Here is a 72,089-nt window from a genome sequence, read left to right as displayed (position 1 = left end):
AAAGTGATATGCTTTAACCATGTTGGAAGCACATTCTTACTGTGCCCTACAAAGAACCTTGGGTGAAGGTCTAAAGAGCCATTTGAAACAAGCTAGGGAATTTGAGATTTTAAAAACAAAGAGGGGGAAAAAAGCCAGGCCAGGCACTGCGAGATTACATTGCATTAGTAATACAGATACTGTATATCTCCCGCTCTGAATATAATGTGCCAAAATGAAACAGTTGTTTAAGTATAACCAGCTGGTGTGTTGGCCCGCAATGTGTTGGATGCCTCTGCCTATGTTTAATAAGCTTTCACCAAGAGAAAAAAAAAAGAGGGATTTACATGATATGTTCACAAGGGTTACAGGATGCAGAGATTAATCTGAAGAACAGAAAGCTGCTGACACAAGAAAAGAAATGCTTTTCGTTGTTTTGGGCTTTTCTCTCTCTCTCTTTTTTTTTTTTTTTGGAAACTTGCAGATATGTTTATTTAAGGACAAGTCAATCTCCTATTATCCTCTTTCTGATTTTCTTCTGATGGTTTGTGGGGTTGGAATTTTTGGTGTTTCTTATTGGTTTTGGTTTTTTGTTTTCTATCTCTGACCATTCTGAACTTGGGATTTCCTTTGTTTTAAAGTCCTCCTGATCCTCCCACAAAGTTTCGCCCCAGTTAGAGCTAATAGAGAACTGAATAAAGCTTTTTTTTTTTGTTGGGGGGGCGGAGATGGAAGGGGAGGGGACCACTGTCCTCAGACTTACTTAACCCTTTCCTGACTGGCCTCTGCTGAAGCAAACATGGGGTGGTAGGTCAAGGCTGTTGTTTGAAGAACTGCTATTTCACAGAAAGGGGAGAGAAAAAGGTGAAAATCACAGCCTGAAGGACCAAGAGTATAGCAGCATTGCTGATGCAGGACACCTACAGCAGTCACTAGAGCCAGTGGATCTGTGTGAAAGCTGGATGAGAAACTGTGAGCCAAATGGTATTGGTTCTTTCTGTGTTCAGACTGCTGAAGAAAGGTGCTGCTGGAAAGGTGCACGGTGTCCTTTATTTGACCTGCTCTTGGTATTAACAAAGTCAGGCTATTTTCCTGACTTTACACACAGAGCCACTTGTGGTGACAGTGTATTCAAAAGTACATTGAAGTGCTTCATTGTAACACATCCAGAGCAGAACATGCTTATTTTGGGGGGGACGGTGTGTAGTGGGCTTCCCCCAAAATGAACCACAGCAAATTTAAAAAAATAATAAAAGACTGAGAGAAGCTAAAACTTGCCTTCACGGACCCATGCTTCAGTCCTGGCTACTTGAAATATCTCCTTCCCGGCAGGATGAGTTCCACAGGATAACACTATGTTTTTTTTTAATATTTGTTACACAGGAGAATCTCATCCTGTTGAAAAGGAAGACTTTTAAGCAGGTGGGACTGTATATGAATGGTGTTAGTGAAAAAGTAAAATTAAGGGGGGGGAGTAATTTAGGGGGAAATAACAGAATTAAGAAACTTTTTAAAAATTATACATTTGATAGAGCTTTATGAAATGCAGCAGTTTTGGCTGATATGGGGGTTGGAACCTTTATTTCAGATACAATCTGTGGTGGACTTGCACTCCCTGAGTTTCCTTCTACATTTTTGTTTTGTTGCAGCCCCAAAACTTAAAAAAAAACAAACCCCACATTCAAAGCTGCCAAATTTCACTATGATGAAACCACGGCATTTCTCTTCTGTTTTCTACTGGAGTTTTGGAACAACAGAACGGTCTTTGAATGGAAAGAAATAGAAAACTAACCTTATCGTGTATTCCAGCACTGCTCCATTATGTTCTTTCAATTAGTTTTTGTTTATTTCTGTTGCAGGAGAAGTAGCCGTAAGAACTAGTAGACTAATAGAGGAAAATTTTTGAAACCTTGTGCCTCTTATTTGTTTATCTGTGCTAAACTTTGATTAAAATTAGCATCTGGTTGAATTAGGCATCCTGAGAAAATGAAGATTTACTTAGACTGAAGTTTACTTTTCTTTTCGGTGCCTTTTTTGCATGCAATGCATCTGATGAAGTGAGCTGTAGCTCATGAAAGCTTATGCTCAAATAAACTGGTTAGTCTCTAAGGTGCCACAAGTCCTCCTTTTCTTTTTGCGAATATAGACTAATACGGCTGCTACTCTGAAACCTGTCATTTTGCTACAGTGGAAATTCCAGTTTAAAAAATTACCATTAAGTTAGAATTTACTTTGAAACTATGCAACAGAGTCTAAAAAATATCAGCACCTGCATTGCTGTCCTGTTGATAAGATCATACTGCAGTATTACTGTAACCTCTTCCTTTTAGTACTCTTCAGTATACACTTTTAGAAAATCTCCAATAATACTAACATCATTATTTCCCCCCTTTCTTTTGCTTCAAATTATTTATTTATGAATCTAAACATTTTTCCAAGTGTAACTTTTACATTGAGGCAGTTAAAAGAGGATGTTAGCCAAGCATATATCAAACTCTGTACATAATGTTCCAACAAAGCAACTACATTGCGTTGCCCTTTATAAGGCCTCACTTTGTCCTCTGCTATTGAGAGAGGAAGAGTAAATAGGTTATATTTTACTGTCAATTACTTTTCCTTAGGCAGCATTGCCTAGGAGTTAAAACAGCATGCCTGAGAGTCAGGAGACCTGTTTCTATTCTTGACTGTGCTACTGACTTGCTCAGTGTCCTTGGGCAAATCCTATAGCCTATTTGTGTCCGTTCCCTCATCCGTTAAAGGGATGATAATAAATCATGCCTACCTTATTGTGAGACTTAATGCAATTTATGTACACATTACCAGTCCTTTGGGACAATAGAATGAGAGTATTGGATTGACATACTAGATTGAAAAATGTTCAGACTTGTCTGGTAAACTGTTTCAGATTCTTCAGAGTGCCATCTCCCCCACAGGGCCAATTGATCATAATCCCAACGTCTGTCCATGGAGCAAATTTCTTTCTAATCCCAGGTAGTTAGTGTTTGGTTTATATCCTGAAGCATCAGGGTTTATGGTTTAGCTTGTGTTACTATGGATGATCTTACTATTCATGTAAATATCTAATCTACTTTTAGAACAGTGACTTGCTGGTAGACTATTTCAGAGTGGAACTTATTACATTTATGTCAGTAGTTCTGAATATTTGAAAACTACCCTCCTAAAACAACTTACAATTGAACGAGTACAAAACTGAAATTCCGTTTTTAAGTTCAGACGAACTGCAACATGGCTGCTTAAAATAATCAGGAAAAACTTTTCAAAGAGTAGAGCTCTAGGTCCATGCTCAAAAAATGTGTGCATACGTATACACCCACCTTTTGCATACACAGATCTACTTCTGTGTAATTACATGTGCAAATGGGTGTTTAGTCATACACACATTGGTAATAATATGTAAATGACAAAGCATTTTTATGTCCACAAATGTGGGTGTACTGTGTGTACGCACAGGGTGAAATTTACTTTTGTGTAGAAGACCAGCAGAAGACCTATGAATTACTGAAATGCAAATTACCTCTCAAAAGAGGATGTTTGAGGGTGCATAGACCTTGTGCTGTCTCTCTGTCTGGGTGGGGATCGGGTTAAATTTCATTCTCTGTTTGTCCCCACACACACGAGTTTCAGCTCTTTGAAAATGTGACCATCAATATTATCACTTTGTTCCAAACCAGTTTTAGAATCCCATTCTGGTTGTGACTCTGTGATAGCCCTTGCAGAGGTCTTGGCCTCTGAAGTATCATTCCTCCATTTCATCCTAGCAAAAAATAGAGCTGGATTCTGTACTGCAGTACACTTTGTATCGCCATTTACACCTGTGCAAAGTGCTACTGTTCTGATTTGGGAACAATTTACACTCATTTTTACAGATGTAAACAACACATGGAACAAGGCAATGGAGAATTAGGCCAATATTGTTTCATCTTTACTATTACTTTTACTATTACTATTTACTATATTACTATTACTATTGTTTTACGATAGTGCCTAGGAGCCCTCATCATGGATAGCGCCACATTATAATAGGTGCTGTCCAAACACAGCACTAAAAGATGGTCCCTGCTCTAAAGATCATACACTTTAAATGTAAGACAAGAGGTGGAGACAGCTAGACCAACAGGGGATTACAAGGAAACAATGAGATAATATTCGTTAGCATGATAAGCATCTCTGTTGGTCCAGAATAAAGTAGAGGTTCCTCTGTGTTCCCCAGAAGGAGTACTTTCTTTATGGTAACCTAGATTTTCTTCTAACCTGTTTTGGGGTTGAACATTTGTGATTCTTAGCATTTCATACAGAATTTCTTTCGTTACATTTAACGTATGATGTTCTGTCTTCATCATGTGGGCAGGAGATATTGTTTTGTCAGCCAGTGAGGGTGTTATCGGTAAGCTTTCAGAAGGTCCTCCTATGTGTATAGTTCATTAATCTTTATCTCCCCCCCCGCCCCGGATTTAGTTGTTTTGTGGTTTAATTCTACCCACTATCATTTTCATCTCCTCTGTTGCTTTGCCTGTGATTGCTGCTTGCTGCTTCAGTTCTTTTATAGGCTCTTTGGAGGTTGTCTCATCTTGACCATGTGGGTTTCCATTTCATTGATCCTACTTAATAGCTATTCATATTTGTCATCCAGTCCGGCAAACACCTGATGTTTCCTGTACTTCTTCCAGCAGTGCAGTATCTGCTGACTTTGTGAGCTAGGGATCTCCTGGAAGACTCACTCTGCTACAGGCCAAACTTCTCGGTGGGCCTTCCTGTGGGGGTGTACAACTCACCACATGGATGACATCTTCTGGTGCCAGTTTGTCTTTACTTTTCCCTACTCCTGGTGTACTTGCCATTCTGAACAATTTATGTTGTCTTTGTGCTATTAATACAGCAGTGTTAGCCAACTGGAGCTCAGACGAAGTACAACTCCTTCTTCTGACAATCCTCTACTTTTCCTTTTTAATTACAGACCTCCTGCTGTGAGTTACTTGCAGGCATCAAAGTCCTATACAGAGCCTGGTACAAACTAGGGTCTCGGAATGTGGCCCAGTGGAATTACACTATTATAAAATCAACCTATATGAGATGCTGATGTCACATCCATTCTTTTGATACCACTATGTCTCCCCAGGCCAGATTCTGATCTCAGTTTCCTGACATTGGTATTAATCTGTAATACCTTTATTGACACTAATGGAATTATTCTGGATTTACACTGATGAAAACTGGTATCAGATTCTCATCCATTGACTTCAGTGGTATAACTCCTGATCTGTTCCTGTGCCCCATCTAAATCAGGTCTTAATATCAGTGTGAAAGGTTTGAGAAATGTGTTGCTGGGTTTAATGTCTGTGTTTCAGGTTGGCTATGGTTAATGATAGAGGAATTCACCTCAGGTTATTGCTTCTAGCTCTGCTCTAACAACAAAGAAGGACATTCAAATGTTTTCCTTTAGGATTGGAAAGTATTGTCGGCAATATTCACTGGAGTGAAATTCCCTGCCTGTACAGCACAAGGTGTATGTGCCATTCAAGTCCTACTTAGGCCGTGTGTTGAGTGCTTAAACGTTTCATGCTGGCTCTTTTCACAGGGGGTGAATTTCACCTTTGATGAAACATAAAACCTGGACTCCATTCAAAAATAGGTTAATGTTTTGGAAAATTAAGTTATAGAACTCACTTGTTCACAGGCATTGCTAAGTCAGTATTTTAACTCAATGGAAAGTAGACTCTTAAATGGTTATTTTTAACTCCAAAGAAGAAAGTGCTGAGAAATAAATTAGCTGAGCTTGATCATAAAATGTGCAGGAGGTTGGTGTGCCTGAAAATTAGAACAGGGAAATGAAGACTTTTTTATTTTTTTTTCTAACTGGATCCCAAATATTTTTGAGTGGGATCATTTCTGTGTGCCAGATATAGACTTTCTAAAATAAGACATCATTTCATCAGTGTCTGTGCTTCTAACATGCACATCTTACTCTTTAAGGAATGAAATTTTAAAGGAATCCAGTATGTTGCATGGATAGCTAAAATAAAAAGCAGTGTTTATTACACAACACTACTTTTCTTCTATTGATTTAAGCCTATTGCTTTTACAGCAACATAGTGTTAATTTCAATCAAAAAGCTTCTGAAGGCATTTAAGATTGAGTATGTACCATTATATCCTGCAAGGATTAAGGTGGTATTTTTAAATAATGGTCATATTTTCAATGATCTGCAAGATGCACTGCTGTTAGTTAGCTCCAAAGTATCTGGGGAAGGCTAGGGAATATTATTCATGAAAAGGAAATATTATTTATTTCCTCTTTTTTATCAGCATTTTGCAGTGAAAACTCAATAGCTTACTCAGACAAGCCTCTATTGAAGTCATGCCCAAATAAGGACTAAATTAAAAATTTGAGTAAGGACCTCAGGACTTGGCCCAGTAGCAAAACTATATTTTTGTCACAGCAGGGAGATTTGCTGATCAGGATGAGCTTAAACATATTTAAGGTTCTCCTCCAACTTTCTAACTGGCATTTGAACTAACCCATGCAATTGGAATTGAGGACACACTGGAAAAGAGAATTCACACAGACATGCAAATAAGAACTGCAGGTTCACTTTTACAGTAATTTCAACTGCTTTGTTTTCCTTTTCTGTAAGCATTCATATGGATGTCTTTTCTGTTCAAAGAACGTTTCCAGACAGTGAAATTCACTTCAGCACACAGAGCCAACACTAAGCCTAGGAATGATTTAGCTCCCACTTAATCTGTATTTTGACGGCTGGAAAGCATGTTAAAACTTCTAAAATATAGTCTTTACAATAAGAAAAATGAAATTTTTGGCTAAAATTAACAGTTAAATAGAATATAAACAGAATAAGTTAAGTTATCAATATATAATATATACATAATTATCATCCATCTTGTTTGTACCAGTAGTGCCCAGAGGCTGATTGACAATGGGGTTCCGTAGAGCTAAGCACTGTACAAACAAATGAGAGAGTTCCTCTCCTGAAGAGCTTACAATCTAAATAGACAAAACAGACAGACAAATGATAGGGGAAAGGGACATACCCTGCAGGCAGCGTGAACAGTGCAAAGGCTGCCATCATCATGTTAACACATCCAGCATTTCCAATATGCGTATCTCAATAGCACTAGGGATTGTAACGGTTTCCAATGTTGTATATTACACAAAAGTAATTTGTGGTCATTTTACGGGTTTTTTTAATTTCATTTATGAGCCTCTCAAATGGTAACATAGGAAAGGCTGGTGAGTCTAACCCCCTAGGGAATTTCTGGCAAGTGAAGAGTTTGTGAGAGTGTGAACTGTTCTGCACAACAAGAGGACCTGACAAACTGAAAGTAGCTTCTTTTAATTTGTACTGCTGAGTTGCTACTAGCGATGAGAATGGTATGTGTGTTTTTGAATGTATTTAACATGCACATCTACCTACACACCTACATTCTAAAACAGCTTTCCTCATAGCACAAATGTGTTTCCCATTGATAACCTCCAAAAATGAAGGCAGCATATCCATCTTTCTCATCCAGTCACTATTTCACTAATAATATAAATTACTGACATACTGAAATGCAGAGTAGGCAGGCCTGGCTATATTATTATTAGCTTGTCTTGCAGTAAAATATCTCTTTTGGAAGAGATTGATCATGTTTCTATTGTTAATGGCAGAACTCCCATTGACATCAACAGATCAGTCCATAAACAGAGCTCCTTGCTATTGAAATATACTCTACTGCAATACATTAAAGAAGTACCTGATGCTAGTGGTATATAGAAATATAATCTACTATTGACAAAAAATAAATCTTCCTTCCTTCCTGTAATCTGAATAATCTCTGTCTCACCCATGCGGACATAATAAATCCCTCCTGTACATTTAGGCACTGGGCATTAAATCTATATATCCCACCCTAACCTCCCCCCCAACTCTATACACTTCTTCAGTTAACAACTGGGTCACTTATTTTTCTACTAGCTAAAACAATTCTACTCTACTGGAGCAAACCAAATGGTGCACCATAATTCAAGGTGTTTGTTTTGTCTTGTGTTTTCAAGGCATTCACGTTCGGTACAGGGTGATGTGAAAAAAAAAATCCAGTTGGAATATATGTGAAAGCTTGCTAAATGCTATGAGATGCTGACCATACATTAGGCTTTCTGAAGTCCCCACACCATATTCTGTTTTGCAATCTGACCATTAACATCAGCAACAATGTTACAAAAGCAGACTGCACAGTTATTTGCTTTATTGCCCAGGGAGGAAATGGTGAATCTTTTATGAACAGCTATGTTGAAAGTTTTCATTTTATATGATTTCATCCCTCCCTAATTTTTTTTTAATGAAATTTTGGGGAAGAAGGAGGGGGCATGAGGTGGAGTGAGGTTGGCTGGACTTTCTTTGTATTAAAAGGTGTGAAAACTGAGGCTTGCTGGGCCAGATTTTGGTTTTGGCCAGGCTGATGTAAAGACAGAGAGAGTAACTACTGACTTCAGTGGAGTTGCTCTGGATTTATACTAGTATAAATGGAGAGCAGAATCTGGCTCAGTCACGTACCTAAGATCACACAGGAAGTCGGCGCCAAAAGCAAGTTTAAAACTGAGGTCTCTTGAGTGCTCGTTCAATAACTAATCAGTCTCCGGGGAAGCCACCCAGCAGCACTGAGCCTCAGTTCTCCTTTGTGCCAAATAGGACTGCGAACAGTTTATGACATACAGACATCTGGCTGTGGACATCTTAAAGCCTGTATATTTCCAGATTCTGCTTGGTTGAAATATCATTACCCACATTTCAGAGATGAGAGAATTAAGCCTCTGAAATGTTATGTCTCTTCCCTGGGAGGGACTGTGGTCGAGAATGGTCCTGTTCAAATAATAGGGCATGGCAGGTTGTATGCATCACACAGAGGGAAGGTGAATGAAAACTTGCAAAATACAAGGGCAGCAGGAGCCTGTAGGAACCTGGGCAGGGGAGGGAAGGAGTAACTCCCTCTCCTCCTCATCCTGTTGCATCCTCCTCACTCTTAAGCTGATCACATCAGTGGTCTCCCCCTTCTGCCTTCACCACGCCATGGACATCTCTGTGGCAGGAGAAGCCTTGCTACAAGAGGCTGAGGAGGCAGTTTAACAGCCTCTTGCAGCAATGCTGGCCTGATGCTGAGGGCTGTGCTGGGGAGGAAGAGAACCTCCAGATGTAGGTGCGCACGCACAAGCATGCCCGTGCCCCCCACTTGGCAAACACACACCATTCTGGCACCTCATAAGCTCTTTAGTCAGGAGCACCCCCCCCACACACACACACACAGGAGTCAAACCCCAAATTCAGACTCCTGTACACACACTGTGAATTATATGATGATTTTAGCTGGTCATGGACCTAAAACAAGTTAAGAACCATCGCACTAGGGGTCTGGTACAGGCTTGGGCAAAGACACATTGGCTGGAACCTAAACTTGCTGCTGACACTGACTTTGGGCAGGTCACTGACACTCTCAGCTGCAGTTTCCCCATCTATCAAATGTCATATAAATGTAAGCACTCCTTGGCAAGTAGTTGTGAGGTGTAACTAACAGTGGGAGTCACAGCTGATCGATGCCTCTCTTAGGATCAGGCCTCAGGGCTGTTTCCAGGTCTGCTGTTTCTTCTTTACTCTGCAAGTGCTTTTGTTTAAAAAAAGAAAGTCAATTTTCAAACAGCCAGCTAGTGGAAAATATTTTATTTCAAAATTGTGTCAGGGAAAACCAAAGCTGAACGTGTTTAGAATTAGCTGTAGGAGAAAAAGCTTTTGTGATGAATATTTCACGCATCTGTAATTATCTATTACTAAAAGCAGCGCATACGCATCCAACAAACATTCATTCCTCCCCCCAACCTGCAAAAATCTTTGCTTTGTTTAATAGATTTTGTCATCAGTGTCATTTCATAATTTATTTAAATTCCCCCTGTGTATTTCCAGTGAATGGCACATGACGAGTTACATTATGGGAAATGTTACATTATGATTGAAAAGCTGGTGGACTTGTCATAACTCCCAAGCTCCTCTGGAAGCTAGCATTCTTTTGCTAGGAGAATGGTAGGTGCATACTTTTATGAAAAAGGAAAAACCAGGATCCAGGATAAACTGTACCACTTAGAAATAGGCTGTTTTGGGTGGGTTGTGGAAAGACTTTCCAATGAGAGCCTCAAATGGCCTTATTTTCCTACCGGTGACAGTGCTTTCCAGATTAAAAGCTGTTTTCTTTTATTGAAATCGAAATGTGCCAGACATTGAACCTGCTTTGTAAGACATACAACAAGACAGAAAATATTTCACTGCGATGACATGACCTGACATTTTAAAGCAGATAACAAATGACATCTTGTCAATGGCACCAATTTATTATTCCCTCTCTTCTACCTTTTTGCCACAGCGGGATACCACATTGCTTTTAATCACGGGACTGTGTTAAACAAATTTTTACTAGCAGAGAATATAAAACACCCCGAGTTGTTTCCCAATCCCCTGACCTCCCAGCTGTCCCACTGTAACATGGAAAGACAAAGGCTGTATTAAATTTTGCATTATTTTATTCAATTTCTGATCCAATTATATGGGAGTCTTCCATCACTTGCATAAGTGCATGTGCTCCCGTGTCAGCTGCTGCACATTAATCAGCGTTTTTTTTTTAAAAGCCAGCAGACACGGGTGCTTAATCATAGTGCTCCAAAAAAGTGGGACAAGAAATAGATGCAAATGAACAAGGAGGAAGCTCCCTTTTGTGTAGTTACAGCAGGAAATGATTAGAGTGGGTGGCCTTCCAATTAAATTGAAAAAGGCCTGGAAATGCATCAAGTTGCTGTTGTACATCTTTCATGGTCACATAACAAAAAAGAGAAGCGACTATTCCTCTTGTTGCTTTAATGTTTCAGTGCCGCTTACAACACTGAATCCGCACCTTTCAACATTGGCCTGGGTGCTGGCCTTCTTGTTGAACTCCTGGATCTAATAGACCACTAGGCTGAAGAATGACTAGCCTGACACCTCAGATTTGCCTTTTCAGCAATGAATACTGTCCCCTTATTTCTATACTTTCTTAGAGAACAGAACAAGACCTTGAATAGTGAATGTTTTTCGCTAATGGAATTTGTGGCATGCAGCCTGTGTGTGAGAATACTATGATTTCTATTGCCAAGAAACCTTATTGTGCAGTCTGTAAACCAGAATGCCATTTACTTAATTGTATTCGGAGCTCATTTCAAGCCCTTACAGTCCATCCAAAATACCACTGCTGAAATAATCTTCTCCTGCTGTTCTCATGATGTTCATCTTCAAATCCTTTCACTGACTTCCTTTCACCTTTCACAGAAGCTTCAAGCTTCATGCCCCGCCTTCAAGTTCCTGAACTGTTCCACTCTTGTCTTTCTCTCTGTTCTTCCTCTTTGTCCTCTTGTTCCTTTGCTTCTCCCACGCCTCTCTCCTAATCATCCAATTTATATCTTCACATTTGCCTCTGTGCCTTCTTCCACAGCACCCTTTACATTTGGAATGGGTGCCTGTCTCTTGTATGCCAAGCAACCTTCTCTTCCCTTTCAAATTCCTCCTCCAAAAACTTCTCAATAACAACCCTTTCTATAGTAAGCTTGACTTCTTGAGCCCATAGGAGCAGCAGATGTATCACATTGTTATTTTTGAGTTTGTACTATACAGGAGGGGAAGAAATCTTGTGGTTAAAACCCTGGCCTGCAATTCAGCCATTTTGGGTTCAATTCCTAGCATTGCCACAGACTTCCTGTGTGACTTTGGGCAACTCACTCAATTTCCGTGTCCCTCAGTTCCCCATCTGTAAAATAGAGATAACAACACTTCCTTATTTCACAGGAATGTTGAAGATATAAATCCATGTATCCTTGGGAAGTGCACAGACACTACTGTGATGGAGGCCATATAACTATCTAGGTAAGATACGGTTTCTGACTCTGTAACCACGTGCTTCCTACGCAGAGGATCAGAGCCGGTCACGTTCACTTGCCAGTGGAGCAATAGAGCTCAACATGCAAATGCGCACTGGTGTCATAGGCTGCTCCCAGTCCTGGGACATGCGAGGCTGTGTAAGAACAAGGTTTAGTTCATTCCAGCATTCATTGGAGACCAGAGTCCTTGAGGAAAAAAATAGAAGGGAATGGGGGAGAGGGTGCCACAAAAAATTCAGAAGGGCTAAGTTCAGCTTTTGAGAGTAGTGAGGTCAGGGTTTACAATGGCCCATGGCAGGCTATAGATCGTAGAACCAGTGAGCCATCACATGCATGTTCTTGCTCTTACTACACCTTTTTCTAAGCAAGAATCCACAGAGAAATTTATTTGGCTTTTGGGACTTTCTGTTTTGATTTTTGAGAGTAGTTGCCAGTTTGGAACTCAGTATAGCATCAGTAGAAGAACAGTGCTGCTGAGTTCCAGTTTTAGTGTCTGACAGCACTCTATCGTCCCAAACCTAGTTCTGTGGTAGGCAGGATCATTGTGCTGGGAAGGAGATCAGAGTGCTGTAGGTCAGTGGTCTCCAAACTTTTTGGATCGCGCACCCGCACCGCCAGCTCTAGGGAAGCAAAAGGAAAAAAAAAGAAGAAGAAGAAGAAGAAGAAGAAGAAGGGCTGCCGCTGGTGTGCCACTGAAGACGGAGTAGGGAGAGCCGGGCTGCCGCCGGCGTGCCACTGAAGACGGAGTAGGGAGAGCCGGGCTGCCGCCGGCCTGCCACTGAAGAATCAAAGGTCCTTCGGTGGCGCTCCTCCTGCTGCGCACCCCCAGGGATGGTCTTGCGCACCCCACTTTGGAGACCACTGCTGTAGGTCACTGTTTCCAAACGCGGTACAGACATAGTGCCAGCTCCTCAGGTGGTGTAAATCAGCACATCTCTAGTGCAGCTAGTCCATTTACCCCAACTGAGGATCTCTCCCTGCTGACTGGCAAATACTACAATCAGATGTCGAAGGAAAAGCACTCTGTAAAACACTCAGGAAGGGATAACAATGCTTTTCATTCTTCCCTTCCCTTCTTAAATTGTATATGACAGAAGCAAATAAGCCACAGTTCAACAAGTGTCTTAAATACTGTTGTTCCCCTAAAAGGATTATTACACTGTGTGAATTCCCATTTCCAGAGAGGTAACTGCTTTCACAGTGACTGCAGCTTAATGTTCTACACGATAGAAATCAGATATTAAAAATGCAAAATACTTCACTATATAAGCAGGCTTTTGATAAACAAATACCTGCCTTCATTGAACTGATTAACTGAGCTGAGTGATAAACCCTCATCTAATAATGCAACCCAACATACTGTGAAAAAAACAGCAAAGTAATGGTGGATGTCACAGCTCTGAAATGAAGCTACCAGAGGGAAGTGTCAACACCATGGTTCGTCCACCACACAAAATATTTTAATATGAAAACTTTTAGCTTAAATACACTTGTTTAAGAAGGCAAACTTATTTGGGTTAGTTTCAAGTCTATTTCCTAGATGCATCAAAGCCCAGGGAATGGTGGACGCTTTATAAACTGCATGAACTATGGGCCCAATTCTGTACTCGTTAACCACCAGGTGAGTACTGCTGTTGAAGACAATGGAACTGCTCACAGTCATAAGTGCTACACCTGGTGGTAAGTTCAGGCAGGATCAGGCCCTAAAGGCAACTGTAATTTTGTTGTGGTGGGTCTTACATGCCCCAGTCCTGCAATCAGCTCTGTGCAGAAGTGGGGACAAGAGTTCCCGTGCCCTTGTGAAGGCACAGGTCCACTGTTCCTGCAGATCCCTTAAGCCTGTGGACAGAACCCTGGCTCACTCCATGGAGGGAAGCTTTACCCTCCTTACCCCCCCAATCCTGACAGTAACTGGGGAGAAACTCTACAAACGGATCCTGCTGGAGTAATCCTTCTTCAGCTTTTGCTGACGGAGCTGGTAAACTAGGACTACATTATACGAGCTCAGGAGTATTGTAGCAGGCCTTTTAGCACTCTCTGAGTTACAGCAGAGTCAACATTTCTATTACAAAAAGTAAAGGAGTACTTGTGGCACCTTAGAGACTAAGCAGTGGAAAATACAGTGAGGAGATTTATATATATATACATGTATATTTATATCTTTATATTTATATACATGTATATAAATCTCCTCACTGTATTTTCCACTGAATGCAGCCGATGAAGTGAGCTGTAGCTCACAAAAGCTCATGCTCAAATAAATTGGTTAGTCTCTAAGGTGCCACAAGTACTCCTTTTCTTTTTGCGAATACAGACTAACACGGCTGCTGCTCTGAAACATTTTTATTACAAACACTGTTCTTCTGTTGTCAATCACGACCTGTGCTGTGCTGGACCTTAGCCTCCAAGAAATTTAAAATCAGAAAATTTTAGTTTCTTTTTAATATTCAAGCAGTCCAAGGGGCTATTTAAAAATTGCGAGGGGCCTGTAAAGCAGGGCCAAATCCCACATCTCTTACACCATTCATCCCACTGACTTCCACAATATTACACGTCAAAACAGCAGGAACGAGCCCTTTGTACAGGAATTTCAGACATTTGGCAGGAGCGAAGGGAGTTTTAAAATGGCTTGTTTTTCCTGAATGAGTTGCTGTACAACATTGTATTTCTTTGTCAGTTCATCACTGTTCACTTTTATTGTTGTACAGTGTGATGGGGTGGACTCCCCCACACTAGCCCTGCAAGAGCTGAATTAGGTCAAGTGGGCCCAATCGGCGAATTAGGCTGCAAGGGGGGGGAGAGTTAAGCTGGAGGCAGCTAATTAAGGACAAGCTCACCTGTGCAGGAACAGGCAGGGCCTGTGTGAAGCCACATAGCTGGCTGCAGTAGGGGGCTGCTGCTGGGAAAGGCAGCAGGGAAGTAGGCTGCAGTCACGCCCTGAGTAGAGGAAGTTGGAGGCTGGCAAGCCCAGAGTGGGGGGAAGCCCAGGGAAACAGCAGAAAGAGATAAGACTGTACAGAGGCTGCAGAGGGAGGGCCTGCATTGCCACTCCCCATTTGTAGTAGGGTAAGGGCGTGGGAGGCCCCAGCCAGACAGCAGGTCTGGAAAGCCTGTGATTTCCCCGAAAGGGGAGGACTTTAGTGACCTGGCTGGAGGGTCAAGCCACAAGAGGAAGTTGTAGACCTGAGAGTGGACAGGGCAGTAGAACGAGACAGGATGGGGGGAAGACACCACTGGAGGAAGAGTACGAGCTGGCAGAACTAATTCCCAGGATGACTAACAGGAGGTGCTGCTCCCTGAGAGCAGAACCCATGACTATGGCTATGTGTTTTCCATATGGCTAAAAATATAATTTACATCTGCTGGAGCAGTATATTTTTCATACTGGACCAAACTGCACACTGTGCACCCTCAGTGAAGGAAATGGGGATGCAGAGGCATAAAGTGAGGGCAGAATTTGTTCCACTCTTTATGTACAGTACATGCCTGTGTTCAGGTCTATAAGATGCTGAGCACCCTCAACTGCCAATAGGAGATTAAGCAGTTCATCAGCTTCACATCAGGCGCTCATTACGTTGCAGGACTGGACTTCTGTAACCACTCCATGGCAATAGACTCTGATCTCTGGGTTGATACCATGCAATACTCTCTAATGGTTCCTGCAGTGATGACAATCCAGAGGAGTATGTAAATAGAACTAGTATTTTTTTAAACTTTGCTTAAATAAGTTTTTACATGAAAAACCAAAATATCTCAGCTCATAAGAGGCTTATGTTTCCCCTTTGTAGCATGAAATGAAACAAAATAAAACCCAAGAAATTTATACCACTTAAAACCACCCTCACTGTGCAAATTATATTGTGGGTTTGACCTGTGGTGTATAGTTTAATGCTAGCTCATGGGGTAGAAAGTATAATGAATGCAAAGGCACTCAAGACTTCTTCAAAGGGTTCTGTAAATATACCTCTCAGGTATAATTGTACTTATGTTCTTATCAGGGTGCATTTCTAATATTTCTGCATTTATGTTTGGTATGAAAGAATGAAGCTGATTTTAAAGATGCCACAGTAAATTCTTAAACACAAATAGACATAAGAATGGCCATACTGGGTCAGACTGATGGTTCATCTAGTCCAGTACCCTGTCTTCTGACAGTGGCCAATGCCAAATGCTTCAAAGGGAATGAACAGAACAGGTAATCATCAAGTGATCCAACCCCCTGTCGCCCTTTCCCAGCATCTGGCAATCAGAGGCTTAGGGACACCCAGAGCATGAGGCTGCATCCCTGACCATCAGGCAATAGCCATTGATGGACCTATCCTCCATGAATTTATCTAATTGTTTTTTTAATCCAGTTGTAGTTTTGGCCTTCACAACATCTCCAGGCAATGATTTCTACAGGTTGACTGTGCATTGTGTGAAGAAGCACTTCCTTCTGTTTGTTTTAAACCTGCTGTCTATTAATTTCATTGGGTGACCCCCTAGTTCTTGTGTTATATGAAGGGGTAAATGACACTTCCTTATTCACCTTCTCCACACTATTCATGATAATGTCTATCATATTACCCCTTAGTTGTCTGTTTCCCAAGATGAATAGTCCCAGTCTTCTTAATCTCTCCACATATGGAAGCTGTTCCATACCTTTAATCATTTTTGTTACCCCTCTATGTACCTTTTCCATTTCTAATATATCATTTTTTAGATAAAAAGAAAAGGAATTTCTTTTTGCGAATACAGACTAACACGGCTGTTACTCTGAAACCTGTCATTTTTGAGATGTGACCGGAACTGAATGCAAGTATTCAAGGTGTGGGTGTACCATGGATTAATATAGTGCCATTATGATATTTTCTGTCTTCTTATTTATTCCTTTCCTAAAGGTCCCTACCATTCTGTTAGCTTTTTTGACTGCTGCTGCACATTGAGTGGATGTTTTCAGAGAACTATCCACAGTGACTCCAAGATCTCTTTCTTGAGTGGTAACAGCTAATGTGGACCCCATCAGTTTTTATATATAGTTGGGGTTATATTTTCCAATATGCATTACTTTGCATTTATTAACATTGAATTTCACCTGCCATTTTGTTGCCCAGTCACCCAGTTTTGTGAGATCCTTTGTAACTCCATTATCTTGAGTAATCAACTGCAAATTTTGTCAACTCACTGTTTACCTCTTTTCCCAGATATGAATATGTTGAACAGCATTAGTCCCAGTGCAGATCCATGGGGGACCCAGCTATTTACCTCTCTCCATTCTGACAACTGACTCTTTATTCCTACCCTTTGTTTCCTGTCTTTTAACCAGTTATGTACCCTCTTTCCCATGACTGATTATTTTGCTTAAGAGCCGTTGGTGAGGGACCTTATCAAAGGCTTTCTGAAAGTCCAGGTACACTATATCCACCTAATCACCCTTGTCCACATGTTTGTTTGACCCAATTCAAAGAATTTGACTAGATTGGAAAGGCATGATTTCCCTTTACAGAAATCATGGAATGGTTATGAGAAAAATCTCAAAATGATAGAAGAAAGATACAGTCTAGAATGTGGGAGTCTGCCATTTTGTAGCTAAGTGCCTTCTCAGCCGGTGTGTGCACTACAGAAGTAATTGTTAAATTGTTTGCGGTGATGCTTCTATATAGGTATTGTGTATCAGTGGCAGCTAAGTAAGGATTCAGTTTGGGAAGTTGTCTAGACTACATGGCTGCCTCAGCAAAGTTCTGACCATATCTGTGAAAGTTGTTTCAGCTCCTACTCTGAAGTTATTGAGTCTGGAGTGATTTGGATGGTGATCTGGCTTGGGTAACACTTGGTCACAATCCTTTAAAAGGGGAACAGAAAACGTCTTTAAATCATTTTTTTTTAAAGTCTAGGCTCCAAACTCATTGCCAGAACAGCATGAATGTTAAAAACTACAAATAATGATGGGCCAGATTCTACCATCCTTACTCTCACTGATTAGTATCTTACTTCACCAGTCGTCCCATTGACTTCAGTGGGCAAACTCAGAGTAAGGTACAACTCAACAGGAGCAAGGACATCAGAACCTGACTCTACATTTTAAAACAATTTCTACTTCAAGTTACCTACTAAATCTGTGGGTTGAAGGTCTTGTGTCTGCCATACCATGGCAGAGGGCATCACTTATACCGGAAGCAGGGGGAAGCCTACCTCTCAGCCTGCCACGGCCCACATGTGGGGGGCAATGTGTGACAAAGGCCCAAAATAAGGAACACAAACACTGTTCATGAAGGATTCATGCTGTGGGAATCATTCCTTTAGTATATAAATAGCTCTTCCAGTAGCCTCAGTTTCATGGTTAATTATTTAGAGAATTAATAAAGATCCACAATAAGAGTGAGGGGATACCAGACTAGTGTAGAAGCCAGGTAATTTTAGCACGAAAATGAAGTACGGTTGGGGGACTTGAGAGGTTGGGGGACACTTGAGAGGTTTGGCCTGTGGGATGCAGCTCAGTGCTGTGCTTTGGGCATACATGATGCTGTCAGTCAGGAGACACATGGACTCCAGAACTAAGGTCTTGGGAGGTAAAAGCCAATCAGTTCACCTTTGAGGAGCATTTCAGTGTGTAGTATTATGTAAAGCCGCCTGTACTAGCCATTCTTTCACATGGGGGCAACTCCTCAAAAAATGCTTTATCGTAAAACATTACGTTAGGGTTCATAACCAGTACATACATTTTTCTGGCCAGGTGAGGTGCTGTACTGTTAAAGCTGTGATAAGAGCTGGTACAAATTGCTAATTGCCTCAAAATTATCCATGGTTTGGCAAGTAGCCCTTATACACAGCTCCCTGCATATGGGTTTGGTATTGCATAATACTCTGAGAAATTAGGATGGCTGTGGACCAGAACATAGAATAAATGTGGTTTCCAAACCCATTTGCCAGTCTTTAGGATACGCAGTTTCTAATGTTCCAACTTAGGCCGATGTTTAAACAAATTCACTATCTAGTGTTTGTGGCAGTCAGGACAGGGAACAGTCATGCTCTCACAGAGATCAGTGAGAGGTTAGATGTTGATTTCAGTGGAAACAGGTTCAGGTCCTTAGGGATCATAGGCAAGGGAACAAGATTTTCAAAAGAGTTCAGTTTCCAGTCAAGTACCTAAACAAGGGCTAGATTTTTAAAGCCGTCAGCTTCCGGAAGCTCCCACTGTGACACTTAAGGCAAGATTTCCAAAGTGCTCACATTCAACAAGTTGCCCTCTTTTGAAAACCTGGCCACTTATTTTGGTGCTTCAATGGGAGCTAAGTACTTTTGAAAATCTCACCCTAGGAATCATATCCTCAGTTATATGAAGGCCCCTTTGTATCCCACTGACAGCGCAAATTAGAATTCGGCCTTAGGAATTTGGATTAAAGTACACAATTTAAATTTGTTCTTCTGATATTATGTTTATGGCTTTCATATAAAGTGGTGTAATTTATTTTTTGGGGGGGAACAGAAGCATTCCATATTTAAATATACTGGAGCTTTTATAATGTAATTTATCATTTCTGTTAGCATAGAGTATCCAATTATATCTTTTGCATAATGTAAAAATCTTAACCCTCACAGTAAATACAAACATTTTAAATTTATGGTATATTTGAATTTCAATCATCTTTGTCATATAACACTCGATAGTTTACTGCAATATAAACGAGAATACATCCTATTTGGTGGCTTATTTTGCAGGTCGTAAATTATATACGATGTTCACATTTAAAAAAACCCCCTAAACATCAAACATGTCATCAGGCAAATGTGAATGAAGCATTGGTCAAGGAAATTTGTTGGCCTCTTGTGAAGTCTGGGACGATTACCCCTTAACCTGTCATAAATTACCTTGGCTATATCTAAGCTGAGGGCCACTGTTTCTGTGATAACACATTTGGTTTTCTTTGTCTGTGCTGGGGGGCGGGAGAGGGAATCCATTTTATGAACCTGTTTCCTTCAAACGGTTCTTCCAACTATGATTTCCCTAATATTTTATTAACTAACCATGGTTGCAACTGGTCAATATTTGGACCTGTCACAGAAATCAGGGTGCTTGTGGAAATGGTTTTGGGGACTCAGTAGAGGGCCCCCATTTCTCTGAGTTACTTCTGCACCAATACCTCAGCCTGCCTGTGCTGCTGGGGGGCCACATTTTGGATGAGCCATAAAACTGAAACTCTGGCTCTTTGCCAGTAAAGTTCCCCTCTGGAAAATCAGGGGTTATTGGTTCCCAGCTCTTCTTAGAAAAGTAAAGAACCCCATGTCCTGTCCAAATACCTGTTGGGTTGTCATATTCTAATTGTATCCGACCTAAAGTTCCCTGGGCAGTTTCAGTTGGCTGTCCTATTCTTCAACACAGTTTCAATGTTGCACTCCCAAGGGGGCTGCATCTCACTGCTTGGTGAAGTATTACTTGGATATAGTTTCTAAAGTACTTTGGGCCCTTGGGGAGAAAGATACAAATAAAGGTCAATGTCATTCTTTACCCCACAAGTGCCTTTTCTCTCCATCATGAAGAGAGTAAATTTCAAGCACACTGCTATTTCTTTATCCCACATTTCTAGAGGGCAAGTGCCTGGTGCAGTAGCAAATCAATAATTGTTTCTGCCCCCAACATTCTTTCCAGATACTAATATGCGTTTGTTCTGAAAGGCTTCAAGCTGGCTTGCTGGTTTGGCATCAACCAGAGAGGTGGTTAAAAAACTAAATGAAGCACAATGGCAGGTTCTAACTGGTTGAGCTATTGGAACCAGGGCGTAGATAACCAGTTCTCTTGGACTCTAAGAGCAGTGAGAAAAAAGTGGCCCTGCTCCTCTACTTGTATCCTTACGTTTCTGTCCAGATGCATGTGCTTCTTGGATGTGGGAGGCTTGTTTTAGTTAGGGTGACCAGCTAGCAAGTGTGAAAAATTGGGATGAGGTAGTGGGGAGTAATAGGGGCCTATATAAGGTGCCTATAATATCAGGAGTGTCTCTATAAAATTGGGACATCCGGTCACCGTAGCTTTAGTTGGCCTTCCAACATCATGGAGGGATCTTTGTTACTGCATGAAGAAAGAAGGGAAATCGTTTTAAGGTAAAAGGTGGGAGTCTTTCACAAAGTAAAACTATTTCCCCTTGTTTATTTCCCCTCCTACTGTCCTTGTAAACGGCTGGAAATGGCCCACCTTAATTATCACTACAAAAGGGATTCCTCCCCCCTTACCCTCCCCCCCCCCCGCTCTCCTGCTGGTAATAGCTCATGGAGAACTGATATTCAGAGCGAAGTTGTACTGGACAAGCCTGCAAACACTTGGGTGAGAGGCATTGCACAAGCAGCACCACTCCTCACCCCCATGCTCCCCCATACTGAGCAATCAAGGGCCAAGTTCTGCAGTGTTTACTCAGCTAAGATTTCCACTGACTTCAGCAGGAGATTTTTTCAGAGTAAGCACTGCATAATTTGGCTCCAAGAGAGGTTATGTACACCACCATCCTTTCCCTTTATATAATAGTTAGCCACTTACCTGTTTCTGAATGTTTCACTTGTATCCTATCCCTTGCATTAATTTCAGTGGAAAATTAATGGATGATGACAGCATAACAGATACAGTGGGAGCAATAGAAAGTGAAAGGGCTCTTATGAACTAACTGTAGCAAAAACAACAGCCGCATAGATACAAATAGTGTGGCGGAGTATACTGTAAAGTAATCATATCGCTTTAATCCTGCCATTCTCAGGTGTATTAAGTGGTAAAAACTACAGTACACATGTAATGTGGTATATGAGATTCAACATTTGGATAAGCCTACTACACAAGCAGATGTCCCTGGTGCAGCCTAGCCTGGTTTGCTGAGGATAAGAGTGAGTGACTGCTATAAATCGCTTCCTTTTTTAACAGTAGCAGATTTCTGCAGCCTTGGTATAGTGCAATTGGAATGTTGCATGTAGTTTGGGGCCTCTCACTATAAAAATGACACTGAAAAGTTAGCTAAGATTCAAAGGAGGGCAACTAAAATGCAACTAAACTAAATGTTAGGGGATATGATGCACAGTATATAGATGTTGATGGGATATTCTTTCTCTCTCTCTCTCACTCACACAATGAGTAAGAGGAAATATGATACCCTTGTATATAATATCTTGTATAATAAAGAGACCGAACACATAGAGCCTGATCAAAAGCCCAACAGAATAAATGGAAAGATTCCCATTGTCTTCAGTGGGCTTTAGCTCACATCCATATGCAGTACATATCATCTGAGGTAGGTAACTATTATACCCACATTAAATAATAGACTTTTAACAATGGCACAAGGAAGTCAAATTACTTATTTAATAATGATGATGTAGAAAGTCAAGAAGAACAGAACTTTCAGCAGGGGAAAAAATAATGGGAAAGAAGGGAAGAGCAGTTCGAGAATAGCTAAAAATAGAAAAAAAAACCCTACAAATAGTAACATTGAGGCCAGCTGAAAAGGGCCACATTCTGTTCTCACTTGCACTGGTGTAAACCCAGAATAATTCTGCTGAAGTGCAGAATTACACCAGAGTAAATGAGAACACAGTCAGTCCCAAGTTAAATTTTCTACAGCTGGGCCATTTAGTCAATGAGGAGTCTGCATCTTTACCGTGAGAAGTTTATGGAAACATGAGAGAGAGAGAGAGAGAGAGAGAGAGAAAGAGAGAGAGAACACTGGTCTTAGATCCCAGTCCTTCCATGAGCTCTGTGGGGGTAAGGCCCTGTCCCTGCTGGAACCCTACTGACTTCTGCAATGAGCTCCCTGCCAGTGTGTGGCTTTGCCTGTGGGGAGCCCTATGGGTTGCCGGAGTTTGCCCACAGAGCTCATTGCAGGATCAGGGCTTTACAGGCCTTCTGGAATCTTAGTTTTCATAAATCTAGCAGTCTGAGGTATGCTGTGTTTTCCAGCCGCAGTTTATTCTCTCTCCCTACCCTTCGACTTTTACCAAACTCCACCAACAAATACATAACTTACAGTTTCATTACATTTTCCCTCTGCGTCATCACCTCTAGCATCAGGGTTTCCTTCCTGCTTCAAAGAGCTTCCATTATGTTTTTATTACTTTTTGGCATCTCCAGACAGCCATTCTAGCCCCCACTTCAGTGGCATGTGCCTCTTAGTATTCTGATTAAGGCCATTGGAGGATGCACCACCATCACCAATTACAAGAGAAAAAAAATCTGTCCTACTTAGATAAATGTCACTGCTGTCCATACAGTGCAGATAAACCTAGACTTAGAAAATAAAAGGTATATGAAGCAGTATTATACAGTGAGAGCATGCCAATCCCAAAGGCCATAGCACAGACATATGGGGTCTGATTCTCCTCTCTCTTACACCAGTGTAAATCAGGAAGTATTCCATTGACTTCTGTGGAGTTTACAGGTGCCAAACTAACATATGAGGAGAATCAGGTGTCAGCTTGTTGGAGATTAAAGAGAAAAGATCATAATAATCTCACTTGCCATTTCTGAACATACTGCTCAGTTGCCTACATTGCTCCTTCAGATATTTGCACTTGTGCACACGCACACGTACACAAAGGACTTGGCAGGCTATGAGGTCAATCTTTTCTCAAAGCCTCTTACTGAAGGGATCGGGTTAATCTTTATAGCCAGGTTCAAACTAATTAGGATGACTAGAGTCACTGGGAAGAAAAAAAATAGACAATCTGCCCTTGAGAAATCCTCAGGGACATAACAATGGAGATGTAACTGCACAGATGCTGAGTCTAAGAAAGAATCTGCAACAGACTGCACTGTGCTTTCGCAGCTTTGTTTTCAGCAGCTTGTGACATACGTGACAAAAAGCAATAGCTCTCTGCTTTATAGGTGAATTGAAAAACAAAACAAAATCTGAATTAAGCACAGATGTGTGTGCTGAACATCTCCGCTGAAAAGGCTATGTGGAAAGTACAGAGCAGAAATAATTTTAGCTAACTTTTTTCAAATTATTGTTTCCTCTCTGTCAATATTCTTGGCACTTCTTATTTCATTATACATTCTAATTTTTTATTCCATCCAGTGTGACCCATGGGTCAGATTTTGTTCTTATGTGGAAAAAACAGTGTAGAGGGCCTGGAATTTCCACATGGTTTCCTTTGATCTCTTCCATCTGAGTTTGCCCCAACCCAAAATAAAAGCAAAGGGTACTTCTTGAAATCCATGTAGAACTCTGTGGATGAGTCAGAGGTCCCCACACCTGCGCTGGTGTTCCTCCCTTAGCCCCTCTTTCCAGCTCTTTGGCAGTGTGGTCCAAAAGGGATTTTCATATTATGGAAGGGCTCTACGGGAAAGTTAAAACAGCTCCAGCAGATCCCTGGCTCTGATGGAGGACCCTCTGTGAGGTCTGGAGGTAGAGGTACAATGTGGCAGCGATGTCTATGTGCTCAGAGGGACATAGGTACACAAGGAGTCCCTCTGACTATGGATCCACAGGGCAAGAGTTGATATTTGTGATGACAGAGAATGATGCATTCTGGAATATTCTATGTGAACCAAGATGTGGCACAAGGATTTCAGAGTGTAAAAATTAAAAAGAATTTTAGAAAGATGAGTTAAATTTTGTTTCTGTGCTGAATGACTCCCACTGTCTCATTCGTAGGGACATAACATTCACTGTAGGAATATGTGCTTTAAAGCATGAATGGAATGTGAGTAATGTATCACTAATCACTTTTTTTAAAAAACTAATCTTGACCAAGATTCTCGTAAAGGTGAAAACTTCAGTGAGGTGTATTTTCAGTAGTTTCTGGGGGCCGGGAGAGGAGGGGAGAAATAATCATGCATTTGTAAGATGTGTCATGCTGGGCACGGAAAATCACTAGTCGTTTTTGAAAAATCTCAGTGCATGTTTCCTGAGTTTTCAAACAGTCTCTTCACAAAGGTTTGTTCTCCTCTCTTGCAACTCGCCCCCTCCGTGTATTCAGGCCTAACTGTTCCCCTCAAGGAGAGCTAGATTGAATTCCCATCAGAACTTTATTAAGAATAAACCTGGTCGCTATCACACATCATTTTTCATGAACTATAAGCCTCACCTAAACCATCTCCTACCCCTAAAGACCCTACACGATACCAGTGCTGGGCTTTGATTACCAGAAGCTAGCATCCAGACTCCCAGCTGCTGTAAAGAAGTGTAGTTTCTTTTAAGTCAGTGGAGCTATCCCAATTTTCTCCACTTGAGGATTTGGCCAGAGAGCTCTGAATCTGACTCTTTCTATAGCTGGTGAAGTCACTGACCAGAACCCCTAGTATCTGGTTAGCAGATTCTGTACAGATAGAGAATCAGATCCACAGATGATGTAAGCTAACGTAACTCCATACACTAGAAGTCAATGAGCTGTGTCGATTTACACCAGCTGAGGACTTAGCTCAGTGACATTAACCACAAGAACTCAAGAAGGCTCTTTTTCAGGTGCACACCTTGCATGTGAAAAATGTCACTGTGTGGCAATTGTTATCTATGATTAGGGAGAGCTCAGGAACCAGTAGGAAGTGGTAGGTTACAGGGGCCTGTGCATTGTAAATATAGATGTGAATGGGAAAATATGTAACCACATTTTATTTTGCCTCTAAATGTCACGCTGAGTTGCTTTTGTGTGTTTTATGAAAACATATTCTTAAATATTGTATAAAATGCCTAAGTTGTTCAGAATTAAGCTTTGAAGAAAAGCAAATGCAAAAGCTACCAATGTAATGCACAGTCTGCAATGCAAGCAGATGTTGCTTTTGAATGAACATCTTCCATTGCTTAGCCTCTGGCTGCAATGACTGCCATTCAAGAGAAAGATGAGGAAGCAACTTGGCATGCTGTGGATGCTGGGGGACATACAGTATGTTAACTAAATAGTTGCAGATTCTCAAAATGTAGTGCCTCTAAGCATGCTGGGTGGACTCTGTTTTTAAATGTAATTAGAGTGCTGCTCGCCTTTGATAAACATCATTTCTCTTTAACTGAGATTATTTACATAAATCGGGAGAAAATAAGGTGGAATTGATAGGTTGTGGTTTAAACGCAGCTTTGCTTTAATACCACTTGTCAAGATAAAGAAAACTGTGCGATAATAAGCAACCAGCTACCATGCATGATAATGAGGGGGGGAAAAACATAGGGAAATGCTTTGAGACTCTGTTCATGATGCTCTAGAAACACACACACCAAACACACACCAGACGTGTTTACTCATTACCAGAATAGCAGCTGTGCTGCCAAAGCTTTTAGGCTTTTGTAAACACTTCGCTTACGCCACTATGTAAAATTGTTCTGGCCCTCTGTGTCAGGCAAGCTTAACCCGCAATATGGGGAGTCCCTGGGTGTAGGCCCTAGTATAGGAGCATACAAGGGGGAAGCCCATGGGAGGAAGCGTGGCCAGAGTGCTGCTGTACTTCAACAGTTCTTGGCTACATAAATGGCCCTTTGCGGGCTGTTGCAGATGGGTGTCATTTAAAGAAGCCCCAAGGCTGCTCTAAATTATGCTGGGGACTGGGAGAACTCAAAGATGGCTCTAAGTCACCTTTACCCCTCTCATCACTTTCCAGGTACGTCAACTGGAGTTGTGATTCAGCTGACAATATGGCCCCTAATATTTATTTATAATCAAGCATCAAAATTGAACTGATAACAGGAGTCACTTTCCAATGGTGCTATTTGCAGAGCACAGAACTATTCCATGTGAGTAAGAGTAGCAGAATCAGGCCTATAAACATTAGACTTTTTACACTGTCTGAAAAGTTTCTAGTAATTAACAATATGAGGAAAGGATGTTGCTTTTTGTAAGTACTAGCATCTGATTTCACAATAAAGCACCGAGTCTGGTTCTTTGTTATTAGCCGAGTTGTGCTATTCATTATTCACAAGTATCCAGGCATTTGTAAAGATGTTTATCCCAAAAGTATTGCAGAAATGATCACAAATGAATATCTGTCTGCAGATTTATAGCCGAAGTGAACTTTGTGCTATTTCCTATTTGTCGTTCATTATTCTTGAGTTCAAAGAGATTTAACCATCATATCAGGGAACAGAAACAAGAGCAAGTCACTTAGGTGGTCACTCACATTCCATGACTAAAGAATAGTGAATAGTCAAAGTGAACAGTCTGGTAACAGCCCAAAAGTTGAAAACTGTTCATACAAAAATAGTCAGCAAACACTTCTGAGTGACAAATCCTTTTGCAGAAATCAGGATCAGTGCTGGAAGGACTTGGGTACAAGAAGAAAGGCTTAAATTTACACAAAATGTAATTCACAGTGAATAATTTGACCAGCTGTTGGCTGAAGTTTCTATTGCTGTGGGACAGCAGTAAAATGCTGTCCATGCAAAACCCCACAAAGATACCTACAATATGTACTTTTCCTCACCAGCTTATAAACCCTTACGTTCTCATCATGAGCAGTGACTGGAGAAAGCAGGTCGGGTTCCCTCAGAGGGATGTACAGGTGGCAAGGCCTGCAGAGTGCTGTATGAGATCAGAGAATTTGTAAATGATCTGATAGGGGAGGGTGAGTTGTGCACTGGGGATAGGCAGGGGAAAAAAAGGAAGGTAGGACAGCAAAATGAAAGCAGCTGAAAAGGAAGAATACAGCTGTGGGTCTGAATTCCTACCAATAGAATTCAAAGTTATTTTGAGAAGACCTTCCCCAGTGACATGCTTTGTGCATTAGAACTTGGCTTGTATGTTGTGTTCTTTTTCCTCCACCCTTCTTTTTTTTTTTTTTTTTTTATTTTAGGTCCTGTTCCTGCAAACTGCTCCATGCAGGTGTGCCTCATGGAGGTCAATTGACTCAAGCATGGCTATGTATGGGCAAAGAGGTCTGCCTGGGTGAAGCAACATGCAGGATCAGGACCTTATGTTATAAGCTCTTCGGGACATGGCTTGTGGCTTACTGTAGCTTTAAGAAATGCCCAGGACAATGCAGTCGAATCCAGATTGGCACCTTTGGGTGCTATCACATTAAAGCAATAGCTAATAGCTAATTTATTATAACTAGTAGGAAGTGATCCAACAAAGATGAAATAGCCCTACTGTTTCAAGTTATAGAGGCCTGTTAAAGTCAAATCCATCAAGTTACTGATGCATCAGAACAAAGACTGAAAATTGCCCAAGTAAATTAATGACCTGAGGCTGTTTTCTATAACAACTCCCAAAAGAAGGTTCATTGATCAGATTTCGAGTCACTTTTACACCCACTCATGTGTTTTGTTTGTTTTTTTAATTACGATCTTTATTTTCAAAAACTCCTCACTACAGAGTTCAGAGTGTTTCTGTATCTGAAAAATGTAATGTAGTGAGCAACATGGGGAAGTGATATTTATTCAGGGAGTCATTGGTGCCCTTTTATTTAGAACTGGAACCCACTAAGGCCCCAGTCCTGTTAAGACTTCCATATACACTTAACTTTGAGCACGGGAGTAGGTGCACTGACATCAATGACTATTTGTGTGCTTCATTTCTATGTTGAACTTGTCATTTTCAAAAGATGTGTCTTAATCACTTTTTTGGATTAACTCAATCAATCGTCCTGCACTGTAGGTGTAGTAAAGCAGCACTTAGGTGACACTAAGGATATGGCTACACTGCATCTGGGAGCCAGCCTCATGCTGGCAGGACCCCCTCTTCCCCATCACCACCTGAGGCTTGAGAGCCCTAGCTCCAGCCTGAGGTGCAACATCCACACAGCTATAATTAGTACATTAGCACCAGCCCAGCTGCCAACACAAAAGTCTGTGGACCTGAACTTGGTTGGGGGGGGTGGGGGGGGGGCTTGTTCCCAGGTGCAGTGTAGACATACCTGATAGGACCTACACTGTAGTGTAGCTTTGACATTGGCTCTATTGTGTCAATAACTTAGTGTGACTTCAGATGCTTGGAAGGCTTGTGGACTGCAACTTCCTGGCTGATGCGCCACTGAACCACCAGGTAACTTGGAGAGTTTGGATGCCAGGTAAACCACAGATTGGTGGGAAGAGGAAAGAACTGGCACCAGGCTCTCCATAAATATTTAGGTCCAATTTCTCAGAAAATCATGCATTCAGCTGTACATGAAAAAAATATATATTTGCCCAGTTGATTTACAGTATGGTGATTGCATAGGTAGACATGGTTCTCGTGCATACACATTACTATTTATACATCTAATTGGTCATATGCACACACAACCACTGTAGCTGCATGTGCAAATTATGTACAGACGCATGTGCACACATCTCATAATCTGCCCTGTAGGCGCATTTCCTAGTCAGTTTATGAACCTGGATCTATAAGGTCGACAAAACCTACTATACGTGAACCAGAGATTATTGCAATTTTTGGCTGCTTTGAAACAAAGGCATGCTGACCTACAAAAGCTGATTTGGCCCCATAGGATGTGGATCTGATCTCACTTATTAGTAAAATGATTTTAATCCTGTGTGAGAGATGAGAATCAGTTCCACAGTATCTTGGGGTGAAAGATGGCTTTTCCACATTGTAGTTGGCTCCCAAGCAGATGAGAGTTGCATTTGTGAATGATGGTGAACTGGTTTCAACATTATTTGTTTACTCAAATATTTCAAACAAATTCAGATCCCCGCCCCTCCCCCCCACATACACTATTCAGGTCTGAATATGAAGCAGATATCTGTCTTATACTCCAAGCACAGCTTTATGTTGTAATATGCATTCACGCCCAAGGCCCTCAATCTGGTTTTTAAAATGGGTGGTGTGCTAAATAATATAGGTGGCCTGTGAATTCTGGCACTGGGGAGGCAGCGCTGAAAGACTTTTACCTGCTTTAAGTACAAAGAAGGGCTTTGGATAGAGACTTGTAGTGATATTAAAAATCTTCACCTGCCTAGGAACTGGGACAATATTTATTGCAAGCAATAAATATTTGTAAATTTTATGTGGTGGTTTTCGAATGATATTTCATGTCTAGTTTTATTTTGAGCTATTTTTTAAAACTTCAATTCCTCATGAAAACAAGTTGTATAGCTTATAGTATTACTCTGGAAAAATGATTTCCATAAATAAAGCAAGATGCAATGGAAGGGAGCATATATAAAGATTAATGCATCCGACTTTTAGGTTTATAGTGACTAACTGTAATTTCAGAGACTTAAGTTATTGGAAAGAAAATCTCTTATGGAAACAGGCAACAAATCCAAAACTACCTGAGCAGCATGAGCAATTTACTTTCTCTTGACTTAAAGAATTGTAGTTTTATAGCCATTTTCCTTGAGTTTATTGATTTCATACACAGTTTTCTACAGTGACATAATGCACCTGGGTTTTAGACACACAGAGAGACACAGAGGGTAACTAATGCTTGTCATTTGTCAACCTAATGTAATCAGTGTGGTCTAGTGTTGCCTTCATTGTACAGAATTTCAAGGGGAGTGTTCCCTTCAAACCAAATGCCTCCATGGTGAAAAAAAGAAGGAACAGGATGATATAGGGAATAGAGGTGAGTACATATCAATTCTCGTGCTAATCAATTGAATGCAAACAAAGGAAGCTACTATAGGCTTCTGACATCTTTCATTAAATAAGTATATCCTGGATCCAGGGAAGAAAGTGAACTGGTACGGGCTGGTACAGCTTACCGGTAAGAAGCCGATACCGGCCCGTACACAGCTCACATTAATGTGCTGCCGTGGCAGCACTTTAACATCCCTGCCCCTTTTGCCACCCCCACCCCCCCAGCAGCAGATTTAAAAGGGCCGGCGATTTAAAAGGGCCCGGGGCTCCAGCCGCCACTACCGCACAAGCAGTGGGCGGATCCCCAGGCCCTTTAAATCACCACTGGAGCCCCAGGCATCCTGGGCCAGGTGGCCTGGAAGGGCTGGCTGAGGGATGCTGACCCCCCACCCCTTCTGCCCGAAGCTCCGCCCTGTACCAATAAGTCTTCAGAGTTACTTTAACCCCTGCCTGGACCATAAATAATGAAATTTCAGTTGGAAAAGTATTCCAAAGTTTGGATGGTTATAAGAAGTGTATGTAAAACTCTTTAAGTCTGTGTTTTAAAAAAAAATAACCCCCAAACTGGAAATCTTGTGAGAACAGACTTTCATAGCATTTCTGTTCTTTCCTTCCTTTTGGTTAAACTGGAAAAGCTGAGAGAATAACCCCTCTCAAAACATGTTGTCACTTTCACTTTCAGTACCAGCAATAAGTTAGAAGTGAAGAATAATGAAAATGCAGAAAATAATGTAACTTATCCTTTAGCATTTTCAAATAGAATACCATGAAATCAAAAGCTGTGCAAACATGCAAGCAAAATGATGGAAAATATACCATGAGTTTGCTACTCAAAGAAACGTGACTGTCCTGACACTAAGTGTGAGATGCTACAGCAAATGATTATTACTGGCATAGGCTGGGATTTTCAAAGGAGCCTATGGGATTTAGGTGCCCAACTCCCAGTGAATTTTAATAGCATACAGTTGCCTAACCTCCTTAGGTCCCTTTGAAAATCCCCACTGTAGTACTTACTACTATGAGTAGTGCTGTTGATATCAGTTGGACTCACATTAAAAATATTTCTCATGTAGAGGTATTTATGCAGGACTGGGCCCTAAATGAATACTGTGTCAGTGAATAATTTAAAACTAAAAGTTAATCACATTTTTGATACCTTCAACAACAACAAAAACTCAAACCAAAGGTTTGGTTCAGATTAAGCTTATATTTTAGGCAAGGATTTAGTGCAATTATTATTTCATCTCCACTTGATGAATTATCTGTGCTTAGGTAGGAGAATAGCATTCATTTGTACAATATTATTTAAGTGAGTTACTATGCTTTCAAGCTGTAATGATCCTCTTGCAATCTATGCATGATATAGCTATGTCATTGGTGTACCATGCTATTGACAGTGTGTGATCTACAGGTGCACCATTAAAAACTCAGTATTTACTAACCCAGGTACCTGCAATAACCAGATTAATTTCCTGTATCTGAATAACAAAAAAACATTAGTACCACATTGTTGCAGAATGGCAAATTTTGAATTTTTAAATGGTGACCACTGTCACTAAGTTTATCACTAATGGCCATCTTAAAAACAAAAACCAACAACTCAGTTATAGTTTTGCAATCTTAAAACAAAAAACCCGTCATATTTCCAATTATGAAAATGCTGCATATAGTTTGGGCAAGCCAGTCTGAAAATAACCCAGACCAGACAAAAATCTTACACCTCCCAGCTGTCCATACTAAGCCCAAAACTTTATGAATGCTTATAGTTATTTTCCAAGCCAGTCTGTTAAATGCTCTTTTTTCCCCACTGATTTTCCTGTTTATCTAGTCTATCTATTCTAAGTAATTCATCTCTCTCCTGGTTACGTAGTGCCAATCCAGGACCCCATAAGGAGGTTAGACCCCCTTTGTAAAGAAACAAAAGCTTTCTGTCCTCTCCCTTCTGTTCTCTTCTCCCCTCCCCCCTCCACAAAATCTTCTCTAAATCCTCTCCTTATCTCTATCTTTAAGGGCAGATCTGGTGCCCTGAACTCTGCCATCTGCATTCAGTCACTGCTCTATGATCCCATGCTCTCCCAGTCATGATTTTATAGACCTCTATAATACCCCACCTTAGTCCTCTCTTTTCCAAGCTGAAAAGTACCAGTCTTATTAATCTCTCCTCTTATGGAAACTGTTCCATACCCCTAATAATTTTTGTTGCCCTTCTCTGTACCTCTTTCAATACCAATGTATCTTTTTTGAGTGGGGTGACCGCATCTGTACACGGTATTCAAGATCTGGACATACTATGGATTTATGTAAAGGCAATATGATATTTTCTGTCTTATTATCTATCCCTTTCTTATGATTCCCAACATTTTGTTAGCTTTTTTGACTGCCGCTGCACATTGAGTAGGTGTTTTCAGAGAACTATCCACAATGACTCCAAGATCTCTTTCTTGAGTGGTAACAGCTAATTTCGACCCCATCATTTTATATATATAGCTGGGATTGTTTTCCAATGTGTATTACTTTGCATTTATCAACATTGAATTTCACCTGCCATTTTGTTACCCAGTCACCCAGTTTTGTGAGATCCCTTTGTAACTCTTTGCAGTCTGCTTTGGACTTAATACAAAACTACTCAAGATAGTTATCTGCAAATTCTGCCACCTCACTGTTTACCTCTTTTTCCAGACCATTTATGAATAAATTGAATCGGACTGGTCCCAGTACAGACCCTTGCGGGACACCACTATTTACCTCTCTCCATTATGAAAACTGACCATTTATTCCTACCCTGTGTTTCCTATCTTTTAACCAGTTAATGGGGGCTCTCTGGGACAGAAGGGCAGGAAGATTAGACTTTCGAGGTAAATGAAGATATAGTTTCCTAAATCAAAGATAGAAATCAGTCAAATGGGCATAATGTGTTAAAATCCTTTTTTTATTATTTTTTACGCTGTACTATTTTTCTGGCTTTGGTTGTACATACGTGGTTTTCTTAATGTGATTTAAATACATGCTTATTTTTTTTTAAATGCTCATTGTCCCTGTTTAAAGGCTGCTATCCCCATGTTAACAGTTGCCTGAGATATCACCTGTATTTTATCTAACTGGATAATGAATTCTGGGTTTTCAGTACCCATAATCCCCTTTAAGAAGCACAGCAAAGTGCTTTTGCAATTTTGCTCTGATAAAACTCATCTATCATACTTGTCTCAACTGTGTAATCTGTCATTACTGCATTGTGAATTTATTTCCTTGAGCTCCCTCACTCTTTAGTGTTTTGCACATACACTTTCTACCCCTAAAAGATTTATTCGTCTCAGTCCTGACCTCCACAATAGGATAACAGGTATTTAAATAAAATTATGTAAATAATCATTAGAAGCCACTGTTTGCCATTTATTGATTTGGACTCAGATAAGACAGAAATAGTAGGGGGTTGGAAATTATGATAAAATGGGCAATGAATTAATAAAAACATGTCAAGGGTAAGACTGGTGTTATAGGAAAAAATCAAACAAGTGGCCTTACTGGGCAAGAAAATGACTTGTTTGTGTCAGAGATGAACAGTCTCTCTGACCAAATCCAAGATATGGGCTTACAGCTGAGACAAATCATCCTTTCTCTTGGGGGAAAAAACCATGGAAGTGCTAGGAAATAGTTTTCTTGATATCTTTATGTTGAGGTGAAATGGAGGGATAGGCAGGTGTGCCTTTCATCTTACAGGAAAGGGTGGGGATGTGGCCTTTCTGACGTGTGGGAGTCCCAAAATCCATGGTGAAATCCTGCATTTCTGAGGCATTTGTGGGTGGCTGTGGCATTAGCAGAGAGGACTGCTGCTCCCATGCTACTCCCCACTCCATGACAGCTGAGTTCCCTCCCTGTATTGCCTTAAACTTTAACTCTTGATTGGGGTGGGGGTGGGGGAGAAGGGGATTTCCATGTACATGCAAGAATCCACATAAGACAATGCTGACAGGCCAGGGCTATCTTTCATGGGGAAATACCATCTGTCTTGAGTGTGGGAGGGACTGTGCTGCAAAGCATCCCTGGCTTTAAGTTCTTCTTGCCCAAACATGTTCCTTTGTCCCCCAGAACCTCAAACAGGTGAAGAATACCTGATGGGCTTCCCTAGAGATGGAGAGGGGAGAAGTGGCAGCACCAAGGTTCAGACTTCCTTTTGGCAAATATGGGGTTAGTTTTGCATCTTTTATCCCCACCAGAGAAAAAAATAAAGAGGCTGGGATACAGCATGCCCCCTGTTTGCATCATCGCTACTCATTTCAACTAATTTGCAAGCCTCTCCAAGCTAGGGTTTCAGCTCTGAACTCCTTGTCCATGTTATCATTTCTCACAACCTACCATTAACATTCTTGCCCTCACACCCACTGTGATCATTCCTGTACTGTATGAAATGTGGTCACGAGGGCATGGTGACACCACCAAATTGGTCAAGGGGTTGTTTTTGTCTTTAGAATCTGGTTCATTCCCCCCTCCCATTTCTAAAATAGGTCCTCTGCTGAGGCTCTTTATCACGAAGCATGGCTATTCTGCTCAGCCTTGTCTTCATTACAAGTTAAGGTATTATTCATCATTATTTATTTAATATATTTGTTCTCAACAGTGTGTTCGCAGAAGAAGTTTTGAGAATCGGCTCCCTGAAGGTGTAAGCAGAAGAGAGAGACCCTGTTGGATCATCATCAACTACCTTTCCCTGCCAACGTAGGAGACAGCCCCCTGATCGAGGATACAGCAGGCATTACACTTGACTGCAGCCAATGTGCCACATCTGGATAGCCATAGGTATGAAGAATATCATCTACCTATACATAGTCAGTATGATGGGCAATAATCTAGCATCCTTACCCACCCATGTTGAGCACAGTGTACTGTACGCAGATTGTAGTGCTATTTGTCATTATTTGTTTTGATATAGCTTGAAAGCATCTATCCCCAAAAGTAGGCACTTGTACATTAGATCTGAAGTATCTAAAGTAATAATCATCCAAACATGAACACATATTAGATTATCCTTATAAGCCACCATATCGTGTAATTAAGTGTGCACAGCATCCTATAATTGCCTCAAATATGCCAGATGAGGAATGCAATTCCTACCTCAAGGGGCTTTTAGACTAAAGGCACAAGAGGGAACAATACAATGCACAGCTTAATGAATATTACGCAGGTGATCACTAAGTGGTGTGCCATTTCAGCTGCTATCCTACATCACGGAATGGGGGCGATTTCAATACGTTTTCCATCTACTTCTATTACTATTCATAAACTCGAGTGAGCCCTTCTCTGAAATGATGAAAAGGCAGCAGCAACTATTCAGTGTGACCTCTTTGCCTGAGAGGCTATATCCTCTGCGTATAGCAATGGTAAACAGTGGGACTAATCCTGAGGTCCTTTTCCAGTTTTTACTCATTCCTCACTGGGTCAAAACTCTCTCACACATCAGAGAAATAGAGTGTGTGAAATATAAAAAAAAAAACAAGCCCAAAATCTTCTGAGTTTGTTAATCGAGTCACAAAGAAGAACACTCGGTTTCATGTGCTGTTTGAAGGTTTATCATTCTGACATGACAAACATTCACACAGGCTGCTGGATTAGAAATCACTTCTGGACTCTTGGGGCCAGATTTACAAGAGTATTTAGATGCCTAAAATACTAGTAGGCTTTACAAAGTCCCTTACTTGGTTAGGTGCCTCGCTACCGTTGAAGTCAACCTGAGTTGCGAGTGTTCAGCACTAAGCAGGATTAGGCCCTTGGTGATAATTGCTGGCCACTTATCAAAACAAAATGGCTCATCCCTTGCAAAACGCTGGTTACCTGAGCTGTGTCCACCAGAGAACTACCAGTAAACAGCCTGGACCAGTGAGCAGGAGTGGGATGGAGTGCAGGAAAGGAGGAAAAGAAGGAGAGGTCTGCAGTGGTACCAGAAAATATACGAGCATGAACCAAAACAGTCCACTTCATCTCACTGGATTTCCAGCACACTTCAATTTTTAGCAGAACAGTTTGGAGGCATGACAATGGGAGGAGATCTCCAGCTGGTATAATGACTTGTGGTTGGGCCAAATCAGACCCCAGCTAACCCCAGGCTTGGGAGGAGCTTAACAGTAGCATTCAGCCACTTCCCCCTCTGGCTCTGCACTGAGAGGATCTCAGCTGTGCCTAAAGATTATATCTTTGATTTATAATGCAGAGTAGAGGAAATTAAGAATACATTAAAAAACAAAACCATTCCATCTTATTCCTGAAGACACCGTCTTTAAAGTCTGTGATATATTTTGACTCGGCATATATAATCAATCTGCTGATAGGAATAAAGTTAAAACCCTAACCTTCAACAGGAGTGTGACACTAGCTGTCTGCAGAAAAATCCATGTGGTAAGAAAACCAGTGACACCATTTTTAAGAACAGAGCAGGAGGATAAGAGGGAAGAGGTGGTAGGAGTTAGTCTCCCTGATTTTTCAGAATACCCACCCACTGATTCTGAAAAATCCACCCTGGCCCAAGGGAAAGAGGAAGTTTCAACAAACAAAATTAAATGATTTTTTTAACTTAAACAATGGACTTTATTCGTGAACGCGCTCGTGTATGTAGGTAGGTAGGGTAGCAATCAGTACATTCTGCACTGAAATACAGCCACTGCAGTGAAAGCGTGATCCATCAGTGTTCACATATTAAAAAGACCAGGTTATTCAAAGAACAGACCTTGCTCCCAATGCATCTGAAAATTAATCTGCTCAATAAGACAGTAAACTTTACTGCTTTACACTTCATAATGATTGTAGAGTCTTTCAGCACAGATCAGTTATTCACTGGGATTGTAATGGAGGAGTCCCAATGGAAAATGTCTATTGTGTCTCATGCTGTCTTCCCCCACACCCCCTCAGAGCTGTAATGTTCTCTTTTACAGAACCTAATTTGTGATCCTCCATATAAAGGATATTATCTCATTTGTCAGTGAAAGAAGAAACATTTTATCACACTCATCAAAAAATTATGTATCAGACTTACTAACAAGTAGGGTTTTGTTGACAAATAGGACTTGTGAAAGAGCGACTATGTTTTTAAGGAGCTGGAACAGCTGCTTTTATACCTCATATAGTAGAGTTCTAGATTCAGAGAAGAGGACAAAGGTTCTAATCTCCCCTTGGATTTTTGCTGCACATCTGTGTATGGTATAATTAATTCCTACTACTGTAAATAGACCAGATCTTGAAAGGCACTAAACTTCCTTAGCTCCTATGAAGTTGGGGTGACTCAGTATTTCGCAGGAGGTACTCAGCACTTCACAGGACAGCGGGAACCATACACTTTTAGTTTAGAAATGCCTTCGAAAAAATAAGGATAATGGACCAAAGCATGCAAGAAAACAATCATGGGAGATATGTACATATGAAGAAGAACTGGGTTGAAATACAGTACATCCATTTATATCTCTGGCCTCAGCGTTTATCTATTCTGGGTGCCTCAAATTGTGCTAACCTGGATGCCCTGTCAACCCCCTTCTATCACAGCCATTCTACCCTACACACTGAGCGCTCTCCCAGTTCCAATTCACCATACCACTGCTTACTCATTTCATCTGCGGTGACCACAAGTAGTGAGTCAATGACAATACATTTCTTTAAATTAAAACAATTATGTTTAGAGCTGGGCAAAAATTGTGACCTTCAAATGTCAAAATTTTAAAATTTTAAAAAGTGTACTATGTTTTCAGTCCAATTTTTGGCCAGCTACAATTTCAAAAAATTTCAAGTTTCAAAATATTGAATCTTGAAACATTTAGGGGAAAAAATGAGGAAAAACTTCCTAAGCAAAATTCAGCTTTTTATAGCAGCTCTTTCTACTTACTATGTCCTTTCAGGTCTGATTCTATTAGGACTTTTATTTATTAATGCAAGTCTTGACTCTGGCTTCAGGTGTGAAGATTAGAAAAAAAACCAATTAGCAATGGAGATTTTTTTATGTAAGTGCTTTCATCTCAGAAAATCCTGTTTATTTAAACGAAAAATGAAAGAAAAAGAAATGTAGGTATAAATCAATATTAATCCTTTAGATAAATTTGTAAAGAATACCACACAGAAATGGCTTCTTCTGAGTGCTGATGTTCTCCAAAAATGCAACCTTTTGCCTGCTGTGCTTAAGATCAACCGCTTTGAAACACTGCTCTATATTGACAACTTGCAAATACTATGCCTACCTGTGCATCAGTACTGTTGTAAAGCAAACACCTTAAAACATTAGTCAGCATTCATAATTTGTCTCTCCTATGTTTTATATAATGCTGCATTCTTCTCTAGATGTAGCTAGACACACAGACAGAATGTCCATCTTCAATTTCCAGTGATTTTATCCCACTCCTGGATTTCTGGAATCTTGTTCTCCACATTGATCTATAAGAATTTTGAAAACCCAGGGTGCTGTGAATGTGTAAAGTATGTTTATTGCCACTACAAGAATTGTAAAGGAATTAAGATAACAAATTCTCTGAATACCTCTCCAGAACAGCATGTTTCAAAGAAACGGGAACCAGTCTTTGTGCAACCCTCATTAGCACTTTGGACAGCTTCCCCCGGAATTCAAAGGTGCCTGCAGCTCTATTCGTTATTGGACACCACAACCCTTGTAGGGGTTGGAAGGGGCTGTGGTGCAACAGCAGCCCTTCAGAGGAATTCTGGATGACACGCAGAATTTCTCCAGTAGCTCTAGAGCAGCGTGTGGTGGAGTGGCAGCTCCTCCATCTTTCACAGTGGTGCCGTTCTGTAGGCTGGCGTGAAACAGGGGGCCAGGGCCCTGCCTTTACTCGATCCCCTTTGGAAAGGCTAGCACTGCTGGCTGCAGTAGCCTGGATCAGTTAATCTACTCCCTGTCCTGGTTGTAGATGGCCCTTTTGTTGGGCACAAATGGGTAAGGAAGATTCCTCATGCTCTTCCTCCATCTTGCATAGCTGCACAGAGGCAGCTGGAATGAGGCCTAAAATATGTATAATGCTCATATCCCCTCCAGCCATTACTAGAAAGATGTGAGTCTATTTATACTGAAAAGCTTACATACAAAAGTATCTACTGGTAAACCTTCCACTGAAATTCTCTCCAGGAGAGCTAGTCAAAGCTATACAGGTTCTATAAAGTTTGGGCAGCTGTCTGCTTTCAACTGCCTCCCGCCACCCATTTTTCCTCCATGTGATATATAATATAGCTTCAGGAGCAATTCTGGTTATAACATTATGGAAATGTGGCCTAGCTGGTTTTTATTTGAAAAGTTATTTCATTGCATCTCACTACAGATTTTCTCTCAACCCCGAGGAGTATGTAGCCCTTTTAAGTGTCTCCCATGCTGGGCTGATATTAGGCAACGCTTTATTTTTAGATATTTAACAGTCCTGATTACTCTATTTAAATTACACTGTTAGAAATGTAAATGACTTTACTTCTTTCTTCTCTTACTGCACAAGCAAGTCTCTTGTATCTTTTAAACCTGATTGCTCATATTTCATCTCCATTCACTTAGCCGATCCTGATAGATTAGTAAGTCAGACAACTTGGAAACAGTCGGAGCTACATAGAATTTGGATCCTATTCTATAAAACTACCATTGACTTCAGTGGTGTTGTTCTTGGTTAACACCAGTTTGTGAGATCAGAAGCCGGTTCTTAAATGTTGTGTCCCCTTCGTACAGCTTTAGTGCTAGTTAGTACACCTCTTACTCACAGTAATGAGCATTTGCTCATGGAAATAGTCCCGCTGACTTTAATGGACCCACTTGCAAGAGTAAGTGCTTGCCAGTGGGACTAAGATGGACTGCATATATGAGTACTTAAATCTTATTTGATCAATAGATTAACCTGTTGTTGACTTTCATTTTACCTGTCCTTGTAAGTGGAAATAAACCTGTCCCATTATGACAGAGGTTAGCAATCAGATTGTTCCACTCACATCCAATGTGACGTCATCCTTTTATTTTTTCTTGTATAGTAATTAGGACTAGGTGGACTGGACAATTTAAGAAATGACATTAACTTTTGCCAAGTACTACAAACAAACCAAACCCAAGCTCAGGCCCATCACTATGGAAAGGTAGCAGGGTACTTCTCCAATCCTGTCTCACCAGCTCCTCTCTGACCCTGGCATGCTCTGAAGCCTCCTTGATTCAACTGAGGAGTACCAAGTGGTAGCTGCTCTCTCTACCCTGCTGCTACAGCCCAGTAGCATCCCTGCTCGTCTATTTATACTGAAAAGCTCACATACACCTACTGTGTCCCTGCTGCATTGGTGTGAGGGAAAAGGAAATTAGTTTCTTTATTTGCTCCCCGCCTACTTCCCATCCGGCTATGATATTGGGACTAGAGCCTGGAAGGGGAGCAGGATCAGTGCTTTGCAATGTCCAAAGTGTAGCCAGGCAGGAGGAGGAAGGAAAGGAAGCCATCTTCTCCCTCAGCCTCCACCCCACTCCAGAAAGAAGGTTCAGAGATAAGTTGGAGGGCAGGGAGCATGGGATGAAATTGCTATAGGGTGGAGGCACTAAGTCAGTTTTCTGGGATAGGGTGAGGCAGTGATTAGAGTCATGGAAATTCTACCAGGTGAGGAGAGATGGAACAGACTGGACCCGGTCAAGACAGATAAGAGACCGATGAGAGGACATAATAGAGGTATGCAAAAAAAAAAAAAAAAATTGCCCCAGTTCCCGGGGAGGGGGGGCACGAGACAGCAGTCACAAAAAGCCCCCAGCTTCTTTATCACTGCTTCATTATTCTCCATCTTCACTCCCCGCTCCAGAATTCGTACATCCCAATACGATAGCTATGAAATATATGGTCCGTTCTGCATATTAGGCCCCATGCTGTATATAACTGAAATAACGAGGTACTACAAACAACAGCTTATACACGTCTCTGCATATCAGATCATTTAATGAGAGGCATGCAACAGTCCCTGATGCTTTACAGACTGTGTCTAGAAAGACCATCATCTTGTCAGTGCAGAAAAAAATCTGCTTCTCCAAGCAAACTGAATCTGCTTATCAGCTGCAAATAGAAGCCTTGAGCCTGGCAGTTTTTCAAAGAGTGGAACTGGTGAAAGGTGTTTCTAAATTACATCTGAAACAATCACTTGCTTTGAAGTTCTGATATGTCATGTTGTGCTGCCAATCAAGATATGCCACGAGCACATCTTGTTGCATCATACCATGTCTGGCATAACCAAAACAAAGCCTTATACAACATGTGCTTGACAGGACTGAATTAAGTGTCACCACACTTCAAAAAACAAAAATATCTTGAGAAGGTGCTAATATTCTGAGCCCTTATTTCAGTAGCAAATCAAGGCTGTGTGAGTAAGCTTACCTAGCAGCATCCTTAAAATAAAGTACACTCTCTCTACTTTTTCCTTAAATTTTCACGTACCCCTTCATCCTAAGGCTCGAGCATTTTCCCTTTTGTAATCAGTAGCTGTATCACAACACAAACCCTGCTTTTGACAGAGAGATGGCAAGTACTTGAAGAATGTACTTCTGCTATGTAACCCGATATTTGAGGTGAGAAGAGTAGGCGCTGAAGATGGAGGATTGGGACTGGGCATCAGATTTAAGGCCCGCAAGGTATATTGTGATCTAGTCTGGCCTCCTGCATAACACAGGCCAAAGAACCTCGCCCCGTAATTTCTGTATCAAGCCCTTAACTTCTATATGAGCTAGACCATATCTTTTAGAATGATATCCACTCTTGATTTAACAATTTCAAGTGATGGGAGACTCCGCCACATCCCTAGGTAGTTGTTATTGGTCTTATTGTAGTGCCTAGGAGCCCTAGGCAACAAACCAAGATGCCACTGTGCCAAACGCTGTACAAACCACAGAACAAAGACAGTCCCTTCCCCAAAATCTTACACTCTAATCATAAAATGAGAAACAACAGATGGGCTACAAACAGGGGAGTACAAGGAAACAGTGAGGCAGTATTTGTCAACAAGATAGGTAGTGGTCTCATCATACCAGCAGCCAAACATTGTCAAGTATTTTGTAGGCATCATGGCAGGGCACAATTTTAAAGAGGGATTTAAAGGAAGATAATGAGATCGTTCTGTGGATGGCTACGAGGGTGTCCTCCCAACTGTGAGGGACAGTAGGAGAGAGAACACAAAAGTACTTGTTTGGAAATTTAACAAGTGGGCAATGGGTGCTGGTATCTTGGGCCAGTTGACTTTGATTCTGAATGAGAGAGTATAGGTAGGGTGGGAATAGGTAGTGAACAGCCTTGAGAGTGAAGACAAGTGGCTTATGTTTGATACAATAGAAAAGAGGGAGCCAGTTAATGGATGCCAGGAGGGGGATGACATGACTGAAGCAATGGACTCGGAAATTATCTTTTCAGCAACATTCTGAATGGATAAATGTGGGGCAAAACTGCATTTGTCAAGGCCAGAGATAACGATGTTACTGTAAGTGAGACGTGAGGTAATAAAAACTTGACTGAGCATTTTTGCTGTGTGAAGGGATAGGAAAGGCTGTACCTTAGAGACATTATGCAGAAAGAATCTGCAAGATTTAGATGTAGCCTGGATGTGAAGACCTAGAAAGAGGGCAGAGTCCAAGCAGCCACCCAGTGATTGAGGAAGGAGGTAGCAGGAAGGATTTCTGGGAGAAGACTAAGGGCTCTATTTTAGCCATGTGGAGCTTGAGCTGATGGCTAGACATCCACGTGGAGGTGTCAGAGACACAGACTGAGAATTTAGTTTGGAAAGAAGGACGCAGGTCTGGAGTAGAAAGGTAGACTAGTGATTCATCACCTTAGACATAGTGGTTGACATGGGTGGCGGGTGGAGCCCCCCTTCGGGGAGGCTAGCCCCTGCTCTGCCCTTTCTGCCTGCTCCCCCATGGTGTGAGCTCCCCATACCCTTTGGCCGGAGGAGCCCCAAGCTGCCTTGAGACTCCCTCACCCTCCCACCCAGAGGAGCCGCGAGCCTCCCCCCCAAGAGGAGCCCCAAGCCAGCCAAAGCCCTGAGCCCCCCACAACACACCTGCTCGGAGGAGCCCCCAGCCAGCCGCCCCTCCCCAGACCCCAAGCCGCCCAGAGAAAAGCATACATCTCTATTCTCCTCAGCCACCCCGGAACCTGCATGGGGCATAATAAATCAAAAACTTCCCCCCCCAACCCCGCAACCAGGGGTCTGGCAGCTGCGGCAGCGCCAGGGGAGGCTCAGCCTCCCCTGGCCTATTATCCCTGCCGGCCATAGTGATTGAATGTGTTTGTGGGTAAGATTACCCAGAGAAAAGGTGTAGAGGGTGAAGAAAAGGTAACCAAGGATAAGACATGAGGAACCGCCATGGAAAGTTGGAGGTAAGTTATTCCAATAATTAATTCCTTCACTTAAAAATTATTTCCAGTTTGATTTTCAATATTGCCACTCCCATGCTTTAAAAATTTATAAATTAGGTGCTAAAATCTTGAATTTTAAAAAATTAAATTAAATGGGTTTTTTCTCTTCTGTGGTTGGAGACTTTAGGGTTCACATTTTTAAGCCCTGCTCTGCAGCTCTGAGGGCTAGAAAAAGAAAGTCCTGAGATTCTCAAATGATAAGATGATTTCAGAAGTTGGCTTTGAGAAAACCCCCCACATTGTGGAATTTGCATTAAAATTGCAAGTCTTGGCAATACTAGATTTTGTGTAGCTTCAACTTTCAACCATTGGATCATGTTAAGCCTTTTTTGCTAGATTAGAGAGTCCTCTTCTATCAGAAATCTCTGCCCCAGATAGGTACAATTAGATTGCTGTCAAGTCACGTCAACTTTCTCTAGGATAAACTAAATAGATTGAGCTTCTTAAGTCTGTCACTATGAGGCATGTTTTCCAGACTTTGCATCATTCTTGGAGCTCTTTGCTGAACCCTTTCCAATATTTCAACATCTTTTGTGAAGTATTGGAAAGGGTTCAGCAAAGAGCTCCAAGAATGATGCAAAGTCTGGAAAACATGCCTCATAGTGACATCAGAACTGTGCACAATATTTCAGTAATGGTTTCACTAATGCCATATACTGAGGTACTACCACCTCTCTACCCCTACCTGATATTCCTGTGCTTACACATCCAAGGATCACATTTGTACTTTTAGCTACAGCAACACACTGGGGGCTCATGTTCAGTTGGTTATTTATCATTACCCCTAAGACTTTTTCAGAGTTACTTCTTTTCAGGAAACCATTTCTCCCTGGTTATGAGTATGACCTACTTGTTTTCTTCTTAGATGTATGACCTTGCATTTAGCTGTTTTAAACCTCATGTTGTTCAAATAGCCCATTTTACCAAGTGATCCAGCTTGGTCTGTACTACTTACCTGTCCCCATCATTACTTAGCTCTCCACCAATTTTTGTGTCATCTTTTACCAGCAATGATTTTATATTTTCTTCCAGATCATTGATAAAGATACTGAATGGCATTGGACCAAGAACAGATCCCTGTGGGACCCTCTGACAGGGTATATCTACCACACACTGGCCCAGCAGGGGTTAATTGCGCACTGTGGGCTGAGGAGGCCACACTCCTCTGCCCCTGCTGGCCATGCTCAACCTGGAGACAGGATATAAGAGGAAGCAGCTCCATTCAGTTGGGCCAGACTGCTGAGAAGGAAGGATGTGCATTGCAGGCTCCCTCAGAGGAGCTGCCAGAGCCCCAGACCACGGAGGCCAGACATGCTGAGTCCCAGACAGATCCCCAGCTGCCTGCAGAAGCCAGAGAAGGGATTGAGCCTTCAGGAATTTCGCTGGTCGACGACCCCAGAGACCCAGAGGGCCCATGGACTACTGCATTGGAAGACAGGTAGGAAGTAGCCCAAGGGAAATAGACATTAATCTGGTTATAGGACCGGGAAATAGGCCAGTGTGTTTTGGCAGATCCCCGCTGACCCAGTGGTGAATACAGTCACCACTGATAGGACCCTGGGTGGACGCAGTGGAATAGGGAGGGCCTGGGTCACCCTACCTCGGCCACCACCTTCCTTGGGCAACTAGGCCCCGCAACTCCACACAGGAGGGCAGCTATAGGGACTCTGGCCACTGGGCCATGCTGCCCTGAGAGCAGGGGCAGCCCCAAGGGACCCGCCCCAGCTCACCTCTGCCTCCCTGGGCCTGAGCACGAAGCTGCCGCTTGCTTCTCAGCCCTCTCCGGCTTCTTGTGCGAACAGCTGATTTGCGGGAAGTCGCGGGGAGGGGTGCAGAGAAGCATAGCGGGGCGGCGCGTGCAGGGGAGGAGGTGGAGCAGAGGTGAGGTGAGCTGGGGCTGGGCAGGGAGTTGCCGGTGGGTGCTCTGCACCCACCAAATTTTCCCTATGGGTGATCCAGCCCCGGAGCACCCATGGAGTCGGCGCCTAAGGTGCCACTTTTCATGTGATCGGTGGGGGGAGCGGTCGCTCCCCCTACTCCCCCCCCAGCTACGCTCCCCCGCCCCTAGGAGCCAGAGGGACCTGCCAGATGCTTCCTGGGAGCTTCCCCAGGTAAGCACTGCCAGGACTCCTTACCTTGACCCCCGGCAGGTTCCTCTGGCTCTTAGAGGCAGGGTGGGCACCCACTACGGTGGCCCACGAGACCCTCCTGCCCAGTTCTGGGGGCAGACAGGGAACAGGGGAGGGGGGGCGTCAAGGAATGCGGGGGGTTGGATGGGGCAGGAGTCCTTGGGGGGCGGGGGTGGGCCACGACCCCCTCGCGGGGTGAGGAAGAAACCGGTTGTTATGATTTTGGCAGCTCATCACTGTGCCTACCCCACGACAAATACTCCCATTGGATGATGATTCTCTATTTACAAATTCCTTTTTGCAATGTAAGAGTTAACCAGTTTTTAAATCCATTTAATATGGGTTACATTGATTTTATAAAGTGCTATTTTTTTTTTTTTTTTTTTACTCAGAATGTCATGCAGGACTAAGTTAAATGCCTTACAGAAGTCTAAGTATATTATGTCAACCCAGTTACCTTTCTCCAATTCTTTTAATACTCTAGGGTGCAAGCTATTTGATTCTGCAGATTTAAAACCGCTTAACTTTAATAGTTGCTATTTAACATCCTCACTACTGATTACTGATAGAATAGAAAGGATTTAATTATCACTGTAAGATATGAATACATCATCTTGCTTCTTTCTGAATACAGAATAGAAATATTTATCAAATACTTCTACCTTTTCTACATCATTGATAACTGTACCATCCATGTCTAGTATCCTTTTCTACATCATTGATAACTATACCATCCATGTCTAGTACCATTAATAGAATTTTGATTTTCTTATATATTACAAAAATTCCTTCTTATTTCCTTAACTCTATTGACCATAGATTTTTCATGGATACCTTTAGCTTCCATTATCAATTGTCTGCATCCCTAACTGCTCATTTCTACTCATTGCTATCAGTTTCCCCATTTTTTCTATTTGTTATATATTGACTTTTTATTGCTGCTTTCACCTCCACTCTTAATCAGTCAAAAACAAAACAAAAAACCCTCCACCAACACAGTCTGTCTTTTATGATTGCAGAAATATTCTTTTGGAGCATCTAATTCTCCATTATCATTCAGAATTTTATGTTTAAATATTTCCTTCCGCTCATAATTGTTTTCAGCTGTGGTAAACTGGCCTTTTTAAAGCACTATGTATTTATATATTACTGGGTAGAATTATGTTCTGTTTGCATATAGCAAATTAAATTAGACCATGATCACTAACACCTAGGCCATCATCAGTTTTTGTTCAGTGATTGATTCATCTTTATCCATCAGAACAAGGGCTAATATAGTATCACCCTGAGTTGGTTCATGAGACTTTCATACGTCCCTCAGATTGAAATCTCCCTTGATAACACAATTTTTCTTTCTACACTTTTTATAAATAGATGTTTAGAGAGGTTCTCATCCTAGTCCCATATGTGAATTAGTGGTATTTAGCAGAGTCTTAACAGTACCCCATTCTGTGATTTATCAGTTAGTATAGTGATCCATAAGTATTCCAAGTTTTGTCATTCTGAATTGTCAGTTATTCTAAAGTAGGTAATTGTATACGTTATATAGTGTTCCATCCTTCCTCCCCTCTACCCACTCTCTTTCCAAACTAAGTTGTATCCAGTGATTTTAACTTTCCAGTTACTTGACTCATCCCTCAAACATTTCGATAGAAAATACAAAGTTGAGACCACCTCCTTGTGTGAGGTGCAAAAGTCCTGAGGCTGAACTTTAATTCAGGTCTTGTATGCATTCTTTCAAAATACCTTTTTTGTTTTAAAAAAAGGTGTTCTTCAGAGCACATGTACACAACTACTTGCACGCAATAGTAGAGATGTGTCCATATCATAACACCCAGATCTGGGTTCTGGTTCATGATCATATGCACTAGAGTAGGAGTACCTCCTTATTGAACTTGGATAAATATTCTACCCCAAACTATAAATAGGCTTAACTTCACTCAAAACTCAGCCCAAGTCACCTCAGAATTTATCAAAACTTTGTGAAAATGCACAGCAAAATCTGGGTTAGTAATGAATCCCAAAACCCGGAAAGATTCCGTATGTAAAATTTTCACACAGCTTTAATCCAAGGTGGATACAACATGGAGTTTGCGTAATTTGACAGCAAAACATATATGTGGTTGGACACCAAGAGTGTCAAATTCCTTTATCTCTGTGGAAGTTGGGGAAATAAGTTAACATTCACAATCAGTTCTAACTTCTTCAAATGCCGAAATAGACGTTTAAATGACATATATTACACTAAAAAGACTAAATCAACAAGTTAAAGCTCAAGAAGTAGATAGGATAGAATGTTTGCAGTGGGACCTTGTCTGAGATGGACCTGAAGTGGCCCAAAATTGATTTTAATGCACCTTGGAAATTCTTTTGTTTAATGTTCCCAATTTGTGCATGAATGTTTTGTTTCACAGACTGTGAGGGGAGAAAAAAATTGACTGCAGAAGATGTGACAGGTTTAATTATATTTGAGGATATAGAGGAGATCAAAGCTGAAGAGATAAAAGCAGCAGCTACTATATGGGCTGAAAAATATCTCCTGAATCATAAACACCCTTAAGTACAGTGCTTCAGAATCAGCCACCTTTAAGTCAGGAGAGAGTCACAGCTGAAATGAAAGTCCTCTAGTTACAATATTTTATGACTTGCATTGGCTGCCTTTGGCTACACAGGCACCAAAATGTCTGGGATCATTCACAAAAAAACAGTAAACCAAACATTTCCACCTAGGTCAGTGGCTCTAAAATAGCCCCCCCACGAGCGGTGTTGCTTGTGGATTGCTCTGCAGAGATGGCAGTTGGCTGTGGGCCAATAAAATCCATCTTTATCAGCAAATATAATTGGAACCCCTACTGCGGTAACAACTCTGTCACACTTTTCATTAGCTGGGAACGTTTTATTTTGGGAGGAACGGGTTTCTTTTCCTCCCAGGTTTCAGTGGTAATGTATGATCCATTAATAACAAAATGTATCAAAACTAATAGATCTTTTTGGATGTTTATATATAAAGAGAGTAAGATGTAATGATGTGCTGCCAACCTTTTAATAAAGGTCTCTCTCAAAATTATTTTGCCTCTGTCCCCCCTGCAATTACATACTCTATCCCCTGCCCCCAAAGCCAACAGTTCTGTACTCTTCCCCTAAAACAATCTTTCCATTGTTTCAGTGCCCCCTCTGAATCCATTAATCCTTCCACCCCCACCCACAGCCTAGTACCCTTGACGTATTCTTTCCCCATCCTTAACATCTCATGGAAGCTCCTTTAGTGGACTTCCTTTCCTGCAGCAGCAGCAGCAAGTGGTTGTCCTGTAGCCTTTACTGGCAAATTAGTCGTAGTCAGGTCATCATGTGGTCTCTGGCCATGGGGTGGATAGTCTCCCCTAGTCGGTGAGAGTGAGGATGCTGTGTGGAGTGAGTTTTACGTGGGTGCTATTGAAGGATCGTTGGAAAGAACTGGGATCCAGGCTTCTTCCCACGATTGACTCCTCAGGCACCAGCAGGGAGAGAACTGGGCTATACAATCTACAGTTGAGACTGCAGCAGTTTGGTCCCCTGTTCCCCTCCTCCTCCTCCGCCTGTGTTGCTCCAGCCACTGCCTCCCTACTGCCAGAGTCTTTACCCAGTGCCGTAGTCTTTCATTTTCATTGGAAAGGCTCTGGCAGCAGGATACTACACTGCTAAAAATAGTAGTGTAAATTGAGGAGGGACTGGTTGTATGCACAGAGAGCCATGTAGGGTACAAACCCTAAGGTTCTGGCATATTTGTGCTCTACTGACTTAAGCAATGCCTTGCCACCTACACTGCTCTTTATACCCTTGCTGGGGGTAGGACGCACAGTGTATGTACTCGACATGAGCGTGCAGTGGAGCTATAGCCTTAAAATCAGTTCTACTATGAAAACAGACATCTTCTTATTCAAGAGAACCACTCCCTTTATTCAGCATCGTAGTCCCTGATAACAAATAGGCATTTTGTTCATGCTAGTCCTGCAGAACAAGCAGTAATGGGAGAGGGAGCTAAATTCTATTTCTTCTCACGTGTCATCAACAGAATTGTTAACTAAATTCAAATTTCAGAGCTCAATTCTTCCCTCGGTTACACGTGTTCAATTCCACTGAACAGAGTAAAGTATAAACTGAAGACAATGGAATTGCACAGGCTAAACCCGAGGACACAATTTGGCCTGTAGAATCTTTATAACTGCTGCTGAAGCGTGAGAAGAAAAGAACCCAGCTTCACTTTCAGCTCCCACGTTGATTTCCTAGGGCTGGCAATTAGAAATAATATTTTGATCTCTGTGGAATAATTACAAATCCTAAAAAAAAACCCAAAAAAACTAGGAGTACTTGTGGCACCTTAGAGACTAGCACATTTATTTGGGCATAAGGTTTCGTGGGCTAAAACCCACTTCATCAGATGCATGGAGTGGAAAATACAGTAGGAAGATATATATACACAGAGAACATGAAAAAATGGGGGTTGCCATTCCAATTGTAACAAGACCAATCAATTAAGATGGGCTATTACCAATCAATTAAGATAGGCTGTTATAAGAAAAAAAACTTTTGTAGTGATAATCAGGATGGCCCATTTCAAACAGTTGACAAGAAGGTATGAGTAACAGTAGGGGGGAAAAATTAGCATGGGGAAATAGTTTTTACTTTGTGTAATGACCCATCCACTCCCAGTCTTTATTCAAGCCTAATTTAATGGTGTCCAGTTTGCAAATTAATTCCAATTCTTCAGTTTCTCGGTGGAGTCTGTTTTTGAAGGTTTTTTTGTTGGAGAATTGTGACTTTTAGGTCTGAAATTGAGTGACCAGGGAAGTTGAAGTGTTCTTGTCAACTGTTTGAAATGGGCCATCCTGATTATCACTGCAAAAGTTTTTTTTTCCTCCGGCTGATAATAGCCTACCTTAATTGATTGGTCTTGTTACAGTGTGTATGGCAACACCCATTTTTTTCATGTTCTCTGTGTATATATATCTTGCTACTGTATTTTCCACTCCATGCATCCGATGAGGTGGGTTTTAGCCCATGAAAGCTTATGCCCAAATAAATTTGTACTCCTTGTTTTGTTTTGTTTTGCTGATACAGACTAACACGGCTACCACTCTGAAACCTGTCACAAATTCTAGTTATTCTACCTGGATAAATCTCTTTTCTTTCACAGTCTAATTTTACCTTCATGAAAATAGTCAATCCCTTTACTCACACAATGGTTATATGGACAAAAGTTGATAAAATTCTTGAATACTTACCATTCTCCCCTCCTTCACCCTCGCTTTATGACAGTCTGCTGTTTCCCCTGGGAGTTTGCCTATTTTTGTATGAAGAGTGGGACTTTTTTGGTTTTACTAGATTTAATCAATTGCTTGATTAAAAATGAACAGATATAGTCCTTTGATCAATTAAGGACACAATATAATTACAGACATACCAATACTTTCCAAAGTCCGTCATTGTACATTATAATGATACTTTAATGATCAGGTGCATATCACACTTCAAAGAAATAATTTTTAAAATTTTTAACAGAAGCAGATTATCTATAATCCATGCAGTACTTTAAAAAGTCCTATGAGAATCAAACCTTCACAGCCCCACTGGGGTAGTCCCTTTGCAGTTGCTAGGAGAGGTTCTCTCTTTCCCGTTGCCAGTCCAGTCACTAGCAACCGCAGGGAGGCTTCAGCTTTGTGCTCAAATCTGGGAAAGGCTTATCAGTCCTACAGTGGGTATCAGAGGGACTAAAATTATATTTCCAAGTCCATCCCCCTACAAAGGATGCCCTTTCCAAAATAAACCTAGATACCTTGTTAGCTTTAGAGAAGGAGATAAGACAAAGTCCAGCGTTTCAGGCCTTAGAGTGAGCGCCAACAGAAAACTCCAAGGGACGGTTAAGCTGTATATATTCAATTCCCAAGTCCACTGGGGTATACTGACCAGTTTTAAATCTAAAGCCCTTAAACCTCTTTATGGCTGCCCAGCTGTCTTGCAGGGAAAAGCTCAAAGCCATGGTTTACAATGGGGATTTTCCAGCAAAAAATTAGATCTGAGCAAAGCCTCTGGTAGCTTGGATACATGGTTATGCTATGGGAGATTCCTAAGAAGATATACGAGCTACAGGAGACTTACTGGAAAGCAATACTGTACAGTAGGAGGGGCTGAGAATTAAGCCTGTGTGTCACTCCAAGGTTTTTCACCTCCGTTATGAGATCCATTCCTCATGTCCTAAAAATCTGGCAGTGAAAATGATGATTTATTTAACTGCCTTGATTTCAGCATAACCAGAAGAGCTCCTAAAGTAGGTTATTGTGTTCACACTCCATCAAGTAAGGGTGGTCAGCTTTCTAGTAAATCTAGAAAAATCTATATTACAGCTGTAACGTGGGCAGCCACCTCACAAGCACCTCTCATGGCCACAGGTCATTCTGCAGTACCCTGCCTCTGTTTTCCCCTCTGCAAGGCTCTTAAAAAACTCATCCAGTTCAAAGAACCCCCTACTGGGGTCCAAATCATTGAGTCCTCAGGTGCATATTAACCCTCTAAACCCTAACCCCAGTTCAGTTCTTGCTCCTGATAATCCAAGACTCTTTCAAAAATAGAACACAAATTCACACAGGCTTCATCCCAGTTTCAGCTGGGCACAGCCCTGCCTCCTTGAGTGACTGTTGTTCTGCTTTCCAGCACCTCCAGCTTTGAGTTTATCTTTCTCTACAGACCTTTCCAGCTGGTCCTTTGTGGTCTCTCCCCTGCTTGGACAGGGTCTCTTCCATGCATTCCTGCCAGGAGAGCTGTCCTCACTCCTTCCTACTTCTTGAGCTTTTACCCATGCTGACTCCGGGCTCTGCAAGAGCCTTCTTACACCCTGCAGGGTTTCTACATCTGCAGTTTCCTGAGCTTTCCCTCTTCACTACAACTTCCTGCTCCTTTTGTAGTGGAGTCAGGTGATTCCTCACGGGAGGGCGTCAGATCCTGTCATCAGGATTGGCTTAGCGACCCATTGGGCAAGCCACCCAATTACAAATACCTTTACCTAGATTTTACTTACTGGGATTCACAATGGATTCCAGTGTCTTGATTCTAAACTTTCACAGTGCCCAGTCCAAAAGGAGTAGACAAAAATGTGACCGGATGTGATGCATGATATTTCTCTTCTCTCAGAAGTGTCAGTGTATTTTATGTCACATCTAGAGAATTTATACCTTATTAGGTAATGGAAGAGAGGTATTTTTCTTTAAATTCTATATCTATTAAAGTCTATTTATAGTTCACCGGGTTTCTACAATAAAACACTTTACCTTTGTTGAGGATATTAAAGTTCTATTTTCATTTCCTAGTTGCCTTAGTCTTTCACCATTCAACATAGGTAGGTACAGAAGATAAGCCCTTCTCAGAGACATCAAGAAAATCTGTTACCTTTAAAGCAACACCCTTCAGAAATCAGTACATAGATTATGCTGATCCACTGATGTGGTTTCTTTTTAAAATTTATAACAGATGTGTCAGTAATCTTTATTTTTTTCAGAATATGCTGTGTGATACAATACGTTGCAACCCCTACTACAAATTATTACTGTTTATGTTGCCAAGGTCTGGAAATATTTTGTGTTTTTAGCTATCACAATTAGGATATAAGAATTAGAGGTAAACTGTCTAATTGTCAGCAATTTCCTAGTAATACATAATAAACTAAACAATTTATTAGGACCCCACTGATTCAAGCATTGTTGATGTAATCTGTATTATGTTTGATTACACAAAGTTAAGAAATCCTTTCAGTTCAGACTGAGGCTTATGACAGATATAAAAAAGGATAAAAAGTATCTCAGGTCTGGAAAGGTCTGGGTAAACATTGGCCATGTTTGACAGTTGAACATATCTGGAAACTCCACCCATAATCACATCTATTCTGACATGAATATGGATGAAAACAAAAGAGAAAAATACGAGTAGCTCTGCTGCTTTGCACTCATACAAAAAGCCACGAATACTCAGTGTCTGATTTCCAGTGAGGCTTCAATCTGGGCTCTGCTTGTGCAGAAGCATCTCTGCCTGTAGAGCAGCCTCCAGACTTGCTTTTCCAGTAATAACACCTGCCTGCTCAAGGTGATGAATCAGGCCCTTAGCATATAAGTGATGATTTTCATATAAGTAGGAGTTTGTTCATTGGATTCCGGGAAGCATTCCCCAGTATATTAACACTTTTAAAATGGTCACAGTTTGAACCAAAACAGTTTAATATTCTCCATTTTAAAATAGTCATCTTTCAATTGAGTTTCTCTGTTTATATTCACACTAGCACAACAGACATTACTGTGCTTTTGCATCATTATTTCTCTTTCACACTGTACAGTACGTTCTGAGAGTGTAAGCAAACCACGTCAGAAATGGACAGGAAAAGTTTCTTCTCGTAGTTCTACAAATGGACATGAGTTTGGATTAGGGCTAGCGCTTAACAGGGGCTAGCAGAATCACATGATCATAATGAAGTTTAGAAGTGTTAGCTCACTATAAAATAAATCCATGGTTGTTAAATCACTTTGGGGACTTTTTTCTCATACGTACCCCTGGTTATCCTAAAAAAAGATGTGAACTGCTAAAAAAAAAAATAGACCAAATTCTGCAGTAACTAACCCACGTAGTCCCACTGAAAGCAAGAATTCTTTTGGCTATAAATCACTGGAGAATTTGTTTAGTATTATTCAAATACATATAGTCACAGTCTGAGATCATTAGCCACAACCCACAGTGCTGTTTTGTTTGGAAAGTTTTCTGCTATGTTACATTCACCCCCAACACGTACAGTTGTGTTCCCTGACTCCATGCCAGAGCCCAAAATGTTGCGTCTGTATTGCATTGGATTGGCGCATGCGCACACACACACACACACTTTTCATGTACTACAGAGGATCATCAACAAGAGAATTAAATGCTAATATATCATCAAATCATAGGCTTTATAGAGATCATAGAATCACAGAATATCAGGTTGGAAGGGACCTCAGGAGGTCATCTAGTCCAACCCCCTGCCCAGAGCAGGACCAATCCCCAGTTAAATCATCCCAGCCAGGGCTTTGTCAAGCCTGACCTTAAAAACCTCTAAGGAAGGAGATTCTACCACCTCCCTAGGTAACGCATTCCAGTGTTTCACCACCCTCCTAGTGAAAATTTTTTTCCTAATATCCAGCCTAAACCTCCCCCACTGCAACTTGAGACCATTACTCCTTGTCCTGTCCTCTTCTACCACTGAGAATAGTCTAGAACCATCCTCTCTGGAACCACCTCTCAGGTAGTTGAAAGCAGCTATCAAATCCCCCCTCATTCTTCTCTTCTGCAGACTAAACAATCCCAGTTCCCTCAGCCTCTCCTCATAAGTCATGTGTTCCAGACCCCTAATCATTCTGGTTGCCCTTCGCTGGACTCTCTCCAGTTTATCCACATCCTTCTTGTAGTGTGGGGCCCAAAACTGGACACAGTACTCCAGATGAGGCCTCACCAATGTTGAATAGAGGGGGACGATCACGTCCCTTGATCTGCTCGCTATGCCCCTACTTATACATCCCAAAATGCCATTGGCCTTCTTGGCAACAAGGGCACGCTGCTGACTCATATCCAGCTTCTCGTCCACTGTCACCCCTAGGTCCTTTTCCACAGAACTGCTGCCTAGCCATTCGGTCCCTAGTCTGTAGCGGTGCATTGGGTTCTTCCGTCCTAAGTGCAGGACCCTGCACTTATCCTTATTGAACCTCATCAGATTTCTTTTGGCCCAATCCTCCAATTTGTCTAGGTCCCTCTGTATCCTATCCCTGCCCTCCAGCATATCTACCACTCCTCCTAGTTTAGTATCATCCGCAAATTTGCTGAGAGTGCAATCCACACCATCCTCCAGATCATTTATGAAGATATTGAACAAAACCGGCCCCAGGACCGACCCCTAGGGCACTCTACTTGACACCGGCTGCCAACTAGACATGGAGCCATTGATCACTACCCATTGAGCCCGACAATCTAGCCAACTTTCTACCCACCTTATAGTGCATTCATCCACCTCATACTTCTTTAACTTGCTGACAAGAATACTGTGGGAGACCGTGTCAAAAGCTTTGCTAAAGTCAAGAAACAATACATCCACTGCTTTCCCTTCATCCACAGAACCAGTAATCTCATCCTAGACGGCGATTAGATTAGTCAGGCATGACCTTCCCTTGGTGAATCCATGCTGACTGTTCCTGATCACTTTCCTCTCATGTAAGTGCTTCAGGATTGATTCCTTGAGGACCTGCTCCATGACTTTTCCGGGTACTGAGGTGAGGCTGACTGGCCTGTAGTTGCCAGGATCCTCCTCCTTCCCTTTTTTAAAGATTGGCACTACATTAGCCTTTTCCAGTCATCCGGGACTTCCCCTGTTCGCCACGAGTTTTCAAAGATAATGGCCAATGGCTCTGCAATCACAGCCGCCAGTTCCTTTAGCACTCTTGGATGCAACGCGTCCGGCCCCATGGACTTGTGCACGTCCAGCTTTTCTAAATAGTCCCTAACCACCTCTTTCTCCACAGAGGGCTGGCCATCTACTCCCCATGCTGTGATGCCCAGTGCAGCAGTCTGGGAGCTGACCTTGTTCGTGAAGACAGAGGCAAAAAAAGCATTGAGTTAGCTTTTTCCACATCCTCTGTCGCTCGGTTGCCTCCCTCATTCAGTAAGGGGCCCACACTTTCCTTGGCTTTCTTCTTGTTGCCAACATACCTGAAGAAACCCTTCTTGTTACTCTTGACATCTCTTGCTAGCTGCAGCTCCAGGTGCGATTTGGCCCTCCTGATTTCATTCCTACATGCCCGAGCAATATTTTTATACTCTTTCCTGGTCATATGTCCAACCTTCCACTTCTTGTAAGCTTTTTTTTTATGTTTAAGATCCGCTAGGATTTCACCGTTAAGCCAAGCTGGTCGCCTGCCATATTTACTATTCTTTCGACACATCGGGATGGTTTGTCCCTGTAACCTCAACAGGGATTCCTTGAAATACAGCCAGCTCTCCTGGACTCCTTTCCCCTTCAAGTTAGTCCCCCAGGGGATCCTGGCCATCCGTTCCCTGAGGGAGTCGAAGTCTGCTTTCCTGAAGTCCAGGGTCCGTATCCTGCTGCTTACCTTTCTTCCCTGTGTCAGGAGCCTGAACTGAACCAACTCATGGTCACTGCCTTCCAGATTCCCATCCACTTTTGCTTCCCCCACTAATTCTTCCTGGTTTGTGAGCAGCAGGTCAAGAAAAGCTCCCCCCCTAGTTGGCTCCTCTAGCACTTGCACCAGGAAATTGCCCCCTACATTTTCCAAAAACTTCCTGGATTGTCTATGCACCGCTGTATTGCTCTCCCAGCAGATATCAGGAAACTTAAAGTCACCCATGAGAACCAGGGTGTGCGATCTAGTAGCTTGTGCAAGTTGCCGGAAGAAAGCCTCATCCACTTCATCCCCCTGGACCGGTGGTCTATAGCAGACTCCCACTACTACATCACTCTTGTTGCTCACACTTCTAAACTTAATCCAGAGACACTCAGGTTTTCCTACAGTTTCGTACCAGAGCTCTGAGCAGTCATACTGCTCCCTTACATACAGTGCTACTCCCCCACCTTTTCTGCCCTGCCTGTCCTTCCTGAACAGTTTATAACCATCCATGACAGTACTCCAGTCATGTGAGTTATCCCACCAAGTCTCTGTTATTCCAATCACGTCATAATTCCTTGACATCACCAAGACCTCCAGTTCTCCCTGCTTGTTTCCAAGGCTTTGTGCATTTGTATATAAGCACTTGAGATAACCAGCTGATTGCCCCTCATTCTCAGTATGAGGCAGGAGCCCTCCCCTCACAGACGTTCCTGCCTGTGCTTCCTCCCGGTATCCCGCTTTCCCACTTATCTCAGGGCTTTGGTCTCCTTCCCCCGGTGAACCTAGTTTAAAGCCATCCTCACTAGGTTAGCCAGCCTGCTCGCAAAGATGCTCTTCCTTCTCTTTGTAAGGTGGAGCCCGTCTCTGCCCAGCACTCCTACTTCATGGAACACCATCCCATGGTCAAAGAATCCAAAGCCTTCTCTCCGACACCACCTGCATAGCCATTCGTTGACTTCCACGATTCGACGGTCCCTACCCAGGCCTTTTCCTTCCACGGGGAGGATGGACGAGAACACCACTTGCACCTCAAGCTCCTTTATCCTTCTTCCCAGAGCCTCGTAGTCCGCAGTGATGTGCTCAAGGTCATTCTTGGCAGTATCATTGGTGCCCACGTGAAGAAGCAGGAAGGGGTAGCGATCCGAGGGCTTGATGAGTCTCGGCAGTCTCTCTGTCACATCGCGAATCTCAGCCCCTGGCAAGCAGCAAACTTCTCGGTTTTCCCGGTCAGGGCAGCAGATAGATGACTCAGTCCCCCGCAGGAGAGAGTCCCCGACCACCACCACCCGCCTCCTTCTCTTGGGAGTGGTGGTCGTGGAACCCCCAACCTCAGGACAGTGCATCTCATGCCTTCCAACCAGCAGAGTCTCCTTCTGCTTTCTCCCCCCAGACGTATCATCTGGTCCACTCTCCACAATGGTACCTGTGGAGAGAACATGAAAGCGGTTAGTTACCTGTGTCTGCGTTGCTGGATCCTGGACATTCCCCCTTCTTCTTCTGGAGGTCACATGTTCTTCACTGCAAAATTACATTGCATATCACTTTAACAAAAAAAAAACCCAAAAAAACCCACCACCACCTACACCAATACACCAACCAAAAAAAAGCTCTCAGTGCAAAGTAGAAGGGCTTTCCTTAGTTTTCTCTGGAGAATGAGCTTTGACCTATGTGCTCTACCGGGTCTTTGAGAAACTCTGCACAAAGCACTGCTGGTAAATCCTGACAAGCTTATACAGAATTTGAGTCAGTGTCTTTCACTGATAAGGGAGCCTCCCTGAAGCCAACAGAGATCACAGACCTGATATAGATGTAACATACTGGAAAAAGGCACCTTTGCTATACTGTACACAGAGTCTTTTAGATAAAAAATCTTTTAAGAGTTGAACATAAAATGAAGGCAGGCAGCCGGCATGTTATTTGCTGGAAGATGGGAAGGGCTACTTCAGAGTCATTTTAGCCTCTAGAGTAAATAGAGCATTTAAGCGGTTTTAGAAACATGTATTATATATGAGAGCAGAGCCAGTGCAGAGTATTGAATAATCCATATCTATGACTAAAAATAACAACCAGTGGATCAGATCCTTGGCTATGCACTCTGGTGGTACAAGTAGTGTAGAAAACCAGCCCAACTGGCCACCCAGGGATTCTTCTGGTTTGGGGCAGAGGGGGGGATGTCCCTGGATGGCATAAAGCTGGTGTAGCTGGCTCCTACTCCAATCCTTCCCATTGAAAAAGGGTGTGCGGAGAGTCGTAACCACGAGGAAGGGGTGTGACCAGGGTACTACAGCACTGTGATGAGCCCAGGTTGGCATATTAGCCCCTTGGGGCAATGGATAGCTTGCCCCCAATCTGCTCTAAACTACATTGGAGATGAGGAAAAACGTGTCCCAGAATTAAGTAGCTGCAAATGCTTCCTTTGCAGTTCCTCTCTTCCGCTATAGTCAACAGCTATTGTGAGCAGCTGTGGACTGAGCTCTGGCACTGGTCAGCCCCAGTTGTGCCTGTTCAGAACTATTTTGATTGATCACACGGTTATTTATTCAGAGCACGTACATTTAAAATAGGCATCAAACTTTGTGATAAATACTGTGATTGAACTTCAAGTTTCAGGCCACAGCAAATTATTAGAGAGAAGTTTAAAAAAAAGGTAGGCAGCTAAAGTGCTTATCACGGAACGCGATGGCATTCTTTTGTCCAGTGATGGGAGAGTGTCTCTGTTGTGAAGGTGATGTCACAGAGCGGATGTTTCATTTGTGAGTTCTGGAATGTTTCCCCTCTAGAAAGCCAGGCCCTGGCAATTGCGCCATTATCTGTGGTTTGACTTGAAGGCAAATCTTTCCACGGTTTTCCTGCAGGAACTGTCACAATTCACAGTTGTGATTAAACACACGTCTCGTGCTGGTCAAGACTCCTCTGTGATATGTTCCGGGACTGAGTTCCTTTCCATTCTATTTTTACATGTTTGGCAATTATATGGCAATAAGTTAAACTTGAGAAATGCAGTAATGTGAAAATGAAGAAATACAGCTTTCCTGTTGAAACAGTATAGTTAAGGGAAAGAGCCAGTTTTTTGTGTGCTCCCAGTAGCAAGTGATTAATAATAGTTAATCTGAGAGAGGTGACACATGGCTTTTCAAGTGGATTATAAGGATCTCTATTAGGATGGCTGTGAAATAAACATCTTAGATATGACTTACTGGTCCAGAGGGTTCAGCAAAGAATGCTTTCTCTTATTTCTACAGGTATTTTTAAAAAGATGGAGTCTGCTGGCACAAGAATGTTTTAGAAGTAACTGCATTCACTGGTGCTCTCAGTTCTCGCACAAGAAGTCAGCTGATAATTCCAAATGAAAAACAAGTGGTGAAGGAAGGACCCGTATGCTTCTTTGTCTGTCTTGTAATACAGAGAAATAAACAAAAGAACGGTAAGGATGATTATTTACAAGGAAGCTTGTTGCCCATTAATAAAATACAGAACAATTCTGACAAACTCAATCAACTGTAATACAATAAGGTTTATTATTACCTTATTCTAGCCTTAGCAATATTTCTTTAAGTAATGAGTAACTAACAGCCACTTGAAGCCTAAGTTTGTTTATGCTTTCAATAGCCCCACTCCCTCACTTCCGTCCAGTCTTTCTGGTTACTGTTGTGGGTCCTTAACTACTTTTCAATTCTTTTTCATAAGGTGAGAGAAAACCCACAAACCTCAACAGTGATAACATTTTGTAACCAAGAACTCACTTTTAGAACAGGCTACAGCTGTGTATGAAGTAAGCCTCAGTGCTTCTTTCCCAGAGTTGAATAGACTATTAGCTCATTTTGTTTCACTACAATAGGATTAATTGCCCGGGGACTGATGTTAATGTGTTGCCATGAAAATGCATAGCACTATGTAGCACTTTTTATCTTTAAAACTGCTTGCAGACATTAGTCATTAATGCTCACCATCCTTCTAAATCAGTAAGTACTGTTATCCTTATGATATAAGTAGAGAAATTGAGGCAAAAAGTTTGAGACTTACCCAACTCCAAAAAAAAACAAAAAAAACCCAGCACTGAAAGAGCTATGATTACAGATGTGGGGTTTCTGTCTCTCTGTCCTATGCACAGATCGTGCACCCCTCTGCAATTCCTTTCCTGTCACAGTTTGTCTTGGATGAATTTCCTATTTCTGGGATTCTGCAATGACAATAAATGGGAACATTTCTTTAATCTTATAGAACTAAACTTTGACTTCTATGGTCTTGTCTAGACTAGGAAAATAGGTAACATAGAAAGGCCCTAAATGTAGCATAGCATTCTAATTCATGGTAGAACTATCTACTGTATACCAATTCTGCCTTTTTTTAAAAAAATAAATAAATAAATAAAAAGAAGCGTACTATTAAGGAAAGAATATTGCATTTTGTATTACAGCTATTGGGCTTTGAATAAATATTTTCTCAAAATAAAATAATAGAATCACAACATTTAAGTAAAAAGAAAAGGAGTACTTGTGGCACCTTAGAGACTAACCAATTTATTTGAGCATGAGCTTTCGTGAGCTACAGCTCACTTCATCAGATGTATACCGTGGAAACTGCAGCAGACTTTATATACACACAGAGAATATGAAACAATACCTCCTCCCACCCCACTGTCCTGCTGGTAATAGCTTATCTAAAGTGATCAACAGGTGGGCCATTTCCAGCACAAATCCAGGTTTTCTCACCCTCCACCCCCCCCACACAAATTCACTCTCCTGCTGGTGCTAGCCCATCCAAAGTGACAACTCTTTACATAATCAAGTCGGGCTATTTCCTGCATAGATCCAGGTTTTCTACCTGCATGCCTCCAGCTTTCACCCTGACCACACCACACAATCCATCGTCTACAGCCAAGCTCTGCGATACAACCGCATTTGCTCCAACCCCTCAGACAGAGACAAACACCTACAAGATCTCTGTCAAGCTTTCTTACAACTACAATACCCACCTGCAGAAGTAAAGAAACAGATTGATAGAGCCAGAAGAGTTCCCAGAAGTTACCTACTACAGGACAGGCCTAACAAAGAAAATAACAGAACGCCACTAGCGGTCACCTTCAGCCCCCAACTAAAACCCCTCCAACGCATTATTAAGGATCTACAACCTATCCTAAAGGATGACCCAACACTCTCACAAGTCTTGGGAGACAGGCCAGTCCTTGCCTACAGACAGTCCCGCAACCTGAAGCAAATACTCACCAACAACCACATACCACACAACAGAACCACTAACCCAGGAACTTATCCTTGCAACAAAGCCCGTTGCCAATTGTGCCCACATATCTATTCAGGGGACACCATCACAGGGCCTAATAACATCAGCCACACTATCAGAGGCTCGTTCACCTGCACATCCACCAATGTGATATGTGCCAGCAATGCCCCTCTGCCATGTACATTGGTCAAACTGGACAGTCTCTACGTAAAAGAATAAATGGACACAAATCAGATGTCAAGAATTATAACATTCATAAACCAGTCGGAGAACACTTCAATCTCTCTGGTCACGCAATCACAGACATGAAGGTCGCTATCTTAAAACAAAAAAACTTCAAATCCAGACTCCAGCGAGAAACTGCTGAATTGGAATTCATTTGCAAATTGGATACTATTAATTTAGGCTTAAATAGAGACTGGGAGTGGCTAAGTCATTATGCAAGGTAGCCTGTTTCCACTTGTTTTTTCCTACCCCCCCCCCCCCAGATGTTCTGGTTTAACTTGGATTTAAACTTGGAGAGTGGTCAGTTTAATGAGCTATTACCAGCAGGAGAGTGAGTTTGTGTGTGTATGGGGGTGGGGGGGATGTGAGAAAACCTGGATCTATGCAGGAAATAGCCCGACTTGATTATGTAAAGAGTTGTCACTTTGGATGGGCTAGCACCAGCAGGAGAGTGAATTTGTGTGGGGGGTGGAGGGTGAGAAAACCTGGATTTGTGCTGGAAATGGCCCACCTGTTGATCACTTTAGATAAGCTATTACCAGCAGGACAGTGGGGTGGGAGGAGGTATTGTTTCATATTCTCTGTGTGTATATAAAGTCTGCTGCAGTTTCCACGGTATACATCTGATGAAGTGAGCTGTAGCTCATGAAAGCTCATGCTCAAATAAATTGGTTAGTCTCTAAGGTGCCACAAGTACTCCTTTTCTTTTTGCGAATACAGACTAACACGGCTGTTCCTCTGAAACATTTAAGTAAGTTAGGACTTTCACAGTCAAGTCAAATGATTTATGAGCTCTCTCAATAGCTCTGCCTTACTTTGGACAAAGGCAGGAAGCAACTTGTTTGACAGCTATCAGTCAACAGCAGATTATGAGAAACAAATATGTGCAGTGCAGTGCCAAGTGCTGGATTGTCTCTCTACCACTTGTGACATTGCCACCTTGCTTCTCTGCTTGAGAGGAAGGGTAATCTTGTGGTTATGGCACTCGAGGAGATCTAGCTTCCATTCCAAGTTCTATCTCAGACTTCCTCTGTGATAGCAGGCAAGTTGTTCATTCTTTCTGTACGTTGGTGGTACATTCCACAACCCTTGGTCTTTTTTGTCTAGATAGACTGCTCTGCAGGGCAGGGATGGTCTCTTGCTATGTGCCTATTTCGCCCTTACGCAGTGGGGCCTTGATTTGGATTCTGAGGCATCTAGTTGCTACTGTAATACATGTTGTTATGGATTATCCCTGCCCTTCATGTAATAATAATAATTAATTCCCTCCATTACATATGCATTATTCTGCACAGCATGCTTTTTGTGTGGTAAATATGGGGATGGGATGGCTGTAGGGTGTTGGAGGGCCGGAAGAGTATACGTTGGAGGTGGTCCTGTCCAAATCAGGAGTCAGTGTAACAGAATTGCGTGACAGTCCTCTATGCAATGAGTCATGGAGTCAGTGTTTTGGTTAGAGGGTATTATAGAACAGTGATAGAGACATGGAAATCACAAAAGATGTGAAAACCTGCCCCAAAGTGCTCAGAGTATGGGGAGGTATAATACGACCATTATATTTCCTAAAAAGTGCCCAGTAAATCAACAAAACTGGAAAGCTTAAGTATATAGCGTGTTAGCTCATAATGTCTTCAGCTGAGAAGTACATAGTATCGCTTTAACTTTTGGCATTCAATCCACCATGCTTTTCTGGACTAACATTTTCACTGGTGCGTCTGCACTGCTGTTGGGGTGACTAAAATAACGCAAAGCTGCTGGAGAGTCAGGAACCTTCCAGACATACGGTGAAGCAGCAGCAGCACCATTTAAAAATCTTCCCAAACTTCAGCGGATTCAAAGGGAAGTGGGCACCAGGTCAGCACTCACAGAGAGAGGAGAGAGTCTGACTTTTCATAGTGCTGCCGGTGTGTCGTCTTGGCAGCTCAGCACTGACAAGAAATAGTAGGGTTTTTACGTCAGGCCTCAACAGTTGCTAAAATGAGGACATAAGAAAAGAATTAACCCCTCTGACTGTATGCCTCAAGAAATGGTGATGGGATTAAACTGTATTTTGCACAGTTCCATAGTGTATCACAAGTAATCAGCTGGATCTGCGACATTATTGGAATTCCTTTAAGCCCATCATTAGCGTTTCTCACTTGATATTTTTGGCAATTAATCCCTGTGCCCTGAGATTGAGTCTCCCGCTATGAGGCCCTGATAGCCAAACATTACATCTAAAATTAGGCTTGCATAACTACATGGGAAATAGCATGATCTAGTGAATACAGCACCAGTCTTGGAGTCAGGGCACTAAATCCTGGCTTTGACATTAGCCTGCAGTGTGACCTTGAGCAAGTCACTTCACTTTGCCTCAGTTTCCCTTCCCCATTTTGTCTGTCTGGTTTATTTAGACCGTAAGCTGTTCCAGCTGTCTCTTACTATGTGAACATAAGCATCTCACATAATAGGAAAAAGAAAAGGAGTACTTGTGGCACCTTAGAGACTAACCAATTTATTTGAGCATGAGCTTTCGTGAGCCACAGCTCACTTCATCAGATGTGTACCGTGGAAACTGCAGCAGACTTTATATACACACAGAGAATATGAAACAATACCTCCTCCCACCCCACTGTCCTGCTGGTAATAGCTTATCTAAAGTGATCAACAGGTGGGCCATTTCCAGCACAAATCCATAGGGCCTCTGTCTTGGTTGGGCCTCTAGATGCTATTGTAATGCAAATAATAATTACAAGAGTCTTAAAAATTTACACCTTTGTTTCTGTAATTATTTACTCTTAATTGCCCATCAATGAATATGAGAAGATCTATAGTATGATGCAGCAAGAACACTACACAGTAAACTTCCACTAGCGCACGCATCCCTTCCTTTCCCCATATTTGCAGTGTAATTGCAGCATCCATGAAGAGCTCTGTATAAGCTTGAAAGCTGGTCTCTGTCACCCACAGAAGTTAATCCAACGAAAGATATTACCTCACCCACCTTGTCTCAATGCTTTCAAACTGGGGCACCTAAAATCAGGCTGTTAGCTCAACAATTAGGCAAAGGAAGCTGTGGTGTTCGTTGTCTATGAAAATCAGGCCAGTTATGAATATTCGATTTAAATCCATATACTTTTAAATGAAAGAGGGAGAAATAAAAATACAAGAGAAAAAATTACTGTGCTTCCAGGTCAGGTTTTGAATCGTAGTGAGGAGTGGGCTTGATTGGGGGAGGCTGGCCTTACCAGCACCTATGTATTGCCACTTGGTAAAGCAGTAGATCTAGCACAGAAACATCAGTAGGATCCAGTACAGCAATAAGTATAGGAGGAAGTTACAGGCCCAACATCTCCTCAGCAAAACCCTTGTGCAGTGACTTCAAAATGGCTGCCAGAGCACTTCTAGGGGAAATATTTATTTCCGCCAGTATTCGTGTTGCTTTTGCTTCCTGTGAACATTCTTATGAATAACATTTCACTCACTCTAAAGTTTACAAATAAGTGAATTGGATTGTGGATCTCAGCTATTACTGAGGTTGTATATCTCTTCCTGTCCTCTTTAACAGATCATTTATATATTTAAATACCCTCCTGCTGGCCACTGCTTATATGATTCTTTATAACCCTCTTTAACCAGATTGGCCTCTGCTGCCCTTCTCTATGTTTGGATTGAATGGGGTAGGGGTGTAAATTTCAGTTGCAGTCTTTCAGGCAGTCTCATAAATAAGTCTCGCTTTAGTGCAGATTCCCTATGTGCTACAGGAATCCAGTCTGAAGTTCCCAGGGAATATTTCATTCCTCAAACCTTTTTTTTTTTATTGGTTTAGCTTTCTAAAGTACCTACTCCTGGTGATCAAAGCTGTAAGACACATATAGATAAAAAAATAAAATAAAAATTTTCCCATCTACAAGAATTTTAGCACATTTTTCTATTTTTGAACCAGGTCAAAAATATTTGCTTTGCATAAGGACTGATTCAAATGTTTCACTATAAGGAAAAAGAAAAAGAAGGCAGTCTTATTTGGCAATCACCAATCCGACCCAGTGCATTTTGAGTCTTCAAAATGTTATCATAATGTCACCTACTGAAAATTGTCACATGGAGATTAAGGGGTTGTTAGACCTATAAAGCCCTCAGTAGACTGGGACCTTCACCCTGAGCAACCAGCCTCTTGCTGAACATTGATCTAGAGCTCTAAGTTGAAAAGAGAGGAAGCTGTTGGCAAGGTGTCCTACAGAAGGCACATCTATTTCAGAATTTCTTTGGTCTGAAATTATCTAATTTTTCTGAATTTCAGGCCACGGTGAAAATCCCATATATTTCAGCATGTGTTTGAGGTATGCTGGGTATAGAGTTTTGAGGTGCTGAGTGTTTTTGGTGGGATATTGGACTCTCTTTGGGGTTGAGAACTTCTGTGGGACCAGGGAGTGCTATTGTGGAATTATCTGTTGCTGATGATCAGCTATTTTTTGTTTTTGTTGTTGTTGGGAGTATAGGGACCCATTAACCTCTAGGCTGCTGTTACTCTTGTTGTTTTTACTGAGTATGATTTTAATTATCATTCAGGCACCCACAGCCTTTGGGTAGGCATCTTGTCTGTCTTTGTATGTGCTCATAGCAAAATAAAATAAATAAGTGCATGTAAATGGTCCCAGCTGGGCACACAATTGCCTGCTTTGTCCATGACATTAAGAAGCATTTTTCTGAAAATTTAGCCCATTATCAACAGACAACAAAAGAAGAGTGCAGTGCATAGTTGGCAGCAATAGTAAGTTGGGTCTTAATAATAAAGGTGTACAAAATGGTTTAGCTAAAATAAAACGTAGCCCAAACTTTTATCTGATACTTGATCTGAACCATCTAGGTGTTTACAAAGAGTTCAGTTAATTTTCATATTGTCTATTTTCATGTACAGTATAACTCTGTGTATCCTGGTTTTGGTAAGGACCAGAAGCAAACATACAAACATAATTAGAGATGGGCTCAAACCTCAAGACTTGCAGTCAGATGCATATTTTGAACACCTGAAAATTTGGGATACATATAGATTAGAGCTGTACAACACTTTGACAGATTATTTTTCCTTCAAAAATTCGTTATTCAGGGCCCAAAACTATTTGTCAAGTTCAATTATTAGTTTCTCTTGAGGAAAAATAAATGCAAAAGAATGGAAAAATTTCATTTTAAATGTTGTTTTAAAACATTTCATTTTGATTTTTTCATTTCAAAACACTGTTTAGAGAATGTCAAAATGTTCCATTTCAACTTTTTGATCTCAAATTTGACCGTTTTCAAAGAAAAAACACAAAAAAGGGTGAAAAAAACACCCAAAATGGCTGAATTTAAATGGAAAATAAAAAAGTAAATGTTTTGAGTCAACTCGAAACATTTTGGTGAATTCAATTCTTATTCTTATTATTTTATTTTATTTATTATTTAGTTTTAGAGTTTATACATTTTTTGGTCTCTGAATTGTCCCCCAAACTGAAAAACCAATTTTTTGCTGAGATCTTGTACAGCTGTGGGAATATGTATTGGGTGCATCACTAAGGAGAACACATGAAAAAACATTCTTGTGCTTGTCTCAAGGGAAATAGCATAAGGAATACTGGAACTCTTGCCATGAAACCTGTTCTTGAGAGAGTTGCACCTCCATCTCTATGTTAAAGAGGTTTGTATAACTTTGGAGTAGCATTTGAGCTTCCAGATTCTTGTCTGAATTGATTAAATTAACCTCAATTCTTTGTTAACTCTTGCACCGACTTGCTCTGTGAGCTTGGGCAAGTTATGTAGGCAAATGTTCACTGATTTTTGGGTCCCTCGAGTGTCCAACTTGAGACATGAAAGTCCTATTTTCAAACATAGTGGCACTCATAAATTGAGTTGAAATCAATGGGAATTGTGGGTGCTGAGTACCACTGACAGTCAGGTCCTGTGTGTCTCAAGTTGGGCAATCAAAATTAGAAGGCACTTTTAAAATGTTTGACTTAACCTCCTGTCATAAATATAAAGGGAAGGGTAAACCCCTTTAAAATCCCCCCTGGCCAGAGGAAAAATCCTCTCACCTGTAAAGGGTTAAGAAGCTAAAGGTAACCTCTCTGGCACCTGACCAAAATGACCAATGAGGAGACAAGATACTTTCAAAAGCTGGGAGGAGGGAGAAAACAAAGGGTCTGTGTCTGTCTGTATGATGCTTTTGCCGGGGACAGAACAGGAATGGAGTCTTAGAACTTAGTAAGTAATCTAGCTAGATATGCGTTAGATTATGATTTCTTTAAATGGCTGAGAAATTAAGTTGTGCTGAAAAGAATGGATATTCCTGTCTGTGTGCCTTTTTGTAACTTAAGGTTTTGCCTAGAGGGATTCTCTATGTTTTGAATCTAATTACCCTGTCAGGTATGTACCATCCTGATTTTACAGAGGTGATTCTTTTTACTTCTATTAAAAGTGTTCTTGTAAGAAAACTGAATGCTTTTTCATTGTTCTAAGATCCAAGGGTTTGGGTCTGTGGTCACCTATGCAAATTGGTGAGGATTTTTACCAAACCTTCCCCAGGAAGTGGGGTGCAAGTGTTGGGAGGATTTTGGGGGGAAAGACGTGTCCAAACTATGTTTTTTCAGGAACCCAGATAAAGTTTGGTGGTGGCAGTGGAAGTCCAGGGGCAAAAGGGTAAAATAGTTTGTACGTTGGGGAAGTTTTAACCTAAGCTGGTAAAAGTAAGCTTTGGAGGTTTTCATGTAGGTCCCCACATCTGTACCCTAGAGTTCAGAGTGGGGAAGGAACCTTGACATGGTGGCAGAGTGGTGGGATTAACCTGAAATCCTTTTGAGATCAATGTGAGATTTTTTGAACCAGAAAAACAGATTTTAAAAAGGATTTTTTTTTCCTTTGGGGCTGCTGGAAAGGAGGTCCAACTGAAAGCAGCTAGTTTTTTCTCTGCTTTGGGGCCAGAGCAGAGACAAAAGGGGATTATCTTTGTGAATTGCAGGGTTTTTTTGCCTGGAGGCAGAGTAGTTAACCTCCTGCAGGGAAATTCACAGTCTTCACAAACCTGAGGGTTTTTTCCCCCTAAAAGTAAATAGGGGGTGTTCTACCCATTTGCCTGGAGACAAAAGTGGTAGGGTTTTTTTTATTTTAGGATTTTGATTTTTTTTTACAAGGAGCACAGATTTGAAAAGGAAATTTTTTTCCTTTGGGCTGCTGGAAAGCAGGTTTCCAAGTAGTTGGAGGTTTTTTGCTTTGATTTGGGGCCAGAGCAGAGACAAAGGGAATTGTCTTTTTCTGTAGGCTGACAATCACTATCAGAGAATAGGTATCCTATTCCAGCACAACAAAATTTTACAAGCCAAGTTTTGTTTGTTTTATTTCTAAACCTCGGGTGTAAAGTTAGTTAAAAACAGAGAGGTTAGGATGACAGACTCCACAGCTCAACAAAAGCTGGAATTAGCCAGATTTCAGGCTGATGAAAAACAAAAGGAACATGAAAGACAGGTAGAACTCATGCGGATGGAGAAGGATGTACAGGAGGCTTCCCACAGGAGGGAAATGGAGGCAAGGAAGCATGTGGAGGAGGAGAAGGAAAAAGAGAGGAGGTATGAACTGGAGATGGAGAAGGTAAAGGATCAGCAGAATATACCAACAAACCCTAGCAATCCTTCTCCAGGTACCACTTCCCATCCCAGAAAGTTCCCCACCTACAAGGCAGGCGATGATATGGAGGCCTTCTTAGAAAACTTCAAAAGGGCCTGCCTTGGGTACAGCATCTCTACCGACCAATACATGGTAGAGCTGAGGCCGCAGCTCAGTGGACCCTTAGCTGAGGTGGCGGCTGAAATGCCTAAAGAACACATGAACAAGTATGAACTGTTTAAATCCAAGGAGAGAGTCAGAATGGGGATAACACCCAAGCAGTCTCGTCGGAGGTTCAGAGCCCTAAGGTGGAAACCAGACATGTCATTTACCCGACATGCCTACCACATTGTGAAACATTGGGATGCCTGGATATCAGGAGCAAGTGTTGAATCTCCAGAAAATTTGCCCTTCCTAATGCAAATGGAACAATTCTTAGAGGGTGTTCCTAAGGAAATAGAAAGATACATCCTAGATGGGAAGCCCAAAACTGTAATCGAGGTAGGAGAGATTGGAGCCAGATGGGTGGAGGTGGCGGAGAAGAAGAAAACTGGTCACAGTTGGAGCGGAGACCAGAAGGGACCACCCCAGACCACACCCTATTACCGGGGGCCGCCCAAAGCCCCACCTACCTCCCAAAGAACCCTCCAGACACCTTATCGTCCCACCACCCCATTCTCCAGCAACCCACCTCGCCCCAGTGACCCGTCAGCTGGACGATGTTTTAAATGTAACGAGCTGGGGCATGTAAAGGCCAACTGCCCCAAGAACCCCCAACAGCTTACAGTTCATTGCACCGGAATCACATCAGAGGTCCGCAGGCCCAGATACCTCCCAGATACCCTTGGAGTGGAGGGAAACTGTGAGTGTGGGCGGGAAGAAGGTCACCGCGTGGAGGGACACTGGAGCACAAGTGTCAGCTATCCATGCTTCCCTAGTGGACCCCAATTTAATCAACCCAGAGATCCAAGTGACGATTCAACCCTTCAAGTCCAACTCTTTCAATTTGCCTACAGCCAAGTTGCCTGTCCAGTACCAGGGCTGGTCAGGAACGTGGACTTTTGCAGTCTATGATGATTATCCCATCCCCATGCTGTTGGGGGAAGACTTGGCCAATCATGTGAAGCGGGCTAAGAGGGTGGGAATGGTCACCCGCAGCCAGGCTAAACAAGCCGTGACGCCTAGCTCTGTTCTGGAAACTTCTATCAGGACCCGGTCAGAGGTGATGGACCCGGACCCCAGGCCAATGTCTGCAACAGCAGTAATGGACCCAGTCCCAGAGACCCAGATGGAACCAGTCCCAGAACCGGAACCAGCAGAACAACCAGCACCAGACCCATTACCAGCACTGAATCCAGTACTTGCAACCTCAACACCAGAGGGCCCCACCGAACCTGAACCGGCAGCAGCCCATATCCCTACACAAGAGGCTCAGCTGGAGCCTGAACCCCAACATAGTGTCCCAGGGGAGACTGGTTCACAGTCAACGGAAACAGCCCCATCCCCTACATCGCTTCCAGAGGGACCAAGCATAGGTCCACAATCCAATGAGGAACTGGTGTCTCCAGCATCAAGGGAACAGTTCCAGATCGAACAGGAAGCAGATGAAAGCCTCCAGAGAGCTTGGACGGCGGCACGGAGCAACCCACCGCCTCTCAGCTCTTCTAATCGATCCAGGTTTGTTGTAGAAAAAGGACTTTTATACAAGGAAACTCTTTCTGGTGGATACCAGGAAGACTGGCATCCTCAGAGACAGTTGGTAGTTCCAACTAAATATCGGGCCAAGCTCCTGAGCTTAGCCCACAATCATCCTAGTGGCCATGCTGGGGTGAACAGGACCAAAGACCATTTGGGAGGGTCATTCCACTGGGAGGGAATGGGCAAGGATGTTTCTACCTATGTCCGGTCTTGTGAAGTATGCCAAAGAGTGGGAAAACCCC

At 41.9% G+C, this 72,089-nt stretch overlaps 1 long non-coding RNA gene across 2 annotated transcripts; it reads left to right on the top strand.

The window, feature by feature from the left end:
• Positions 1-34,492: 34,492 nt before the first annotated feature.
• Positions 34,493-60,525, top strand: LOC142071742 (uncharacterized). Of its 2 annotated transcripts, XR_012667932.1 has the most exons (4): positions 34,493-34,584; positions 35,015-35,193; positions 44,814-45,219; positions 60,315-60,525. It is a non-coding gene; the product is annotated as an uncharacterized LOC142071742 (long non-coding RNA). The 2 variants fall into 2 exon arrangements; XR_012667931.1 differs by lacking the exons at positions 34,493-34,584; positions 35,015-35,193 and adding an exon at positions 43,118-43,742.
• Positions 60,526-72,089: the final 11,564 nt, after the last annotated feature.

This window comes from Caretta caretta, chromosome 4, assembly GCF_965140235.1.
Source record: "Caretta caretta isolate rCarCar2 chromosome 4, rCarCar1.hap1, whole genome shotgun sequence".
Taxonomy (NCBI): Eukaryota; Metazoa; Chordata; order Testudines; family Cheloniidae; genus Caretta; species Caretta caretta.
This window is presented reverse-complemented; position numbering and strand designations above follow the sequence as displayed.